The sequence below is a fragment of the Humulus lupulus genome, chromosome 1, assembly GCF_963169125.1.
Source record: "Humulus lupulus chromosome 1, drHumLupu1.1, whole genome shotgun sequence".
Classification (NCBI taxonomy): domain Eukaryota; kingdom Viridiplantae; phylum Streptophyta; class Magnoliopsida; order Rosales; family Cannabaceae; genus Humulus; species Humulus lupulus.
In genome coordinates this window covers 15636324-15707980 of record NC_084793.1, presented here as the reverse complement: position 1 = coordinate 15707980, position 71657 = coordinate 15636324, and the positions used below count along the sequence as shown (strand labels likewise).

At 41.6% G+C, this 71657-nt stretch overlaps 5 protein-coding genes and 1 pseudogene across 5 annotated transcripts; 5 read left to right on the top strand and 1 right to left on the bottom strand.

Moving 5' to 3' along the window:
• Nucleotides 1-21875: 21875 nt before the first annotated feature.
• Nucleotides 21876-24252, top strand: LOC133786664 (probable L-type lectin-domain containing receptor kinase S.5). Its single transcript, XM_062225493.1, has 2 exons — nucleotides 21876-23258; nucleotides 23337-24252. Exons 1-2 carry the CDS (start codon nucleotides 22028-22030, stop codon nucleotides 24128-24130), a joined length of 2025 nt encoding a protein of 674 aa, XP_062081477.1. The 5' UTR covers nucleotides 21876-22027; the 3' UTR covers nucleotides 24131-24252.
• On the top strand, nucleotides 24141-24722 carry LOC133785566 (uncharacterized; annotated as a pseudogene).
• A 21501-nt stretch (nucleotides 24723-46223) lies between these two features.
• Nucleotides 46224-48726, top strand: LOC133786648 (probable L-type lectin-domain containing receptor kinase S.5). Its single transcript, XM_062225492.1, has 2 exons — nucleotides 46224-47567; nucleotides 47658-48726. Exons 1-2 carry the CDS (start codon nucleotides 46319-46321, stop codon nucleotides 48449-48451), a joined length of 2043 nt encoding a protein of 680 aa, XP_062081476.1. The 5' UTR covers nucleotides 46224-46318; the 3' UTR covers nucleotides 48452-48726.
• A 3837-nt stretch (nucleotides 48727-52563) lies between these two features.
• On the top strand, nucleotides 52564-55493 carry LOC133786600 (probable L-type lectin-domain containing receptor kinase S.5). The gene is made up of 2 exons (XM_062225488.1): nucleotides 52564-53988; nucleotides 54408-55493. The coding sequence occupies exons 1-2, from the start codon at nucleotides 52719-52721 to the stop codon at nucleotides 55166-55168; spliced, it is 2031 nt and encodes a 676-aa protein (XP_062081472.1). The 5' UTR covers nucleotides 52564-52718; the 3' UTR covers nucleotides 55169-55493.
• Nucleotides 55494-55695: 202 nt separating this feature from the next.
• Nucleotides 55696-57248, bottom strand: LOC133786632 (transcription termination factor MTERF6, chloroplastic/mitochondrial). Its single transcript, XM_062225490.1, has 2 exons — nucleotides 57091-57248; nucleotides 55696-56941 (listed from the first exon to the last, which is right to left on the bottom strand). Exon 2 carries the CDS (start codon nucleotides 56931-56933, stop codon nucleotides 55953-55955), a length of 981 nt encoding a protein of 326 aa, XP_062081474.1. The 5' UTR covers nucleotides 56934-56941; nucleotides 57091-57248; the 3' UTR covers nucleotides 55696-55952.
• Nucleotides 57249-57895: 647 nt separating this feature from the next.
• LOC133786616 (pentatricopeptide repeat-containing protein At4g38150-like) lies at nucleotides 57896-59355 on the top strand. The gene has a single exon (XM_062225489.1). It carries the CDS (start codon nucleotides 58012-58014, stop codon nucleotides 59008-59010), a length of 999 nt encoding a protein of 332 aa, XP_062081473.1. The 5' UTR covers nucleotides 57896-58011; the 3' UTR covers nucleotides 59011-59355.
• The last annotated feature ends 12302 nt before the right edge of the window (nucleotides 59356-71657 follow it).

Sequence of the window (71657 nt, the reverse complement as noted above, 5' to 3'; positions counted from 1 at the left end):
GCATATAGCTATTCATATTTATAGTGACGTAATCACAGTGGAATATAAATATGATTATATGTTCAAAATAAGTTAGTCCTAAGATTAGTCAGTGCACAGGATTTACACTGACTTGCCAATCTACGATATGATCTACTTACACATTGTAGTGTTATGTTCTTTCCAGAACATTAGCAAAGTAGATAAGATCAGATGTATTTGTTACATCGGACATGACCAATATTGACAGTTGATAAGATAAGTAAACATACCATTATTATCTATTCTAGTTGATACGAACCACACCAACGATTGTGGTGAAACCCGACACCAAATATGGCAGCCACCAAGAACACACGAAATGGGAATGAAGAACCGCGACCCAATGCTTAGCCAAGCACGAACCTTGGTATGAGGAAGACGCCACAAACGGGGATGGGAATCCGTTTGATAAGTCGGATTGAACGCCACAAGGAATACCCTTGATAAGTTCGAATAGTCTCTTCAAGAACTCAAGAAGAAAACCTCTCAATTTTCATTTCATCCAAAATCTCCTTTCCCAAATGTTTACAAAGGCCTAATATAGGCGAAAATTACATCAAGACAAGCCCCTTTGTCTTCCTAAAGAAAACCAAAAATTAAAGACAACCCTTTGTCTTCCTAATGAAAACCGAAAATTAAAGACAAGCCTTTTGTCTTCCTAATGAAAACCGAAAATTAAAGACAAAAGGACTCTTGGACTCACACAAGTCAAGTGTTTGACTTTTCACAAAATAAACAATGACTAAATAAAAAATACAAGATGACAAAATACAATAAGACTCATCAAGCTCCTAAACTGAGTCTTTTGGCCCGCGCTCTCGTCACCAGACCAACTGGAACTAGACTTGGATCTTTAGTCTTGGTGTCCTCATCACTAGTCATATCATATAGTTGACCATAGGTCAATTCAATCTCAATTTTGAGTGGTTAGTATTCAACTGATTGTATTATTTGAGTTCTTTGACTTGTTCGTTACCAGCTTACCCTACGGACTAGCCCATACTTACATCTTGGGAACTCGGTAGTATAATTGAGTGGGAGTGTTAATCATAGATATGAACATCTATAGCTTCTGATGAAGAAGTGAAACGATGGTTTCCTTTTAGTTTGGTTCAAGGTGTTAAATGATAGAGATCTCATTTCAGTAATTAAATTAGTTTACTGAAATATCATTTACAAGGAACTAAGTGTTTTAAGGATAAAATACAATGAGGGGTAAAACAATATATTAGTCAGATCTCATTGTAGACCATCTATAGATGATTGAGTGACAATTGTGGTTGTAACAATGGATAATTAATAGCGTATCTATATTTGTTATAGAGCATTCTATGAATTCAAGAGTGCAATTCCGAGTCTATAGTGGAGTCACGAGGAAGTAATAAATAGGTAAATTTATTTGTTAGATTTATGATAACTTATTGGAGCTTGATTTCATAGGCCCATGGTCCCCATTGTACCTTGGATAAAATCATCTAGATAGTCTTAATTAATTGATTTAATTATCAAAGTTGACCAGGTCAATTTTGGATAGTTTCATAGAGTTATGTAATTTTGAGAAGAAAAGAGAAATTATAGCTGATTTATTAATTAAGATAAATTTGTATCTAAATTAATAAATAAGTTTAAATCAAGGTTCAAATTATAAATAATTAATTTTATAAAGGATTTAAATAATTATTTAATTAATTAAATCAATAGAAAATAATACATGCCTTGATTTTAAGTCCAATGGGCTTATAATCAAATGGGAAATTTCACGGGCCTAAAACCCATTATAATTTTGACCTAGAGCTTCAAATTGGCTATTATTTTATTATTTTTTTAATTAAATTAAATGGCCTAATTGAGTCTATAAAAGGAGTGCTTAGAGAGAAGTTATCAGTTTAGATTTCTGAGACGACAGACAAGTTTAATCACTGGTTTTCTGATAGTTTTAGATTCTCTCTAAACACAAGTCATTTTCTAAGCCTCTTTGTTATTTTCTCTTCTTCTCTCTATATTTATCTCATGTGTTGAGAATTACCCATACTCGTCTAGGTGATTCTAAGGATACATTGGAAGACTGTGAAGAAATTAGAAGAACAGTTCAGTTTCTTGATAATACTCTGCGACAAAAAGTATACAAGAGTTAGAGAAAGTAAAGGAAGGACTCTTTCATTTCGCTGCGTATACTGTAAGTATTCTTATCTTTGTTTCTCTTTAAATTCAATTTTAGAAACATGTTCTAGGTTATCTCATATTAATTTTTTTAATATTAGATCTACATGAAAATAAATAAAGATCTTGTATAAATTTTTCCCAACACTTGGGCCGAGTGGCCTGCCGATGAGGCTGTGTGCCTGGGGGAGATGGTCGAGTGGGCCGAATGCTCCGCCTGGGTGGCCGAGTGGCCTACTTCTCGTGAACTTCATCTGTCTCTGAAACTTTAGGTGTTTCCTAGGGGAAGTTGAATCCTTTTTGGTAGGGCCACCTGATGGTTGACATTTGGCACCCATTTGATGGAGTTATATGCCTATATAAGGGTAGTTTGTTTTTTCACCCTTGTTTTCATTTGAGGAAGGCTTGGAGGGGAGGTGCAAGGTGTGGAGTGGAAGAGCTCTTTAAGAGGTAAGTTTTTTCCTTTTTGTTTTCCTTCGAATGTTCTTATGCATGTTCTCCGTGTTAGGTTAGGTAATTCAAATTGTTATTTTTGTTTGATCCTGTAGATTTTATATTTGTGTTTGATCTGGTTGTAATGGAGGTAATTGCATCTCTGTTGTTTATCCATTTTGGGTTTGTGTATGTCTAACTCATGTGTTTTTGTTCCTCTAGCCAAGTGGTCTATCTGACTGATTAGTAAAGACTCATAGGCTGACTGACTACTGTCTAACTGATTACTTTGTAATTTGATTTGGTATAATAGTCTATTTTCCTTGTTTCATCGTATGTTTTCGATGTTAGGTCCGTTGGTATCTTGTTTTTTCTTAATTGAGCCTTAATGAGTGGTCCGTCAGACTGATTGATGAGTCATTTGGTGGTTCTTAATTGCATATCTAGCTAAATGTTCTTCATGTCTTTTTTATGATCCTTCAAGCTTAGTTGTTGTTTTGCTTTAGGTGATCAGCTCATTATGTCTACAAGTAGGTGTGATAGTCATGCTGATTTAGTCATTCGACTGTCTTGTTCGTTTAGTGGAGGAGATTTTAGTTCTCACTTTCAGAGTTCTGCTGAGATGGTTGATTGCAACCGAGTTATAGTAGTAGAATTGGGGGGTCGTCCTTTAGGTGATGTTATTGGAAGGGGAATAAATTCTAATGAACCTATTGATGGTGGTATGCCAGTTTCTAGTAGTATGCTTAGTTCCAATCCTAGGTCTTTGATAAGTTTAGGTGAATTGCCCTATCTTCGTCGTTATTATGAGATTCCTGATACCATCAGTCTGCATGATCTTGCTAAGGCAGAGCGGCCTGACGGATACTTACCTAGTTGGGTGTGTTTGTATGAACTTCCCTTTAGGGAAGGGTTTCGGTTTCCTATCCCCTGATTAGTGGTTGAGTTGTGTGAATACCATGAGATTTTTCTTAGACAACTAATGCCAAATTCATGGCGGGTTTTGATGTTTCTCGAAGTCCTCTGTGAAAGACACAACATAACGCGTGGGGTGGCTGACTTGTTGAGAGCTTACTATTTAAAGGCACATCTATATGACAATGGTAGGTACCAGTTAACGACCAGGGGGAAGGATTGTTTCTTCTTCGTCCCTTTCATCTCGTTGGGGTTACCTGCTGATAGTAGGATACCTTGTTCATGGTCTCCTGTGTGTGAGTCTTTTATACTTGCTTATTAATCTGTTTCTTTGCATATTCTTGTCTTTTGCAGATACTTCTATTATTTTGCAGGTAGACTTTGAGTTGAGTACCTTTGGGATTCGAGGGAGTCTTTCTGTCGGCTCAAGAGTATTCTTGTTATTCTAGAGGCGGAGCGTGAGTGGAGTGATCTGTTGTCTGAATCGAATCTCCATCAAAGTTCTTTGTGGCGTTCTGTTGAAAAACTCCCTGAAGGTATTCCTCTTCTCCAGAGTCCTGATAATCCTTGTATTGTATTTATCAAGAAAAGTTTAGAAGTCTTGGGATATAATCCCAATTTGTTGACTGAGTTGACGACAAATGAGCGGTTGTTTGCAGACATAGCTATGTCTCAACCCTTTACTCTTTCTCTAACCGGTTCCAATGCCTTGGAACATTTACGTCAAGCAAAGAAATCATCTTTTGGGAGCTCTGATGCTGATAGAAAGGTCATCGCGCCTCCTGCTGATCCTCTTGTTTTGAGGCGGAGTCAGACGAGAAAGAAGAAGAAAGATGTGTGAGCTGAGTCTTCCGACCCGTTCAGTGACACCGTTGCCCTTTCATTCCCTTCTAATGCTGCTGCTTATGGTGAGATTGGGCCTCACTTAGGAGAGATTGATAAGCTACTGTAGCCTGAAGATGATCAAAGGATGGAGCAAGTCGGTATGGATGGGTCAGTCGACACTATTGTTTCCCATTTGTTCCAGGTATGGAGATTTCCCTTAGTTTCTTCTGTGTCGACTAGCTGATGTCTCATGTTGTCTTACGCTTTTGCAATTTTTTAGGGTTTGCAGGGGGGTTATTTGGCTGAAGAAGAAAATCAAGTCCTTAATGACAACTCTGAAGGAAGTAAGAGGTCAAAGAAATGATCTTCAGGGTGAAGTTGGTCGGCTGAAAGATTCCAAGAAGGAGTCTGATCAACTTATAGCTGACTTAAGGATTCAACTAGAATCCAAGGAAGTTGATGCCAAGAAGTTGAGGGCGACTCTCGGTCAAATTGATGTCTTGAAAGCTGAGGTAACTTCGTTGGAGAATCAGATGTTAGTGATTGGGTTGGAGGCTGAGATCCAGTGTCGTGGCGTAATGGCTAGTGAGTTCTGAGATGGTAAGACTGATAGCTAGGATGTTCCTAAGTACATTGCGGATTTTGAGGAATTGGAGAGGATGAGAGATGAAGAGATGAACCGGGCCGAAGAGTTAGCTACTTCTTTTTGCGTCATGATTACTCATGACCTAGTTGCGGATGATTGATTCCTCCTATGTTCAAGTTCTCTGTTAAGGGATGACTGAGTTTATCCATCTTATGTATTTTTAGTTGTTGTATGGACTTTCTCTATATATTTTGTTTCTTTTTTGTTGTATCCTGACTGGTTGTAGCTTATGTTAGCGTTCAATGTTGCATCGGATGCCGGTTGGTTGTATGACTTATGAAGTATTAGTATCTTATTCCCCCCAATCTAAGTATGAAGTTACTTAGTCAATTCATGCTTAGATTTGTTATTTGATCTGTTCGTAGTGTATGTAAAAAAATGGTTGTGATAGGGGGCTGCGCTCCGTGGAGCTGCCTACACACCCTTTGCAGGGATCAAGCCCAAATGTAGTTCTGACACTTCCTGCATGACAATGTCAGTATGTTGCTTGAATGAAGATCTCGTGAAATCATTGATGAAAGAAAATGAAAGGAGACTTGATTGAGTTAAAAGTGATATTGTTTTAAGTGGATAACGTTCCAACTGTTGTTGATTTCGCGTCCCTCTTTAGTTTGTAGCTTGTATGCTCCATGCTCGACTACCTTTGTGATCAGGTAAGGACCTTCCCATGTCGGAGCAAGCTTACCTGATCCTGCTTACTTAGTGTTCTGGAACACTCTTTGTAGTACCCAATCTCTTACTTTGAATGTCCGAGTGCGGATGTTCTTGTTGTAATGTCTGGATATGCTTCATTGATAGGCTGAGATTCTTAAGAGTGCTTTGTCCCTTCTTTCATCGATGGTGTCGAGTTCATGGCACGTGTTTTCCCAATTTACTTCATCTGTCGTCAACTCATATCTAGTTGTCGGAACTTCACACTCGGTAGGGATGATTGCCTCCATCCCGTAGGCTAATGAGAAAGGTGGTTCTCCCGTCGAAGTCCTGGTTGTGGTTCGATAGGATCAAAGGACTCCTAGTAACTCATCAGCCCATGATCCATTAGCTTTTTCTAGGCGCTTCTTGATGTTGTTCATGATAGTCTTGTTGGATGACTCTGCTTGTCCATTTGCTTGGGGATACCTTGGCGTGGAGAAGCTGAGCTTGATATTCCAGAATTTGCAGAAGTCTTGGAAGTCGAAACTGATGAATTGAGAGCCATTGTCCGTTACGATCTCTTTCGGTACTCCATACCTGTAGATTACATTCTTCCAAATGAAGCCCTTTACTTCTTTGTCTCTGACATGGTGGAACGAGTCTGCTTCAATCCACTTGTTGAAGTAGTCAGTTACTGCAAGCATGTACACCTTCTGTCCTAGTGCGGTTGGAATCTTGCCTACTATGTCCATCCCCCATTTCATGAATGGCCAAAGGGATGTGATTGAGATGAGACGCTCTGGAGGTTGGTGGAATATTTGAGCAAACCGTTGGCATTTGTTGCATCGTCTTGCATAGTTAGAGGAGTTGGCTCACATAGTTGTCCAATAGTAGCCCTGTGTTAGGGCATGGTGCGCCAAGCTTCGTCCTCCAGAGTGGTTGCCGCACTCTCCTTCATGTAACTCATCCAGTACGCATTTGGCCTCTGCAGGGTTAATGCTTTTCAAATATGCGTTTATAGAGTTTACCGTGTATAATAGTGAAGCGGGCTGATTGAGCCTTGAACCGACGTGCTTCGTTCTTATCTTCGGGAAGTATGTCCTGCTCCAAGTACTCAACTATTGGAGCCATCCATGTTCGGTTGCTGGAGATGTCACTAACTTGCTCTTCTTCATCTTTCCAAAAGTTGGCCATTGGAGATATACTACACGTATTGTCTTGGGGTCGGTTGTCTGGATGGAGGATACAAGGTTTGCTAATGCATCCACATGACTGTTCTCTCCTCTTAGTACTTGGTTGATAGTGAAATCATTGAAGATCGACTTCAACTCTTTAGTCTTGTTGAGGTAGGTGGTCATCTTGTTATCCCAGGCCTGGTCGCTACCTTGCATTTGGTTGACTACCAACTGAGAATCGCTGAAGACCACGATCCTTTTGACTCCCATGTCTTTGGCTAGTTCGAGTCCAGCTATCATTGCTTCGTATTCGGCTTCATTGTTGGTAGCTTTGAACCCGCATCGGACTGCTTGTTCGATTTCGCCAGCTTGGGGTGAACTCAGGACGAGTCCGAGTCCACTTCCTCTAGTGTTACTTGAGCTGTCTACTTGCAACTTCCAAATTCCAGCTGACTGTCCCTCAGTTAGACAACAAAGTTCTTTTTCTGCCTGTACATGCATGTTAGGTGTAAAATCTGCAATGAAGTCAGCTAATACCTGAGATTTGAGGGAAGTTTATGGCTTGCATGTTACTTCGTACTCACTGAGCTCTACCGCCCACTTGGTAAGTTTGCCTGACAATTCCGGTTTATGGAGGATTGTTTTGAGTGGGAAGGTGGTCAGGATCGTTATTTGATGGTACTGGTAGTATGGGCGTAGCTTCCTTGCTGCGTGGATGAGTGCTAGTGCAAGCTTCTCCAACTGGCTATATCAGGTTTCTACATCAAGCAAGGCTTTGCTTACATAGTAGACTAAAGATTGCTTGCCTTCCTCTTCTTGGACTAGGACTGCGACTGACGTCTCGGATACTGCTAGGTAGATGAATAGTGTCTCATTGTCTTTTGGCTTTGAGAGGAGAGGCGGGCTAGTCAGGTACTGTTTTAGTTGGGATAGTGCCTCTTCACATTCAGCTGTCCATTCAAAGGTTTTTTATTTCCTTAATGTGTTAAAGAAGAGGTGACATCGTTCTGACAACTTTGAGATGAATCGCCAGAGTGTTGCGATGCACCCAGTTAACTTATGTACGTCTTTTATGCATGTTGAGGAAGGAATCCTTTGGATCGACTCTATCTGTGCTGGGTAGCCTCGATTCCTCTTTGAGTTACTAGGTACCCAAGGAACTTTCCTACAGTCACACCAAAAGAACATTTAGTTGGATTCAGTTTCATGTTATATTTCCTAAGAATGTCAAAATATTGTTTTAGTCCTCTACAATGAGGGATTTGACAAGCATGTCGTCAATGTAGACTTCCATCGTCTTCCCTAGAAAGTTGACAAACATCTTGTTGACTAATCTCTAGTAAGTCGCTCCTGCGTTCTTCAATCCGAATGGCATGACCCTGTAGCAGAATATGCCCAAGTTGGTCATGAAGGCTGTCTTTTCCCGGTCGTCTGAATGCATCAAGATCTGGTTGTATCCTGAGTATGCATCCATGAAGCTTAGGAGTTCATGACCGGCTGTGGCGTCTACTAGCATGTCTATCTGTGGTAATGGGAATGAGTCCTTTGGAAACGCCTTGTTGAGGTCTGTGAAGTCGATGCAGACTCGCCATTTGCCATTCTTCTTCTTCACAATGACTACATTGGCCAACCAGTCGGGATAATGCACCTCCCTCACGAACCCATTATCAATGAGCTTTTGAACTTCTTTGTTAATGGCTTTGTTCCTTTCAAGGGAAAATTTTCTTGTTTTTTGCTTCCTTGGTGGGTATTTTGGATCAACCTACAATTTATGGACAATTACTTCGGGGTCAATTCCAGTCATGTCCACATGGGACCAAGCAAAACAATCATAATGGACAGATAGAAAATCAATGAGTTTAGTTCTGATGTCAGGGTCCAATCGTGATCCGATTCGGACTTTGTGATCTAGGAAGTTCGGATGTATCTGAACTTCGTCCAACTCCTCCATGTCTGGTTGGTTCATCTGGGAGTCAGTCAGTCAGTCTTCCTGTAATTGCTATAATTGAGCAGGTTTGGCCTTCATGGTAGTCTGGTAACATGCTCTTGAGTCTTTTTGTTGGCCTTTGATTTCTTTTACTCCCCATTTAGTTGGAAACCTTAGAACTTGGTGGTATGTTGAAGGGACTGCCTCCATTTCATGTATCCATGGTTGACCTAGTATCACGTTGTAAGCAGATGTAGAGTCTACTACCAGGAATCTTGTGCACAGATTGACTCCTTCGACATAGACAGGTAGCTCGATCTCTCCTAGTGTGTTCTTTTGCTCTCTACTAAAACCGATGAGGATTGTGGTCTTCTTTGTGATCTTTGATTCATCTATCCCAATTTCCCTGAGAGCACTTAAAAATAAAATGTTAGCAGAACTGTCATTATCAATAAGTATACGTTTAGTAAGACAATGAGCAATATAAAGTGCAATAACAAGAGCATCGTGATGCGGATTGAGGAGTATGGTTGACTCTGTTGTTGAAAAACTGATGGTTTGAGCTGGTAGGTTGATGGTATTCTTCTCTGTCCCGCTGAATTCTCCTTTGATCTAGTTGGTCTGCCTGGCATGTCTTTTGGCTGCTGAATGGGTTACTTCGCTTACCTCAGAGCCACCTGTTATCCCCAAAATTTGAAAACGATGACGTGGCAATAGAAATGACAAATGGCAAGGAATGGTTGGGTGACTTGGCTTAGGAATGACTCGGTAGACCATTGAAGAATTTTGACTGGCTTGAGAAGTGTCATGACCGACTAGGCATGACCTTGTCCGACTAGTCACATGTTGATCTGCCCAGGCATGACCTTGTCCGACCAGTCACATGTTTGTCTGCCCAGGCATGACCTTGGCCGACCAGGCATGGCCTTGGCCGACCGGTCATGACCATGTCCGACCGGTCATGACCATGTCCAACCAGCCAAGTGCATGTCTACCCAGTCAAGTGCATGTCTGCCCAGTCAAGTGCGTGTCTTCCCATTGAAGGTGTGGTCGACCAGCTTGAATGAGATATGGATCGACTAGATAGAGCAAAGCTGCGCAAGAGATCCCAGAAACAGCTTCAACGAGAATCGGTCTTGGCTTGCGCGAGAATCTCTCATTTATCCCACGAATATAGTGTACTGTTACATTTTGAATATTATTGTAATTTAAATAAAATGAGAATAATAAAATATCCCGATTATGGGGGATATCATCTGTACTATCCTGAGCCTATAAATACAAGGCTTATGGCATCATAAAGAGGACTTTTGGACTTTTTAACTTTTGATCCGAATTTTCTAGAGAGAGAGAGTACTTGTATTTGAGAGAATTCTTGTATTCTTGTAATCTGCACTGAAGAAACTCAGTTGACTCAGGTTCATCTGATCTTGAGTGTAGATCTATAATCACAACTCTAAGTGGATTAGGCAATTACCATCACACTGGGGCTGAACCACTATAAAAATCTTCTGTGTCGTTTATTTTCTCTTGAAGGTTTTATCGTTTTTGACGTCTACACGTCGTTGGCCAAAAATGCGGTCAACACCACCAGTTATTACGTTTACTGTCCGTTCATGAGTAGGTGGCTTCAACGGGGTTACTTCTCTTCAGACGACTGACCTGTCTGCCTCCTGCTGGAATGTTCTTTTGCCTTTGTCTATGAGCAAGTCAGTCAGGTGACCATGTCTTAATAGGTTGGATACTTCGAGTCTTAAGGCAATGCACTCATCCATTCGGTGACTGTGGTATTTGTGGAACTCACACCATTTTGTTTTATCTCGTTGGTCAGATGGAGTCCTCATCCTTTTTGGCCATTTCACTTTGTCTCCGAGTCCTTTCAGTATGTCAACGACTTCAGCTGGTGAGATTGAAAGATTGTATTCTAGTATCTTTGGTCCATCTCGAAGATGTGTCTCGGACGACCGGTTGTACTCCCTTCTTCTGTTCTTTGATCTACTAGGATACGGGCATGGCTCGGATACAGGTATGGCTCGGATCGTCTGTTACTCTGTCATCTATCTACCCTTGAGTCTCTTCGAGAGACTTTCCTTGGAGAAGAGTGATAATAGTTAGCTTCATCCTCCTCCCATTTGATTTGTGCCCAGGCCTTGGCAAGAACGTCTTCCATCGTCTTGCAAGGGTACTTGGTAAGTTCTTTGTATAGGTCTGAATCGTAGCAGAGTCTTTTGCGGAAGGCTAAGATGGCGGTGTCCTGATTACAATGGGTTATAGACACCTTCTCTTTGTTGAAGCGGCCTACGTACTATCATAAGGGCTCACCCCGTCGTTGAACTATGATGTAGAGGTCTTCTGCAGACTTTTCAAGTTTACTACTACTAGCAAAGTGCTCAACAAAAGTGTCAGTCAATTGTGCAAAAGTAGAAATAGAATTATTAGGTAAATTAGTATACCACTGGAGGGCTGGTCCAATCAGACTAGAACCAAACCCCTTACACATGCATGCTTCCCTCATGTCGTGTGGGATGGCAATGGTGAACATTCTCTGCCTGTATTGTGCGATGTGATCATCCGGGTCAGACGTCTCGTCAAACATCTTCATATTTGGGAAGTAGAACTTCTTTGGAATTTCCACTAGTGCAATGTCGTCTACGAATGGAGAGTCTGCATAACAGCTTGCTGCAATATTCTTAATTGGAGCCGGCATCCCAACTTTCCGTTGGATGAGCACCTACATCTCAGCCAACTTTCGAGCCAACTCGAGATCTTGGATTGGAAAGGAGCTTGTGGTTGCTTGGCGAATTGGCTCACTCATGACTGGATGATTCAATCCAATTGTCTGCTGCTCAGGTATATTCTGACCAGCTCCAATGATGGTCTGGCTGGCTCCAACGGTAGGCTGACTAACACATGGAACCTGCTGTTGTTCGGGTCCAGTGGCTGGTTGACTAGCTCCTGGAATTTGTTGCTGTCCTGCTGCCTAGGCTGGCTGGCTGACTCCTGGAATCTGCTGTGATCCGGGCGCAGATGAATGTCCATGTTCAGTCATGGTTACCTGTTCACCTGTATTGACAATAGAATGTTAGACATGGTAGGTGGAGTTTGATAATTCCTTATCGAGGGTGATGGAACTATCTGACTCGGTCCATCACTATTAGAGATAGGGGTGAGGTCACCCAAAGGTTGCATAGGGCTAACTGGGCCTCAGAAGCGGGATGGCTGTTTAACGCCCAAAATGTGACAACCACTAAGCGGTGGTTGTAGTATAATCGGGCGGTCGATCCACAAGGAGGCAACCTAAAATCAAAAGATTAGTAGAAAATAACACAAAAAGTTAGTAACAAGAAATAAATAAAATTGTAAATGGAAAGAGGTTTGAGATTTTGGTATTGTATTTTTTTGATGAAATGATAAAGTGAGATAAATGTAAGATGTAATCAAGAGTTTGAGAAATGGAAAGGTTTCAAGAATCATCCATATGCTTGCTTAGTTACTTAGTTACTTGATTTACAAAAATACACAAGTAAATAGTTCACATCCCAACATTTACTTGGAAAATCTAACATTAAAGTCCATTTTCTTTTCTAACAAAAGTCCATTTGAGTTATAAAGTTCTTTACTTTAAAAGCACAAAGTTAATCTTATGAAAAATCTAAAAATGACAAAATACCCAAGGGCAATAATGCAATAGAAGATTAGACATAAAATTATGTATCAATATTACTTTTACTAATTAGAAGCACATAGAAAGAGCATGACTAATCCTATATACTATTAGCATAAGTAAATAAAGATAACAAAATAAAGATAGAGATGAAAGAACATAAATAACTCAAATATATTACATTAAGAACATAGTAAATCAAAGTAGCAAAATAACATCACTTGCATATGGAATCATCCCTAACCTTTCTAGGAAGATTAGGCCATTATGCTCATGATTCTCACAAAATTCTAAGAAGAAAATATGAGAAGAAAGTGAGTGGAAATTTTGCTATAGTTTCTCTACTCTAAAAATTACATACCAAATGTGAAGAAAGTGTCCCTATTTATAGATGGGGAAAAGGACTAAAAAGAAATTAAACAACAAAATGTGGTTTACAAAATAAATTTGAAATATTAATAATAAAATATGATTTTGAAAAATCAAATCTTATTATTAATATTACCCTAACTATTTTTGTGTATAGTCAAAATGCTCTTTTTCTAAAATACCACAAAAACATGATCTATAAAGCTCAAAATAGCAATTTACAAAGCCCAATACCCACAAAATATGGCTGGTGACACAAGAGGGTTTTGACCCATTTTCAACCAATGGGAAACTGCCACGTAGGCGGCTGGCTGGGGTGTTGATGCATTGGGCTGGCTTTGGGCTGCTAGAACCGTGGGCCTTTGTTTGGCCACTTGGGCTTGCTGAGATGATGGGGATGCTTGGGTCACGTGGGAGCTTGGAGCTTGCTGAAGGAATGCATTTGGTGGCTTGCGTTGGGCCTCAGCAAAAGAAGGCAAGATCATGTTGTACATGATATATGATATGCATATATGTGCATTTGGTGGCTTGCGTTGGGCCTCAGCAAAAGAAGGCAAGATCATGTTGTACATGATATATGATATGCATATATGTGCATGGTGGGTCAATGCAGGTGGAAAGGAGGCTGAAGGAGGAGCTGGGACGCGTGGCAGGCGGTGGCAGTGACACGTGGCAGCTGGGCAAAGAGAAGAGAGAGCTTGTGCTGGGCTTGGGCCAATGGGCCTGAGCTTCATTTCTTCCAAAAATACCACTTTCTTCCTTTTCTTTTTCAGTTTTAATTATTTCTCTATTCTCCATTTTTATTAGTGTCCAAATGCAATTTATTTCCTGAAAATTAAACATAAATGAAATTAAATTAATATTTTCAATTATAAAATATATTACAATAAATTCATGAAAATATTAATTAAAAATTAATTTATTTTACACTTTAAAACTAATAAATTTGCATTTTTGAGCACTGATCAATGGCTGAACCTCAGTGGCTTGAGAGGACATGGCTTCCATTCGTACGAGCAGGTCAGCATTCTCAGCTTCGAGCCTCCTCATTTTCTCGCGTTCTTCATTCATCTGGGCAGTAAGAGCAGCAAGTTGAGCAAACAGATCGGGTGTCTCAGTCATGTTTGACATGGCTCTGAAGTGAACTCCTTGATCCCTTTGTCGATCGTCTGATTGCTAGGGCCCCACTGTGGGCGCCAAATTGTAGAGGTGATTTCCTACAATTGATTAGATGGGCACCGGCAACCTGTCAAGAACAAAGAGAGAGAGAGACGGGAGTTCAATTGGGAGCACCGGTGGGGTGTCATTCAAAGGGACTCCGACGCTCAAGTTAGTCGGGTTGTAATGAAAGCTAATCGAAAATAATAAAACTATGATGTAAATAACGAAATAGTGATGGATGAATGAGTAGTAGAATGGTCAGAGTGACGATGGCGACGACGGAGGGATTGAACGACTGGGTCAAGTCCAGTCAAATTAGACAGACAAACTCATCTCGCTTGACTGGATCGCTGAGAAAGAGAGTAGCCTCCGTTTCAGTTATAGAGTAAAGAGAGTCAAGTGATTATCCGACCCCCCTTCTCAACCCCTGAGGGTCTTTTTTATAGTCATTCTCTTCTTTCCATTCTCCCCTCGTCTATCTCGCCCGTCTGACCCATTCTTAGTGGTTCCCTCTGATTTTCATGGGAAGAAGGGTGTGCATTTTGACTGCTTCAATGTCCCTAACCGACTGAATGCACCCGGACTCGGGTCTGGGTACCAGCTAGCTCGTTTGGATGGCTGAGCCCATTTACATAGGTTTGGAGCCTTACTTGCTTATTGGGCTTGTCGAGCTAGTCTGGCTAACTAGATGGGCTTTAATTGTAGACAAATTTTATCCACTACAATAATTAGCAACAAAAATATCATGTTTTTTTTAAAAAAAAATACACTTGTATACGATAAAAATACGAAAGGTTACATTTTGGGTATAGTTGTTAGTACTAATATGTTAAATGAATTTTAATTTATGAGAAATTTATGGTGAAAATAAAAAATCACTCAAAAAAGTTACTTATATAATAATTTTTAATTTATTAAAAATATTCATTAATTAAAAAGTTCCAAGCTCCTTTTAATAAAATAAAATTTGTAATATTAAAATATTTTTTTAATAAATTAAAATTTGGTATATAAGTAGAATTCCTTTGAAAATGTTTGATATTTTTACAGCTAATTTTTTTGTATAAACTAAAATCCACAATATATCGGTACTATGAGCAACTCCAATCATAAAATGTATTTTGGTATTGAACCAACAACAAAATGGAGGAATTTTAGCACCATATTTTTTTTCCATTCCAACCACAATATTAAAAGTTACACCAAAAAATATATTATTTATTATTGATTATTTTATTAATGAAATAGAATATTCTCTTTAGTATTATATTATTTTACTAAATCAAAATGATTATTATATCTAATTAATTAATTTAATAAAATTATTATTAATTACTTTACAATAATACTCAAGATTTTAGTCAATATTATAATTATCTTGGCGGTGGGAGTACTTTTCTACATTATTAAATTATTGTTTTAGTTTATATTATTTCCTTTAGATCTATGTTATTACTTTGATATTTATATTTGATGTGTTTGATTTTAACTTTATAATGTATGTTTAAGTTTGGCTTGTTTTTATTGTATTTTATTAGATGTTTCTTTAATGAATTTGCATATTAATTTTTATTTTCTTATAAATATATATTATAAATTTTTATTAAAATAAAAAAAAATTATACAAATATTTAATTATGATATATTTAAATTTTTATTAAAAACATATCAATTGCATTTGGTTGACAATTAAATTACAATATAAACTAAGTAAATTTATACTACAAATTGTAATATCCAACATTTTCATTATACATTTTTTATTATAAATCAGAGTTTTAATACATAAAATGTACAAGTTTACAAATTTAAGAAATAGTAATGGAAAAATAGTGTTTAAAATATCATTTTATGTTTTAATGAGATTAAAGAGAGAGAAACTTGAGTAGTCAAGTATTGGACACAAATGTCATATAATTTTAATTGAGGATTTTTATAAAATTAAGAAAATTTTGCTAAAGGGCTTATTTCAAAAGAATTTTAGCATTTTGGGTCCAAGTGTAATTTAAATAAATAAAAAATAAAAAAAAGGCTTCAGCCTTTTAACCGAGTCTTTCTCTCTCTCTCCTCATAAAATCTCTTTCTCTCTCTCTCCTCATAAAATCTCTCTCTCTCTCTCTCTCTCTCTCTCTCTCTCTCTCTCGCATGCGTGCGTCTGCCCGACCACCAAACGTCCACCGGCGGTCACCAATTATAGCCACGCGCTAGACCGTTGGATTCAGAGGCCTCCGAACTATCGACCACGCGGGAATCTAGAGCTCACTCGCCGATTAAACACCTCAACTGGTCGATTTAAGTTCGGCCACCCCGCTACTTCAAAGTTGCGATTCGGCCACCTCGGGCATCCGTTTGCCGATCCGTCACCACCATCGTGTTCCTCGTGTTGTGAGCTTCAAAACCCAATAACTTGTTCCTACATCTACCGTAGTTAGGTGGTGGGCCCACCACGAGCCACCGTAGACCGACGGTCGAAACTTAGTGTTCGAGGTTTTGAAGTACGTTTTGAGTCTCAGAAAATCATCGTTTGACTTGTTGTGGAACCCGATCATTGTGGTATAATTTCTTTGACCTATATATTATGATTTAATTGTGATTGATTAGAGTAATTGTTATTATGTGTATTTATAGTATATAATTATATATTATTGATATATGGAATATTTTTCTGTAATTATACTGGCTGTCTGGGATTATATATATTTCTGATACAAGTTTTGAGTTTGGGTTTGTCCATTTTATAGCCGTTGTGCTGTCCAATTTTCTAGAAAATATTAGATATTAAATAAAGTATAAAAATACATATTAAATTGATTTTATATTAATATGGAAATTATTATGATTAAGTAATTTTAATTATTATTGTTATTATTTTATTAAGTAAATCAAGAATATAGTTTCATATATATATATATGAAAAGTGTGATTTATAATAAACCTATTATTTAACCATTATTATTGTATATTAATATTTTTATTAATATTTGAATATTAAAATAATATCAAATATTAGTTTCTTACAGTTATTGATATTTGTAAGACCAGTGAATTTTGGAGGAAGTATATTTATTATATCACTGGAATTGATATTATGACTAATTAATAATAATATAAATATTTATATTTATATTATTATCATTATATTGATTATTACAATTTTATGTTAAAAATATGATTTCTTTTATAAAATGACTATTTGAATATATATACATTCATATATGTATTGTTATTGAGGTATTTTGTTATTATTATTGAAATAAGTTTATTTATAGATGATAATTATTATTGTTGTTGTTGTTGTTATTATTATTATTATCATGAGAGTACATTATTAAATGAGCAATGTTTTATATGAAGAGTTATTTGTATTACGTTGATAATAATTATTGTTATCATTCATATAGTTTATGGTGTTGTTAATATACACTATCAATAGTGTATATTTTCGATTTTGATAGAATTTAATAAATGATGTGCCTTGAATAGGATTTGTATGGATTTGATTGATTGACTCTTGCTGAGCAATTTTAAAATAAGCTAAGGACCTAAGGTAAGTAAATCTCACCTTTTGTGCTTAAGTGTAAGATGCATGACTACATTGATTGTGTACATCTGATGAGTTAAGTATGGTATGATGATGATGCATATGATAAGTATGTGAAGAATGGTTATATGAACACCATAAGGGTGTTGTGTGATATGTAATTGAAGAATTCCGTGATATGTGAAAGATGTCTTACTTGGTTAAGAATGATATGAATTATGTACAAGTATGTGTTCTTATGCTGATGGATATGTGGATTACTTTATGTTCATGATTTGTTATATGTTATGATATATGAAGTGTTTAAGTTTTTAGGCTGGAAACCTTAGACCTGAGCCATAGCTCTACGTTAAGGTATAACAACGCCACCAACCCAAAGCTTCATATATTATGACTAAAGATGTTTTGAGTTATATGAGATGTGATACAATGCCTTGACTGAATACCATCAAACATGAATCATGAACATGAACATTGGCATTTCAGCATCTACATGTATGCATGGCATGTACAGTTATGTGATACATTATTATGTGATATAAGACCATGCATAAGAATATGAGAAAATTTATGAAATGCCTTGAAAAGTCTTATGTAAAGTTAAACATTTTAATGACACAAGGCTTAAGCAAAGTGATAATAAGATGTTAAAAAGGGTGACACTGTTTTGATGAAGCAATCAAGTAAGTTCAGTAAAGAAGACGGAAGTCTATAAGACTTATAGTGGCTGCCCACTAGTGTGGGCTAGGTCAGAGTTGACCATTCAGATATGTTTGTCATGTTTCCGTCTTTCTCCTCCATATGTGTAATAAGTATGGCAGCTATGGCAACGATGAAATGAGTGTTATGATGAGCCTAGCTGAGATGATGGCTAGCCGGAGGAGAACCCATGGGATTCTATATGATATGTGTAATAAGCCCTGTAGCCATTGGCTGAATCAAACAGTGTGCACAAGTGATATTGGGCCCATAAAAATGTGAAACTAAAAGAAAGAGCATAAAAGTAAAGTTTGAAAGTGCATGAGCAATAAATGAAATGCATAAGTATATAAGTCAACATATTAGTATATGTGCACTACAAACTCACGACATTCATGTGTATGTGTATGCATGAGATTTGCTTACTGAGCGTTAGCTCATTATGTTATTTTCCAACATTTTTCCAGGTGTGGCTTTAGCTGTTGAGCAACTTGTGGAGCACGGACTCAGTAGCAATGCAATAATGGTTTAGAGTTTTCATATGGCTGCCTTAAATTTAAAGTATTCATACGTATAATAATTTCTACTAATAAGTTTATATAAAAGTTTTAAATTTTTCTGTATTTCTTCGTATCATTTTATTTTATTCTTTTGGTCAAGTGTCTTACATACTCGTAAACCCTAGAATTACGAGTATGTGGCAGACGTACCCTACCTTAGGAACGTTACACAAATAATATATATATAAATTTATAAAATATTAATATAAAAATTAGAAGAAAAAAAACAAAGTATGCCATTGCTACAATGTACCAACCATAGCATATCACCAAAATGCATCAACATTTGTCGTGCGATTGGAACATATTTAGTGTAAAACCATCAGCAAAAGGCTATTATTATTCGGTGTGGTTGGATTTGGCCTAAGAGCACTCACAATGGCTCTCGTAAAATCAACAAATCTTCAATTTTTTAAAGAAATGGTCAAAAATTGTGCTTCAATAGTTGCTGTATTATGTATAAATTATTTACCTTTGCTACAGGACCAAGTTATATTTATAATATACTGTTCATACTTTAAATTATTATTTTTTATTAATTTCTCATCCTTTCTCTCTCTATCTTCAAGCTACATTTCTAGTTTTTTTATTTATTTAAATGTCTTTCTTTCTTTAATTATTTTATATTAAGTGAAACTAGCAACAAGTCAAAAGTTGTTTATGCTTTGTTTATTTAAATTGTAATTATTAATTTTTCTTTTCACAATACTTTTAATTATGGACTCATAGTTAGATAAATATTTGAAATGAATAAAAAGTTTAATATTTAAATATTGTTAGAAAAATATATTTTATTTATAATTTAGATTAGTTAAAAACACAATATAATTATATTTGACATTATATATATATATAAATATTGTAAATATTAAAAGATATATAAATATTATTGTAAGTTATAAAAGTATTATTGAGAGTGAGAGAAAATATTTAAAATGAATAAAAATATAATATTTAAATGATATAGATAAATAAATAGAAAAACTAATATATGATATAATATAAAAATTAAAGATAAAATAGAAAAAATAGTATTTTGATAATGTATTTTAAAAAGTAGAATAAAACACCAGGAGTGCTCTAAAAACTGCAAAAATATAAAGTTTGGTATTCTTTTTGTTTTGATATATATAGATGCAACTCTTTAAAAAAAAATTGGTATTTGCACCATAATTTCCTTTATTTATCTTTCTAGAAAATAATTTTGAATTTTGCTATGAAAAAGCATGTCACTAAGTCAAAATTCGCATGTTTTACAGTCTAATTCTATTGATGCTCCCAAAATTGAAATATTGGAGAGAAGGTTTAACGAGACCGTCATCGTGCCAGTCATTTTCTCAAATCTCAATCACATATAGAGCTTCCATAGCTAACCCATTTAACTTTTCTCTTCTTCTTTTTTTTTTAATAAGGGTATTTTTAATTTTAAATCAAACTATGGTAATTAACATGAGCATATAACCTGTGAAAAATATGAATAGTTCTCTCTTAGTTATATATTATCTTTTGTGTTTATACTATTTTGTGACCTTTTTATGTTTTTTTAACAGTTTAGAGCCAAAGTTTCAAACAATAATAAATAAGACTTCGTTTTGTAAAAGAATAAAAAGTAGGATCTGTACTAAATTTTGGTCGAACATATTTTTGAAACAGAGAAACAATAACGGTATAAACCCGTTTATAACATCATGAGTACTTATTGTTTCATTATCAAAACATATATAATAGACAAGTTGACTTTACCAACTTTGTTTCTTGTACATTAATTACGCTTTGTTTACTGTGACCATGACAAATATTGGTCAAGTAAAAAAAAAGGAAAAGTCTATTCTTCCTAGGATATATACTAATATAATGATACGGGAACCCCAAAATTTAGGCGCTGATTCGGAATTTAATAATGGGATTGATTAGATTAACCTGTTGAATTACATGGGATAATGTTTGAAAATGAATAAAAATCTGCTGTCTCTGTTTCTATGGCCCAACCTACCCCATCAATTAAATGTTGACACATCACTAAATTTGACACATTAACTAATAGATGTCTAAGATTAAAAACTATTGTTAACTTTTCCGTTACAAACCATTTGCCCTTTATCTTCTTCTTCTTTCAATTTTAATTATATTTTAATGAAAAAACATAATTTGATCTTGCAATGAATTCATATTGCTTACAAAAATAATATCATCCAAGTACTGGTTTAAACATATATTTTTATATTATTATTTTTTAATAAAGAAACATTGATATGGGAAGAGTACAAAGGAAGTTAGACTAAGTTACGTGAATGAAGTATATTTTATTAGCCATTGTTATTTTCTTTCTTTATGTTGTCTATTTATTTTTTGTTACCATATTTGCGCTTATTTTTTTTCTTAATTTGGTAATTATTTATTTTTTGTATCATTTTTATATATAAAGAAAAAACATGGATAAATAAATTTTTGATCACCATGAAAATAGGTGGCGATGTTAATATTCTACCTGTAAACTCTATTTTTTTCATAAAATACAAAAAATAAACAGAAGAAAATAGAAAAGGCAAATGGTTAATATAGATCAGAAAAATAAATAAAGTTTTTCTCTACAAATTTATTCATTGCTAGAACATGTATAGACTACAATCTCAGTTATTTCTTAAAGAAAATGTAAAAATAAGATAAAATGACATATATGGCTGTAATACGAGATCCGACTCTATTTTGTCATTAAAAAAATATATAAAAATAATAAAAAAAAAAGATGAAAGTGTTTTATCACTGTAATATACCAGACTAGACTACATAAATAAAAATGGAAGAAGAAGACGAAAGGGCAAATGCTTTGTAGTGGAAAATTACAAATTCTTTTAGTGTTAGACCTCCGTTATTGATGTGTCAAACTAAATGATGTGTTAATATTTAATTGGTGGGGGCAGGATTGAGACACAGAGAAGGGGACAGCAGATTTTAATTCGTTTGAAAATATATTTTTGGTGCACTTACCAAACGCATGCTGCCAGGCTCCCAGGAAAAGTAGATTTTTTTTTAAAAGAAAACTCTCACATTATTTGATATATCAATAAATTCTAATCTCTAGAATGAAATTATAGACTTCTCATGCTACAAGCGTATGGTGTATTAGTATTACAGAGAACATTCAACTAACCAAACAGAAATTTCATCCCAAAGTCCTTAATGCAACCATTCAAACAAACAAAAACATAAAACGTGTTCATGTATAAGCACATCTTTGATTATCTTTCTCACCATTTGAGCTAATCCCAACTTTCCCACACACAATTCCTATCCTAATAATGAAAAAGCTCATCATCCTCATGGTTCTCTGTTTTGCTCTGCTGCAAAATTCTACAACCATTTCCTCAGCTAAACTACTATCCAAAACCAAAGGATTCACATATGATACGTTTGATGAAGGTAAAGATAGCTCTTCCTTCATATTTAAGTCCTCTTCATCTATTGATGAACATGCCCTTCAGTTAACTCCGGACAACGTACATGGCTCCAATAACAAGTCTGGTCGTATCATGTATCACCAGCCTTACAAGCTCTGGTCGTCCCAGAGTGACGACGTAATTGCCTCCTTCAACACAAAATTTGTCATTAACATGTTTCGAAACGAGAATTGGGCCGGAGAGGGGCTCACTTTTCTTATAGCTCCGGACAATAATGTCTTTCCAGATCAGAGTCATGAACGGTGGCTTGGTTTAACCAACGTCACCAACGACAGCGCGCCCGAAAACCACATTGTTGCCATCGAGTTCGATACCAGAAGCCAAGGCTCGGACCCCAATGGTAGCCATATCGGCCTCGATATTAACTCAGTGGTTTCGAATAAGACAGTTCTTGTGGATTTTAAGCCAATCGTAAATCACAGCGTTTGGATTGAATACGATGGTGGGTCTAAATTAATGGAGGTTTACATGGCCAATGATGGCGATGATAAGCCAGAGAAACCGCATCTTAGTGCAAAAATAAACTTGAAAGATTATGTCAAACAGGTTTCTTACTTTGGTTTTTCAGGTTCCACAGGCGACCCTGCGAAACAGTATAACTGTGTCATAAGATGGGAACTAGAAATTGATGACTTGGATCGCAAGAAGCATTTGAAACCATTGTTAATTGGCGTTTCGGTTGGTTTACCATTATTGGGTTTGGCTTTAATCTTGTTAGGTATCAAGATCAGAAGGGTTAAGAAAAGAGGACTTCAAGATGAGGAGTCCGTCGTTTTGGGAACCCTTAAAAGGTTGCCTGGGATGCCTAGAGAGTTTAAGTTCAAGGATTTGAAAAAGGCTACTAACAATTTTCATGAGAGTATGATTCTGGGAAAAGGTGGATTTGGCGTTGTTTATAAAGGTGTTCTCAATGAAGACAGTGATCGTAATGATAATAGTAATAGTTCTACTTCCGGTAACGAAGTAGCTGTGAAGAAATTCTCCAGAGATAACATAGATGGTAAGGAAGATTTCTTGGCTGAGCTCACCATTATTCATCGTCTTCGCCATAAACATCTTGTCCGCTTAGAAGGTACGCAAATACTTAACAATCCCACTTCCTAATTTTTTTACTAAGATAAATCGACTTAACCAGCTTCTTTTTTTTAAGGTTGGTGCTACGAGAAAGGGAAGCTTTTATTAGTATACGACTACATGCCAAACGGCAGCGTTGAGAAACACCTCTACAAATCCTCAGACCAAAACACCCTCTCATGGGAACATCGACACAAGATCTTAACAGGTGTGGCCTCGGCATTACATTACCTCCACAACGAATACGACCAAAGGGTCGTTCACCGTGACCTTAAAGCCAGCAACATCTTGCTAGACTCCAACTACAACGCACGCTTGGGGGACTTCGGCCTAGCTCGAGCCTTGGAGAATGAAAGAAACTCATATGCCGGGCTAGAACTATGCGGTGTCCCGGGCACCATGGGCTACGTGGCTCCGGAATGCTTCCACACCGGAAAGGCTTCTCCTGAATCTGACGTGTTCGGCTTTGGCGCAGTGGTGCTAGAGGTCGTGACAGGCAGAAGTCCCGGAGTTCAGATTCAGCATGAAAAAGACCAGCTCACGCTGGTTGATTGGGTTTGGATGCTCCACCGCGAGGGACGTATAGAAGAAGCTGTGGACGAGAGGCTTAGCGATGAGTACGACGTTGAAGAAGCGAATAGGCTTATGCTCTTGGGGCTGGCGTGCTCGCATCCCGTCGCCAGCATGAGGCCGCAAGCTCAAGCAATATGTCAGATTATCTCCGAGACTATGCCGCCACCTCATGTGCCGCCTTTCAAGCCCGTCTTCATATGGCCTTCCTTGAGTACAACCGCCTTCAGCTCCAATGAGAGTAGTTTCTCCAACTTTCTATCAAACAATAGTGAGAATCATGGACAAGTATCACATTAGTGCATAACAGAGCTCAAAGTACGAGTGCCAGCGCTACCTGCACAAGGCCTGCGTTCACTGCTTGTCCATTAGATAACTCATCCATTTTACAAGAAGTGTAAGTTTCAGCTTCACTAGTACTCTCCATTAGGGGAAGCCAAGAAATTATGCGATGCTTGTAGAAATGAAGTGTTGGGTTTTGTTTACCATTGCAAGATATGTGGTTTTGATCTCCACCCTTGTTGCGCTAACCTCCCCCGAGTCCTAGCTAGATGGTGGCCATCACACTCTTACTTGTGTCACAATTATCAAGAGCTTGTCATGGCTGCCCCGGTAAGGGCCTACCGCTCAGAGCGCAGGATCTATAACCTTCATGTGGCCAGTGTTTTCTTGTGGAGAGTTGGCAAGCCATGCATATGAATGTGCACAAGAATAAGCTTAGAGATTTGCAGACTTAGATTCCAAGCTTTAAGGGGACACTAAAAGATCATCATCACGGAGGAGGAAGTGTTGTCAAATTTCTGGTGAGGCTGCTCGTGTTATAGTTTCTGCTATTCTTGGAGAGCCCACTGCTCTTATTGGGGCTGTTGTTGGTGGCTTCATGTCCAAGTAGATAGAGTATATTTAAGTGAAAAGAACATTAAGTATGGTTAGTATGTTATATGTGGTACTTGCTTTGCTCTTTGTTCATCTTAATCTGTACTGTATGAATGTTGGTCTGTTTATTGTTTATGCTAATTAACAAACATATATAATATGTGTTTATTTGGTTAAGTACAATGTGGGAGACCACCAACCAATCTAGAAATCAAATTATTTAATTTATATTTGGAAACAGTCCAATTGAGGTAAAAAAAAATCTTTCTACAAAATAGTTTAATAAATTTGGCACACACGCTATAGAGTTTTGCTATTAAAAGGCTTCACTCATTCAAAAGTCGCATGTTTTACATTCTAATTCTATAAAGGAAATTTCACTATTTATGCATAATAGTGGGTATAATTACTAAATAATACCAGTACTAATAAATTTTTCAAATTGGTGCTAAACTTTCACCAAGTACCAAAAATACCCCTCTCATTTTTTTTCACTCAACTTTTTTCCCACACAAACTTTTTCACTCTCTCAGTCTCTCAATCCCCGAAACCCAAACCCAATCCGAAGGAAACCCAAAAACCCCAAAAACCGAAGGAAACCCTCTGCGATAACCATCACCGTCGATCTCAGGCTCTCTCTTTCTCTTCTCTGAAGTCGGCCTGTCGAACCTGTCGAGCCAATGGCAACAACAAAGCTCGAAACCCACGTCGTCGAACCAGTCGAACCCATTTCTCATTAAGGTATATTCTTGAACCCTCGTGATTATTTGTGTTGTTTTGATCCCTTTGAATCTGGTGGTGTGGAATGGGTATGGTAGTTCTTTGGTCTGGGTTTTTTTGTGGTTTTTTCTGGGTTTGAACTAGTAGCTCGATAGGTTCGATGAAGGTTCGATAGAAGCTCGATGTTATCCATGGTAATATATGAAACTAGCTCGATAGGCTCGATTATGGTTCGATAGTAGGCTCGATAGGGTAGTTTGAATGGTTCGATGATGGATCGATAAGAGCTCGATGGATCTGTGGTATTAGGTTAAAATGGCTCGATAGGTTCGATAAGGTTCGATAGAAGCTCGATGTTATCCATGGGTAATATATGAAACTAGCTTGATAGGCTCGATTATGGTTCGATAGTAGGCTCGATATGGTAGTTTGAATGGTTCAATGGTGGATCGATAAGAGCTCGATGGATCTGTGGTATTAGGTTAAATGGGCTCGATAGGTTTGATAAGGGTTCGATAGTAGGCTCGATGGATCTGTGGTATTAATAAATAGGGCTCGATAGGTTCGATAATAGGCTCGATGGTTATTTATGTAGACAGATTTTGCTTAGCTCGATAAGCTCGACACTGGCTCGGTAGTGTATGTTCCAGCTCGATTATAGCTCGATAGAGCTCGATGACAGCTTATTTCAGTTTTTTGATGAAATTTTTTTGAATTTTTTCCTGATTATGTTTAACATTCTATTTTCTTACCAAAAAAATTTCATGTGTTGTTGCAGATGCCTAAGTTGCTAGTTCCGTTCAGTGATCACTTTCCTGGTCGAGTGACATATCGGGGTAGTAGTACGTTAAATCACATTAAGACTAGGTTTGTGGAGCTCGAGCTGCTTAAAAGGGATAAGGAATCCCCTTTCAAGCAGTTCTTTTTGGCTTCGGAGTAGAATTTCTCTGGAGTCTTGGTGCATCAACTGTTGCTGAGGAAAATCGCCAGCAACAACGAAGATGAGGTGCATTTTTTCTTGGGGTCAAAGTCTTGTAGATTCGGCATGGGAGAGTTTGCCCTGGTGACGGGGTTGAATTTCAGTACCTTCCCGTCACCAGATAAGTTGGAAGGGCGTAATCTCAGCGACCAGTTGATAAAGGAGTATTTCAACGATGATGAGAAAGTAAAGCTCTCACAGGTGGACCATGCTTTCAAGACTTGTACGGTTGTGGAAGATGTGTACAAGCTTGGTCTATGTTTGTTTGTTGAGAGGGTTCTGAATTCCATTGAGGGCAAGTTGCACATTTGGCGAGATATTCTGAAAATTGTTGAGGACGTGGAGTACTTCTTCAGCTATCCATGGGGGAAGTACTCTTATAGGAGGCTATTGCAGTCTTGTAAGAAGGACATGGTGAAGCAAAATGCCAACTATGATGACAAGAAGGATGCCAAGGTGCAACAAGAGTCCAAGTACAGTATGTATGGTTATGCCCCGGCCTTACAGTACTGGGCATATAAGGCTATCCAGCAGCTTGCGACGGAGCTTGTTGTGAGCTCTGGAAACATGGTCCCGAGGATGCTTAGTTGGTCGCATCGAAGGAACAAGGATTTCACCAAGTCCGTCATCTCACCAATGTTATTGAAGTAGAATGTAAGTTATATTTTTTTTTATCTATATGCTTATCTTTTATCATTATTTGAGTTAACCAAATGTTTTATGTTGTTTGCAGTTGATTGTCCTTCTGATGTTGAAGCCTCGACCAGCAGAAAAATACTATTATTTGTCTTTGACAGAGGGAGATCTTCCCCTTTATCCTGGGCTTGGCCAGGATCCCTCGGAGGCTGATGAGGAGGAGGATGCGACTTTTGAGAAAATCGCGAAGATAGTTTCTCAGGCAGCCGAGGCAGCCAAGATATTTGATGATGCTGCCCAGGGGAAGGAGGTTGCAGGTCCCACCCCTCCTGTTGCCCCAGCGTCAGCCTTCGCCCCAACATCAGCCCCAGCCTCAGCGTCAGTGTCAGCCCCAACACCAACCCCAACACCAGCCTCAGCCTCAGCCCCTGAGCTCGCCGACTTGATTGAGCGGTTGGATAGAGTCGAGGGTCGACAGGAGACCCTCCTGAATAACCAATCAGTGATCTTGGACGTATTCAGTCAAATCCTGACATTTATTAAGGAGAAACTGAGGGGCTCCAGTGAAGATTCAGACTCAGAGTCATTGGATATTCCTCTAGACTATGTTGATGATCCAACCACGCCTCCTACCATCATTGTGACACCTGATGCTGGGACTCCGAGAGTCGTTATTGTCAACCCTAAGGATGTTGCTGGGGTTTAGTTTCAGAGGACTAGACGCTAAAGACGCAAGTCAGATTGTTTTGAGGACTACACCGATCCCACGAGGAAAAGACCTCGCACTGATGCAGCTGCAACAGCAGATGAGGCTACATAGGTGTTGGACCCTCTCAAGAAGCCAGATCCCAAACAGTATAGGACAATGTGCAAGTGGCTGCTTGGAGACATGCCCAACAAGACCCTGAGGGATGTAAAGACTGGGAATCATGGTCCAGCGTGGTTTCTAACGTGGAAGACACCCCAATCATGACTCAAATATGGGGTAAGCCATTTATATATGTTCTGTTTTTACTAACTCGATATGAGCTCGATGATAGCTCGATAGGAGCTTGATGGGAGTTTCCAGGATTGATGTGAGCTCGACGGAGCTCGATAATAGTTCGATAGGGATGTTAAAATAGGGTTGTTGTTTACTATTTGAGATTAGCTCGATAGGAGTTCGATAGGTATGTTAAAATAGGGTTGTTGTTTACTGTTTGAGATTAGCTCGATGTGAGCTCGATGGAGCTCAATAGGAGTTCAATAGGTATGTTAAAATAGGGTTGTTGTTTACTGTTTGAGATTGGCTCGATGTGAGCTCGATGGAGCTCGATAGGTATGTTAAAATAAGGTTGTTGTTTACTATTTGAGATTAGATCGATGTGAGCTCGATAGTAGTTCGATATGAGCTCGATAGTAGTTCGATGTGAGCTCAATGGAGCTCGATAGCAGCAATTTATGATGGTCTTTGCTAACTTTTTTTATCGTACTCTCTTTGTAGCATATTGATGCAGCAGAACACATGCTTCGTATGCGTCACAAGTATTTTCCCAATATATATCGACAGAATGCATTTGTGATGAACAGTTATTTCTCACAAGTGATACTTGCCCGATATGATCAGTACAAGAAAACAGCCGACAAAACAAAGTATACTTGGGATTCTGACGTTATGTCCATGCTGACCGGCATCGAGCAGCTGTTTCTGGCATCTTGGGGAGGAGTTGAGGATGTATATTGGTGCCAGAACTATGGACAACAACATTGGTTTGCCATTGAGGCTTCCATTTCTAGTTGGACCTGACTATTTACGATTCGAACAACTCGGTGATTAGTGACGCAAAGCTTGATGAAATTATGAGTCCATGGTGCTTTTTGCTTCCTTCTCTGTTAATGCAAAGTAAACTGTTTACTGATAGCTTGATGTTGAAGATTCCATCAGCAGGAAAGAGGCCGCATCAGTTCACATGGCATCGCAAACAGAAACACGAGCTCACTCAATCAAAGAGAAGGTAACAAACATCATCTTCATACTAAATTTGTTTCTAACTAAAATTATAGTAATGTACACTTAATGAAACTTTTAGCATAGTTGCTTGTCATTACATTGTATCGATTCCCAAGAAAGTAAGCACAAGTCCACTTATCGAAGCCAATACCCTCGAGATATTGAGCTATGGCAGGATCCATTTGCTTTATATTGTTGAAGAACCTGTGAAATTTTGACTTCCGAAATGCATATGCCGCATTCCACATCTCCTTGTGACAGTGATCGGTCTTGAACTTAGCGATTACATTCATACTTATGTGATGGTAGCATGCGCCGTGGTAGGCATCAGGGAAGACCAACTCAAGAGCATGAATAATGCTAGCATGCCTGTCTGATACAAAAGACAGATTATCAACAACTCCAATGGCTTCCTTCAATTTCATCATGAAATACTTCCAAGAAGCATGATTCTCACTGTCAACAATCGTGAATGCAATTGGATAAATGTGGTTATTCGCATCCAATGCGACAGCACACAACATGTGGCCACCGTACCTTGACTTCAAGAAAGCATCGTCCACACATATAACAGGACGACATGATATAAATCCCCTTCTACAAACTCCGAGTGAGAAGAAATCGTAAAGAAAGCGACTGCCATCTTTGACAAAATCAGTTATTGTACCTGGATTCTTTTGCTGCAGCATGTACATGTAAGAAGGTAACTTGGAGTACGATTCTTCAGGTGTCCCCCTGACATAACCGAGTGCCTTTACTCTACATCTCCAAGCCTTCATATAACTCATATCGATCCCAAAATTATTCTTCATATCCTCCTTTATGTTGTTTAGTGGGTAGCTAGTGTCATCAGTAACATATTTGTTCTTGATAAGGTGCCCAATGACAGAAGGTGCTGCTTGACGGTGGTCTATTTGTCACAATTCTAGTGAGCAAGTATGTACACAATCAGGATCTCAAACATCTCCGATCGCGCTACTTTTTTCCCTCTTATTCTCCAACCACAATCAGGATCCTTGTAGGTGATATACAACACATCAATACCAGACTTCTTAACCATAAACTCAAAATTATTCTTCATTGCGAAGAGAACCGCTTTGGTTTTCAATTCCATCTTATTCTCAAATGTCTTCCCAAGATGTAATTCCCCCAACGCTACACCGGATGAGGGTGATTCAGAACGACTAGAAGCCATGATATCTTCTTTTGTAAACATGGGAGCACTCTATTTTATGTGATCTTCTGTTGAACATATTGGAATGTTCCCTGTATAGTTATATTATGTTCCACCAGGACGACTAGAGTTGGTGCCAGGTGTTCGACGTCCTTGACTTGGTGGGTTCGCCCGTGCAATATGACGTATTGGTTGTTCTTGTGCTTGTTCTACTTGCAAATGTCCAGCTACTGGATCATCATTCACTGAATTGTATCCTAAGTCCTCATTGTGTTCAGCTACTGGATCGTCATTCACATAGGGGTTGTACTCATACTGGTTGTCCCTCAGGTCACCAATAAGACATCCTAAAGTATTGGCTGCTCCCTTAGGTCCGGGAGTGGAATATGGGTCTACAATGACAATCTTTTTAACAGGAGTGACACACAAGGCCAACCTTTCTTTAGATGTTACTCCTAAGAATGCACAGACATCAAGATCACTTTCAACATGAACATGTGTAAACGGTTGGTCGCCGCATGTGTAAGGAACCTCCAATTTCAACTCATACATCTGTTTATCAACTTTAAGTTCCTTGTGCAATATGTCAAGAAGTTGCAAGTACGTTACAGTATCCTCCATCGGTATCACCATGCATTGAGGGTCCTTGAAAATCCACTTATTCCCTTGTAATTCCCAAACACCATTGTAGGATACAAAAACGTAGACAATAGAGCCTGTGTTGGAAAAAAAAACATTAAAATTATCAAGAAAACTGTCATTTTTTCACAAATTCATGAAAAAATAACATTATCGAGCTTTATTGAGTTAGCATCGAGCTCTTATCGAGTTAGTATCGAGCTACCATTTCTTAAACCGAACATAAAACCTAACTGTTAACCGAGGTTTTCGGCAACTATATTAATAAATATTGTTTAAGGGTAATAATAATAGAAGTAAAGGATTAACACGAGATTTTTACATGGTTGGGGCGTTAATGAGCCTTAGTCCATGAGTCTGTAGTATTAGAGCTTGGAAAGCCTTTTACAATGGAGTTTCTCTCTATGTTTTGACAGAGTAACTGTATCTTGGTTCAAGAGAGATCCTTTTTCCAATGTTCTATAGCCTGTATTTATAGGCTTATGGGAACACTGGGTCTGGGCCGGGTATGACCCGGGCCCAGCAGAGACATGGATATTCTTGGCCTTTCTAATGAAGGCCCAATATACAAGATAAAACATACATGAATCCCAAACCAGCTAAGGCCCAGTAAGATGACCCAAGAGCTGTATCTCGCCCGACAAAATGGTGCTTTTGGTCAGGACACTTCAAGTTACGAGGCAGACTCAGGGGACAAGATCAGTCAGAGTACTTGGTAGCGCTGACCTGAAACAACGGCGTGCAATCCCTGGGTGGCCTTTTCTGCAGGTGAAAAGTGGGGACAACGCCCACGCGGAGGGGGGCGGCTTCAGGGTCCTGGACGCTTGGTCCCTCCAACCGGGGACAATGTGATCCGGGTCCGTTTACCTTTGTCCCTCTTCATTTACCACAGGCCCGGGCCGTACCAGGGTCCGGGACCAGGATACGTATGTCCTGGGGGGTTCGAATGGCCTGCGAGTCTCCCGGACGACTGTCCCGGATGACCATACCGGACCCCACCTAATGGGCCAGAAGTGCACCCCAGGCCAGTACCCCTCTTGGAAATTCCCGTACCAAGAGGCCTTGGGCTGGGCCCGCATGCTGGACAACCCCTGACCATGGGCCTGGATGAATGTCCCGGCTCCACGCAGGAAATGGGGATAACATTTTTCCCCAAGCCTTCGTCTAGGTTTGCCAGGAGGAGGTTTGCATCGCCCCCAGGACGCTCACATTGTTGCCTCCCCAGTCCCTGCTTGGGATCGCGGATCCGTGACAGCGGGCTGTGGTACTGGTCGTATGCTTGGCCCGGACCGTTAACCAATGTCCGGGGACGTTTACCTTTGTCCTGCTTCATGGCAAGGATACACGTGTCACCAGTCGATTGCTGCACAGGTCTTGAAAGGTCGCCTAGCCCTCCCAAGGGTTGCTAGGCCTAGGCTAGTGTGTCGGCACACGTCACGAAGCGTCCCATCCGCACGGGGGTCTATCGTTAATACCCTTGGGATGAGGTAGACCGTAGGATGGGGCGACCTTTGGCATCCGCCCCTCCTGGGCCGTTGGATCCGAGATGGCGAGGATTCAGTCTAAGGGGGCTCATAAATACCTCTGCGCGACTCCTGACTGTCCGATGGGGAGACATCTGTCTATTGGATCAGAGGTCAGGATTTGTGGCCATTATAAATACCCCACGAAAGCCAATTTGACATTTTTACGCTTTCGAACCAGTTTACGAACCGATAAGCTCTGCTCAAGCCTTGCATGCACGACATCGCCGACGGCATACACCACCTTCTGCTGACTCTGCGCTGCCGCCTGTTCCCCAGAACCCCAACGTCTGCCCTTCTGTCTGAAGACGCGTCTTGGGCCTGCCCTGTCGACGAACTGCTGAACCGGCTACACCACTTCAAGAACGAAGTTCTGCCGTCCTTATTTTCGGACAACCACCACCTTCTACGGCCAACAACTCACAGTAAGTCCCCTAGACCCTCTTGACGACTATATGAACTTATGTTGTTCTTTTAATTCGTACGTTTAGGCATTATATTTAGGAGTTGTTAGGAAGGCCGCCTGGTTCGGGTTGCTCTGTATCCGGATGCTTCCCAGACAGAGGGCGGGTCTTAGTAGTTTCTTCTTTCCCGATCAGGGTCCCGTGGCTCTTCGGTGTCTCGGACCTGATCCGAAGGGGCTCCAAGCAGTCCTTAGGAGACCCCCCGTACCTTAACCGACTTTCTTGGATTTAGGTACTGACTGCTTGGCTTTCTTTCTTTGTTCCCAGATCGTCAACTATGGCAATAGGTGTTACACTCCATTCCGAAGAAGAGGTCAATAAGGCCCCTGTCGTCATCCCTGGGTCCCGGACGCCCAAGAGCAACAGGTGGGAAATGGACGCGGCGCCCAACCTATTCCGGAATTACCGGATGATGCTGCTCCTGGAGCAGCGTCTGGGCATCGAATCAACCCCTAGACTCTTTCACAACCGAATGGCCAAGATTGAGGAGCGGGCGCATACGTCCATGGAAGGCTTCGGGGCCTGGAGCGCCGGCCACATCAGCGCGGGAGCTACGCTCCTGCTTCACGACTACTTTGTGCGGTTCCTGACATACGTGGGGATCGCACCGTTCCAGCTTCTGCCTCAAGCGTACCGGCTACTCGCCGGATGGCGGGTGTTTTGCATCACGAAGGAGGTCACGGAGCCCATCCCTGCGGAGATCCTGTACTTCTACAAACTGGAGCCGCACGTCAACGTCAAGGACAAGACTCAGGACAGATTTTACAGACTGAAGCCGCGGAGCGGCTATCCCGCTCCTACTAGCTCCTGGAGGCACCCCCGGACGTCAGGCATTACTGGTTCCTGACGTCGGGTTCCTTGTGGAGAAGAACCCCACACTGCTGCTGGACTTCCAGCGAGTGGGTAAGTATTTTCCCAATCTTCTCCTTTTTTATTCTTTATCTTTTTTCGTCGTCTCTTATCATATCTTCTGGGTGGCAGGGCCTTTCGCTCAAACTCCCTTTACCGAGTTCATTATGGAAAGGAGGAGGTTTTACTCCAGGTTGAGCGCGGAGGATCTGGATGTGGGTGGCTACGTCACGGATGACAATCTCCGACTGGTCGGGATGCTCGCGGCCACCCAAACCATCGTTATCCCGAACCTTCGGGGCATCGCCTGCGAGAAGAACATCGACATCCGAGAGCAGTTGGCCCTGGACCACATTGCCAGTGTGGAGAGAGCGGCGCGAGCCGACGATGCCCAGCGCAAGAAGGACCAGGCCCCGACAGAGGCGGCCACTTCAGGGGAGCTGGAGGAGCTCTTCGAAGACACCCTACCAAACATTGGGACTCCCGAGGCTAGCGTATCGAGGCGAGGTAACTCCCCCGGGCCCCGTATTCGGGGCTGACGGGGAGATGAGACCTTCAGCCCCCGTCCCTGTAGGCTCGGAGATCCTTATGTTCCTATCCGGGTTCCTCCAGTAAGGGAATTACCTGAACCCAGACCACATGGGGGATCGAGTCCATCCGTTTGCTTTAGAGGAATTGAGTCACGCCCGGGGCATAGATGAGGGTTCGTCCCGGGTCATTTTTAGCTTTGACATGTGTGTTTTTGTTTCTGTTTGGTTTACAATCCTAACTACCTTTTTCCGTACATTTACAGGGGACTCCGATATGTCAACCCCTGCCAGTGAAATGACGCGGCTTCTCAAGGACAGGGCGGCCAGAAAGGCGACCAGGAAGAACAACGAGGTGATGGGCCTGGAGACCAGCATCACCAAGGAATTGTTCGGGATGGAACTCTGTCCCGGTGGGGGAGCCCTGGCCGCAGTCCCCATCCAAGCCGTGGAGTCGGCTGCAATCTCCACCCCCGCCCAGCACCCCGTAATTGACTTGGAGGCGGGCGCAGCAGTCAGCCAAAGCTCGGGGAAGAGGGGCCCGGATGCTGGCACCGGTGAGGGAAACACCGGGAAGAGGCCCCGGACGAGGCGAACTGGCTCGGCTGAAGAGTCTCATGGTGAGAGTCGGCTGGCCGCGAAGGAGGTCCCTGCATTGCCCATTCTCCCTATATGTCCGAATCTTCTCGAGGAGGGGGAGTCCGCCTTGCGGGATGAGCAGTCCCGGCTGATCAACAGGACCTGGGAAAACGGTCAGGGCTGGAGGGACGAAACTTACAGAGCCTCGACGATCCGCCGTCAGGTTGAATTTGCGAAGCATCCTGCTGAGTTCAGCACTCCTCAGCCGATCGTGGATTGGCCAGCTGCCAAAGCGGGCTTCCGCCCTAAACTCGGACAAGACACGCCCCCCCTGGCGACTGACCTGCTAGACCAGGTGAGGAGCACCATGTCCAACCTCCAGCTCAAGAGGTACGCCACGATAGCCAACCCGGACGTACTGTTCATCTCCCAGGCTCTCCGCCACCAGGCCATCGCGGTAACTTTTACTTGTCTTCTTATATTCCTTCCCTTACTTGTTGATGAGGATTTTATTTTCTAACTTTTCTTTGCTCTAGGTCGACTTGTTTTCCCATCGGTGTGCCAACCTAGTGGCCGAGCTGGCCATGAAGATGGAGACGGCCAAACTGGAGCTAGAGGTGGCCGTGAATCAAAGGGAGGCCGCCAAGGAGGCCCTTGGCTCGGAGTTGGCCCGTGCTCAGACGAAGCGCGAGGAGTTCGACCGCGCCAAGGCCGGACTGGAAAAGGAGTTGTCCTGGAAATCAAAGGAGGCCGACGAGTGGGCAACACTCTTGGAGGCGGCCGCGGCTCAGTCCGTCCTAGATAAGGAGGAGATCCAGGCCTTGAAGGTCTGGGTTTGCAAACTGGGCGACTCTCTCCTTCAGGAGAAGGCGACGCACAAAATATCCCACCGCTTAAAGGAGGAGGCCGAGGGCTTGCTGGATGTCACTTTTGATGAGGCCATTTACATGGCCTGGTACAAGGACAAGAGTATGAACCTCCTTGTCTTCCCTGATCCGGAGTCGAAGTGGGCCGAGTTCGAGGCTAAGGAGAAGGAGGACGCGGACCTCCGAGCGGACGAGTTGTAGGCCCAAATCCCGGATTTGTAATTTTATTAGTATTTTTGGCTTGTAATTAAGTTCAAAACACTGCTACCTTCTCTGGTTTTTATGTAGGCTTCCTTTCCTTATTTCGAGTAGAAATTTCATTTTGTTGCTGCGATGAATTGATTGTGACGGTTTAGTTCCAGTTCCAACGGCCTGGACTAGACCCAACGTCTTAACTCACCGAGTTTTTAATCCTGGCACCAAGTCCCGGGCCATCGGGGCTTAGTTTAACTTGGAGCTTTGTTCTCCTTTAATCAGCTTTAGGCCATGGCTTTGCCCTGGGGCAGACCGGATGCTTCTTTCTTCCGGATATCAATTTTCCGGAACGGACGAGCCTTGGGCTCAGTCTTATTCATATTATACCCCTGGCCATCGCTCGTCCGAGATGGGACCGGCCTTGGGCTCGGTCCTCTTTACATTTATACCCCCGGACATCGTTCGTCCGGGGTGGGACCGACCTTGGGCTCGGTCCTATTTATAATATACCCCCGAACATCGTTCGTCCGGGGTGGGACCGGCCTTGGGCTCGATCCTATTCATAATATACCCCCGGACATCGTTTGTCCGGGGTGGGACCGACCTTGGGCTCGGTCCTATTCATAATATACCCCCAGACATCGTTCGTCCAGGGTGGAACCGGCCTTGGGCTCGGTCTTCTTTATATTTATACCCCCAGACATCGTTCGTTTGGGGTGGGACCGGCCTTGGGCTCGGTCCTATTTATAATATACCCCCGGACATCGTTCGTCCGGGGTGGGACCGGCCTTGGGCTCGATCCTCTTTATATTTATACCCCCGGACATCGTTCGTCCGGGGTGGGACCGGCCTTGGGCTCGGTCCTCTTTATATTTATACCCCCGGACATCGTTCGTCTGGGGTGGGACCGGCCTTGGGCTCGGTCCTCTTTAGTTTATACCCCCAGACATCGTTCGTCCGGGGTGGGACCGACCTTGGGCTCGGTCCTATTTAGATTATACCCCCGAACATCGTTCGTCCGGGGTGGGACCGGCCTTGGGCTTGGTCCTATTTATAATATACCCCCGGACATCGTTCGTCCGGGGTGGAACCGGCCTTGGGCTCAGTCCTCTTTATATTTATACCCCCGGACATCGTTCGTCCGGGGTGAGACCGGCCTTGGGCTCGGTTCTCTTTATATTTATACCCCCGGACATCGTTCGTCCGGGGTGGGACCGGCCTTGGGCTCGGTCCTCTTTCTATTTATACCCCCGGACATCGTTCGTCCGGGGTGGGACCGGCCTTGGGCTCGGTCCTCTTTATATTTATACCCCCGGACATCGTTCGTCCGGGGTGGGACCGGCCTTGGCGTTTGCGCCACCCGAACCTTGTTGGTCCAAGCCAGGACTAGGCTGAGTGTGCGCCCCGCCAGGTATTTGTCTATACCCGGGATACCCCCCACAAGTGAGCGGAGACATGTCTGGGGTCACTTGAGAAAGATTAGCATAGTTTTACAACATCTCTTTATGACATTTTGCACACGCCATTTTCATTGTTTGAAAAAGGGTCGCCCTGAGGCGTACATTGTTTACAACTAAAATATCAAACTGGGAACCGCTCTCCTGACTACTGATAGTATTTACAGAGATGTTCCGCATTCCAGGCTCGCGGGACTTCCGAGCCATCGAGTCGCTTTAAGCGGTATGTCCCGGGGCGCACCTCGTGCTGGATCTCGTACGGCCCCTCCCAATTTGGTCCTAGAACCCCCACTCCCGGGTCTTGAGTTACAGGGAAGACTCTTCGCAAGACCAAGTCGCCGATTCCAAAATTATGGGTTTTGACTTTAGAGTTGAAGTGTCGCGCGATCTTGCCTTGGTACATCTTCAGCTGCACCTGCGACTCTTCCCGGATCTCTTCGATGAGATCTAGTGATTCTTGGAGCAAGGCGTGGTTCTGGGCGGGGTCATACGTTTCTCGTCGGTGGGACGGGACGGTCGTTTCGATTGGGATGACGGCTTCGCATCCGTAGACCATAGAGTAGAGGGTGTGTCCGGTTGACGTCCTCTCGGTCGTCTGGTAAGCCCATAGTACGCGGGGCAGTTCCTCGGGCCATTTGCTCTTACAGGCCTGGAGTTTTTTCTTCAGTGTCCCCTTCAGGATTTTGTTCACGGCTTCTGCCTGCCCGTTTGCCTGGGGCCTGGAAACCGCGGAGAAGCTCTTCACTATACCGTGCCTTTCACAGAAATCCGTGAATTGGGCATTGTCGAGCTGCTTCCCGTTGTCGGACACGATTTTGTAGGGGAGGCTATACCGACGCACTATGTTATTGATGAAGAAATCTAAGGCCTTTTTGGAAGTGATTGTGTTCATGGGCTCCGCCTCAACCCACTTCGTGTAATAGTCCACGGCCACGATGGCATACTTTACCTCTCCTTTCCCGGTCGGGAGGGATCCGACGAGATCGATCCCCCACACTGCGAAGGGCCAAGGGCTAGTCATCAAGGTTATCTTTGTCGGGGGTGCCCGTGGGACCTTCGCGTATCTCTGGCACTGTTCGCACTTGCGGACGTAGTCAATACAGTCTTTCTTCATGGTTGGCCAAAAGTATCCTTGGCGCAGGATCTTCTTGGATAGGCTGGGCCCGGCAGTGTGATCTCCGCAAAAACCTTCATGTACTTCATGCATGATGGCGCTCAGCTCAGTCGCGAACACACACCTGAGGTAAGGCATGGATAAACCCCGGCGATAGAGTTTTCCGTCCATCATGACATATCGGTGGACTTGGTACTGGAGTTTCTTGGCTACGGCCCGGTCGGTTGGAACTTCCCCGGTAGACAGGTAGTGGATGAGCAGTCCCATCCAAGAAGTGGAGTGATCGACGGTGTGGATCGCGGGGACCCTGATGCTTGGGACGGGGAGATGGTTGACGGGGACCAATCCGGCTAGCTCTACCTCGACGTCGGTGGCCAGTTTTGCTAGCGTATCCGCAAAGACATTTTTCTCCCAGGGGATCTGGCAGACGGAATCCTTTGTGAATGCCTGTAGCATTTCCCTCGTTTGAGTCACGTAGGCCGCCATTCTCTCTCCTTTAGTCTGATATTCCCCCGAGATTTGTCTGACAACTACCTGGGAATCGCTGTAGATTTCCAAGTTCACTGCCCATACCACCCGGGCCAAACGTAGCCCGGCTAGGACAGCTTCATGCTCCGCTTCGTTATTCGACGCCTTGAATTGGAAACGGAGGGCATTTTGTAACTGGTGCCTGCGGTGATACCAAGATGATCCCGGCCCTGGCCCCGTTCTCATTCGAGGCTCTATCCACGAAGACTTTCCATACGGGCGCCGCGGGGGCTTCGGGAATACTGTCTTCCGTAGGCACCCCGGAACATTCAACGATGAAATCGGCCAGGGCCTGTCCCTTGATGGACACCCTAGGGATGTAGGATATATCGAACTGGCTTAGCTCCATGGCCCATTTCAAGAGTCTTCCCAATGACTCGGGCTTCTGTAACACCTGCCGCAGGGGATGGTTGGTTAGGACCTTTATGGCGTGGGCCTGAAAGTAAGGTCGAAGCTTTCGGGATGCCATCAGCAGGCAAAAAGTCAGCTTTTCGATCAATGGGTACCAAGACTCAGCGTCCAGCAATCGCTTGCTTACATAGTATACCGGGAGCTGTGCCCTTTCTTCCTCTCGTACCAACGCGGCGCTGATCGCGTGCTCAGTCACGATCAGGTATAGATACAGAGGCTCCCCTTCTACTGGTTTTGCCAGGATTGGGGCTCAGGCCAAGTGTTCTTTCAGCTTACGAAAGGCCTCTTCGCATTCGGGTGTCCATTCGAAACGCTGGCTTCCCCGAAGAACGTTGAAGAACGGGATGCACTTGTCCGTGGCTTTGGAAACGAAGCGGCTCAAGGCGGCTACGCGCCCCGTCAGGCTTTGTACGTCCTTATGCTTCCTGGGAGAGGCCATATCAATCAGTGCCTTGATCTTATCTAGATTGGCTTCTATTCCCCGAAAACTCACTATGAAGCCTAGGAACTTCCCGGAGGCCACGCCAAAAGTGCACTTTTTGGGATTCAGCTTCATCCCGTACTTTCGGATGACTGCGAAAGCCTCCGCCTGGTCATCCGAATGGTTCTGGGACGTCTTGGACTTGACCAGCATATCTTCGATGCATACCTCCATATTTCGTCCTAACTGGGCCCGGAACATTCGATTGACGAGCCTTTGGTAAGTTGCTCCGGCATTCTTCAGTCCGAAAGGCATGACTATGTAGCAGTAGATTCCCTTGTCGGTTTGGAAGCTGGTGTGCTCCTGATCTGCCACGTGCATAGAGATCTGATTGAAGCCGAAGTAAGCGTCCATGAAGCTCAAGATCTCGTATCCGGACGTAGCGTCCACCATTTGGTCGATCCAGGGCAGCGAGAAAGAGTCCTTCAGACAGGCTTTGTTGAGGTCCGTGAAGTCGATGCATGTTCTCCACGTCCCGTTCGGTTTTGGCACCAAGATGGGATTGGCTAGCCACACAGGGTACACAGCCTCACGTATGAAGTTGATGGAAGACAGCTTCTCAACCTCCAGCTTAAGGGCCTCGGCCCTCTCTGTCCCCAAAGGCCTGCGTTTCTGGCGGACCGGGGTCGCGTCTGGGTTAATACTTAACGCGTGGCAGATGATATTGCGGTCGATCCCAGTCATGTCTGAGTGAGACCAGGCAAGGATGTCCTAGTTTCCTTTAACTTGGGCGATGATGGCGGCCCGAACGTCTACCGGCAGACCCTTTCCGATTTGGATGATCTGGGTCGGATCGGTGTCGCTGATGCACACCTCTTCTATCTCGTCCATTGGTTCCAAAATGCAGTCGTCCCCTATCTGCGGGTCCAGGTCATCTTCTTCCCGTACCATCCTCTCAGCAAGTGGGGGGGGAATCGGTTCGACGAAGTCCTCAACGGGTTCTTCCCGGATCATGTATATGGGCCGGGTCGACACATGGTAGCACTTCCGGGCGCTCTTTTGGTCCCCCCGGACAGTTCCTACCCCTCTGCTGTCGCATGGGAACTTCATGCAAAGATGGCAGATGGAGGTGATGGCTCCGAATTTGACCAATATGGGCCGGCCAAAAATGACGTTGTAAGCGGTGGGGCAGTCTACCACTACAAAGGTGCAAAACTTGAAAAAGTGCTGCAATTCATTCCCCAGCGTAACCGGCAGCTGGATCTTTCCCATGGGGAGAAGTGCATCTCCGTTGAAGCCATAAATCTGGGTCAGGCACGATGCCAGATCCGCTTCAGTCAAGCTAATGGCCGTGAAAGCGGGCTTGAACAACAGGTTGACAGAGCTTCCGTCGTCCACAAACACGCGGGACACCAACTTGTTGGCGATTTAAGCATCTATGACCAGCGGGTCGTGGTGCGGAAAGTGGACATTGCAGGCGTCGTCCTCCGTGAAGGTGATGGGAAGGCTTATCAACTTAGGGTGCTGAGCCGGAGCCTGGACAAGGGCGCACACCTCCTGATTGTGGTCCAACTCGCTTAGGTAGCGCTTTTGGTCATTCCTGGATGGCCCTCCTAGGTGAGGTCCGCCCGAGATGGTGGCCACATGTCTGTCAACTCGAGGGGGTGCTGCCCCGGAGGGGTAAGGCATTATGGGGCTGGGGACCTGCGCGACGGGGGGCCCCTGAGGGGCCTACGTCGGGGGTCCCTGTGCATATCCTCCCTGGGGAGGGTATGCCCGGGGCGTTCCCGGGACCGTGGGTTGTCCGGGGCTTGCTGACAGGCCCGGGACTCCCACGGGCATCCTTACCCACTGGTGGAGGTGCCCCAGCTTGATGAGATTTTCAATCTCATCTTTGAGCTTCCGGCATTCATCGATGGTGTGGCCCACATCCTTGTGATAGGCGCACCTTTTGCTGGTGTCTCTCGGATTCCTTCCTCCTTTGAACATGGGGCTAGGCTTCCGGTAGTGAACCGCCCTTTCTGTGGCCAGGTAGACGTTCTCCCTGGTGTCCACTAGATTGGTGTATTCTGAACATTGGGGCTCGTAGCCCCTCTTTCCTTTCTTGATCGGCTCGGGCCGGTTCTGGCCTTTGCCCGATCGTTTCCCCCGGGAGGGGTTCACGCTCGCCTCAGTCACTCCTGTTTGTGACCGCTGGGCCCCGACAGGGGCCATGCTGTGTCCTGCCGGCGCCACGCCATAACCGGAGAAGTGGGTGGATTGGGTCGGGGCATACCCTGAAGTGGCAGGGTCGTACACCGTGGGGGTGTAGCTGACCCCGGGCGCGACGGGCGGTCCTGGGGCGATGGGGGACGCAGTATAGGACTGTGCCGGGAACTGTCCCCCATATCCCGGGAACGTCTGGGGGACGGGCTGCGGAGCAAGAGGCCACCTGAAGGCCTGGATCTGGGCTTCCTCCCAGTTAATGAATCCTTGGGCCCTCCTGATGAACTCTTCCAAGGTAGGGGCCTTGCTACGCTGCATGTCATCTCAAAGGGGGGACCCGGCCCGGATTCCGGACTGCAGTGCCACCAGGCGCTGTCCGTCGTCCACTTTTGTCTTGGAGGCTTCTTCAGTAAAGTGCTGGATGTAGGCCCTCAGCGTCTCCGCAGGGAGTTGCTTGATATTTGCGAGAGCGCTGATCTACATATCCATCCTCATGGCGACCACGAACTGCTTGCGAAATGCTAACTGCAGCCCGGACCAGGATTGGATGGATCCCGGTTTAAGTCTCTTCCACCACTCTTCGGCGGGACCGCCCAACGTGATCGAGAAGCAGAGACACTTGCCATCGTCATTGACATGGGCCACTGTCATGAGCCGATTGTATCGGGACAGATGGTCCCTGGGGTCGGTGTTTCCAGTATAGGCGGTGAGGCTTGGCATCTTGAACCCCTTTGGGAGTATGGCGTCCAGGATGTGCCTTGCGCAGTGCTCTTTATCCTCTTCATCAGAATCAGTGTCCGCGCCTTCTTGCTTGCAGACCAGACGATCCGTGACCTTTTTCAACGCGGCCATCTGCTCCATGAGCTTCCTGTCCGTGCCGTCTTCTAGGGGGATCCTTTCATTCCTCCTGTCGTTGATGTCGTTCCTGAGGTCGCCTCCTCGGGGGAGGATTTTTTCCTTGCGGGCCCACTCCTTCTGAGCATTCAGTCCGTCGCGTAAGTCTATTCGGTACGTATCGCCCCCTGAGCTGAGGGCATGATGTTCCTCGCTGCGACGCCGCTCCCGACGGTTCTTGTTAACCGAGGCACTCGGGTGCAAAGACCTTTCCCGCCCATCTCGCCCTGGGGCGTGCTGGGGCTGTGCGTTCCGCGGCCGCGTCCCCTGCGGATCGGTCGAGTGGCCTCGTCCTGGGACGGGGCGCACCTTCTCTTTCCTAGGGAGCGGCCGGGAACTGGTCCCAGCTTTCGCGACGGGGGTGGTCTTTTCTCGGGTCTTCATATCGGCCTTCTTTCTCTCCTTGTCTGGGATTCCTGGAGCTGGCTCAGGAAACGTCTCCGGGGGAGGGGTCGGGCTGCCTCCTTCGGGGACCCCGGCTCGCTCTTGTGGAGCAGGCTGCTGCGCTCCTGGAAGTGGGCCAGTTGCGGGATTGGCTGCTGGACCCTGCGTGGCCATGAATGCCTGCAGGGCTTGGAGAGACTCTTGCATCCGTCGATGCGCCTCCGCTTGCTCGGCGATCCTGGCTTCCTGGTCCAGGACTTGCTGCCTTAGTCTGGTCACCTCCAAGTCTTGCTGGTTGGGCTCTCCTTCGGGGGTCTCGGGATCCGCAGCTTCGTCGTGGTACTCCCCCTCATTGTCCTCTTCATAATATTCCTCCTCGTTTTCTTCTTCGTATTCTGTCCCACCCTCGCAGTCTTGTGACTCGTCATGGTGAGATGTTTGAGGAGGCGCGTTCTCGGGCAGATCCTGAGGGAGATGATGTGAAGGCAGCGGGTCTCTGTTGCCCTGCTCTGGATTGCTAGGGTCGAAGGTTGTGTGTCGTGTGTTCAGCATTGTAGTACAGGCTTGACGTTAGCACTAGTTTCCTTCATCTCTCAATGAAAGCACCAAACTGTTAACCAAGGTTTTCGGCAACTATATTAATAAATATTGTTTAAGGGTAATAATAATAGAAGTAGAGGATTAACACGGGATTTTTACGTGGTTGGGGCATTAATGAGCCTTAGTCCACGAGTCTGTAGTATTAGAGCTTGGAAAGCCTTTTACAATGGAGTTTCTCTCTATGTTTTGATAGAGTAACTGTATCTTGGTTCAAGAGAGATCCTTTTTCCAGCATTCTATAGCCTGTATTTATAGGCTTATGGGAACACTGGGTCTGGGCCGGGTATGACCCGGGCCCAGCAGAGATATGGATATTCTTGGCCTTTCTAATGAAGGCCCAATATACAAGATAAAACATACATGAATTCCAAACCAGCTAAGGCCTAGTAAGATGACCCAAGAGCTGTATCTCGCCCGAAAAAATGGTGCTTTTGGTCTGGACACTTCGAGTTACGAGGCAGACTCAGGGGATAAGATCAGTCAGAGTACTTGGCAGCGCTGACCTGAAACAACGGCGTGCAATCCCGAGGTGGCCTTTTCTGTAGGTGAAAAGTGGGGACAACGCCCACGCGGAGGGGAGCGGCTTCAGGGTCCTGGACGCTCGGTCCCTCCATCCGGGGACGATGTGATCCGGGTCCGTTTACCTTTGTCCCTCTTCATTTACCACAGGCCCGAGCCGTACCAGGGTCCGGGACCATTCGAATGGCCTGTGCGTCTCCCGGACGGCCGGACCCGGATGACCATACCGGACCCCACCTAATGGGCCAGAAGTGCACCCCGGGCCAGTACCCCTCTTGGACATTCCCGTATCAAGAGGCCTTGGGCCGGGTCCGCATGCTGGACAACCCCTGACCATGGGCCTGGACGAATGTCCCGGATCCACATAGGAAATGGGCATAACACTAACCAAAACCTCCATCGAACCCTATCGAGCTCCTATCAAGCACATATTGAGAAAACCTAAACCTATCGAGTTATAATCGAGCTCAAATATTGTAGGGTCCAATCGAAACCTTATTGAGTTTCCATCGAGCACAATCGAGCAACAAAACCTCAACCTATCGAGCTATAATCAAGCTCAAATCGAGTTGCATCGAGCTCATAAAAGACATTCTTATACATACCATCGAGCTCATATCGAACCGTTATTGAGCTCCTATCGAGTAAAAAAGTTGCAGAAAACCCAGAAAAACGCAGGTTGCGGATACTCTCTAAAAATCCCAAAAAATACACCAATATAAGCTCAGATCTGTTCAAAATAGCCAAAAAAATGTAAACAAATAATACCCAACACATAAAATATACAATCTTATTACCTATGGTTTTTCTCCTCCAAAAACTCTCAAAATAGATGTTGCCTTTGATATTGACAACTTCACTGAGACAATGGAGATGACTAACAGTGATTTTGACAAGAAAATTATACAAATCTGTAGGTTTTAGGGATGATGTCGTGAGAATGAGAAAGAGAGAGAGAGGGAAGAGAAGGTTTTAGGATATTTTGATATGATGGGAGGAGTATTTTGAGTATGAGATGAATGTTTAGTATCAAATTAAAAATATTAATAATATTATAATTTTTTAGTAATATTTAGTATTATTAAGTATTATTTGAGAAATTTCTCTTCTATAAATGCGGTCCATGTCCGTACAGTTCACAAAGAACATTCCACAATACATATCTATCTGTCTGTCTATCTATCTATCTATCTATGACTCAGTGAGCCCGCCGCCTTAGTCTATTATTCCAGTCTTTTCCTCTAATCTCAATCACAGATATAGTGACCTCAGGCCCGTACAGCTAACTTTTTTTTTTCTTTTTGTAAAGGGATTTAATTTTAAATCAAACTGTGTTAATTAACAGCAATATGTAACATGAGAAAAATATGGATAGATCTCTCCTACTTGTATATCAACCCTTTTTAATAGTTTAGCAGTAGATAATGCTTTATAACATCATGAGTAGTACGTATTGTTTCATTATGAAAGCATATATAAACAAGTTGAATTTACCAACTTTGTTTCTTGTACATTACTCTTTGTTTAAGTCGAATAGGTCAAGAAAATAAAAAGTCGACTCTTCCTAGAATAGGCTAAACGCACGCTCCCAGAACTTTCTTTCTTTCTTTTTTAATAAGTTAACGGATAAAAATAATCACATATGATCTAATATTTTAATGTTTTCTAATCTCTAGCTAGCATGAAATTGTGGACTATGCTACAAGCAGATATGATAGTTTGACTTCAAGTAGTGGAGCATATTCAACTAACCAAACCGAAATTTCATCCCAAATTCCCTAATCAAACCAATCAAAAAAACATGTAAACATGTTCAAATATAAATATACATGACAAAACACAAGGAAGAAACTAACCTCTGAGTCTTCGGTTATCTTTCTCACCATATGAGCTAATCCCACTTTTCATTTCCAGCCATACACAATTCCTAATAATCCAATGAATAAAAAGCTCCTCATCTTCATGGTTCTATGTTTTGCTCTGCTGCAAAATCCTACAACCATTTCCTCTGCTAAACTAAAACCCAAAACCAAAGGATTCATATATGATACGTTTGATGAAGGTAAGGATTCCTCCTCCTTCATATTCAATTCCTCTTCTATTGATCTAAAAGCCCTTCAGTTAACTCCAGACAACGAGAACCAACCAAATGGCTACAATAACAAGTCCGGTCGTATCATGTATCACAAGCGTTACAAACTCTGGTCGACCGAAAGCCAAAACGACGATGTAATTGCCTCCTTCAACACTAACTTTGTCATTAACATGTATCGAAACGACAATTGGGAAGCCGGTGAGGGGCTCACTTTTCTGATAGCTCCAGACCTTGTCTTGCCGGATCAGAGTTATGGACGGTGGCTTGGCTTAACCAACGCCACCACCGACGGCAAGCCCGGAAACCACTTCGTTGCCATCGAGTTCGATACTAAAAGCCAAGGCTCGGACCCTATTGGTAGCCATATCGGCCTCGATGTCAACTCGGTGGTTTCGAATAAGACTGTTCTTGTGGATCAGTTTAAGCCAAAAGCAAATTACAGCGTTTGGATTGAATACGATGGCGTGTTGAAATTAATGGAGGTTTACATGGCCATTGATGGCGATGCTAAGCCTGAGAAACCGATTCTTAGTGACAAAATAAACTTGAAAGATTATGTCAATCAGTATTCTTACTTCGGTTTTTCAGGTTCCACAGGGGACCCTGCGAAACAGTTCAACTGTGTCATACGATGGAAACTAGAAATTGATGATTTGAATCCCAAAAAACATTGGAAACCGTTGATAATTGGCGTTTCCGTTAGCTTACCGTTATTGGGTTTGGCTTCAGTCTTGTTATGTATCAAGATCAGAAGGGCTAAGAAGAGAGGACTTCAGGATGAGGAGTCCAACGTCTTGGGAACCCTTAAAAGGTTGCCTGGGATGCCTAGAGAGTTTAAGTTCAAAGATTTGAAAAGGGCCACTAAAAACTTTCATGAGAGTATGATCCTGGGAAAAGGTGGATTTGGCGTTGTTTATAGAGGTGTTCTCAATGAAGAAAATGACCATAATGGTAATAGTAATAGTTCTGCTTCTAGTAACGAAGTAGCTGTGAAGAAATTCTCCAGAGATAACATAGATGGTAAAGAAGATTTCTTGGCTGAACTCACCATTATTCATCGTCTTCGCCATAAACATCTTGTCCGCTTAGAAGGTACGTATACAAATACTCAACAATCCCATTTTCAATATACTTTTTTTTACTAAGATAAAATTGACTCAACAAGCTTCTTCTTTTTTCAAGGTTGGTGCTACGAGAAAGGGAAGCTTTTACTAGTATACGACTACATGCCGAACGGCAGCGTGGAGAAACACCTCAACAAATCCTCAAACCAAAACACCCTCTCGTGGGAACATCGACACAAGATCCTAACAGGTGTGGCCTCGGCGTTACATTACCTTCACAACGAATATGACCAAAAGGTCGTTCACCGTGACCTTAAAGCCAGCAACATCTTGCTAGACTCCAACTACAACGCACGCTTGGGGGACTTCGGCCTAGCTCGAGCCTTGGAGAATGAAAGAAACTCATACGCCGAGCTAGAACTATGCGGTGTCCCGGGCACCATGGGCTACGTAGCTCCGGAATGCTTCCACACCGGAAAGGCTTCTCCGGAATCTGACGTGTTTGGCTTTGGTGCGGTGGCGCTAGAGGTCGTGACAGGCAGAAGTCCCGGAGTTCAGATTCAGCATGAAAAAGACCAGCTCACGCTGGTTGATTGGGTTTGGATGCTCCACCGCGAGGGACGTATAGAAGAAGCTGTGGACGAGAGGCTTAGCGATGAGTACGACGTTGAAGAAGCGAATAGGCTGCTGCTCTTGGGGCTGGCGTGCTCGCATCCCGTCGCCAGCATGAGGCCGCAAACTCAAGTCATATGTCAGATTATCTCCGAGACTATGCCGCCACCTCATGTGCCGCCTTTCAAGCCGGTCTTCACTTGGCCTTCCTTGAGTACAACCGCCTTCAGCTCCAATGAGAGTAGTTTCTCAAACTTTCTCTCAAACAGTAGTAAGAAACATGGACTAGTATCACATTAGTACATAACTGGGTTCAGCTCAGTTTTGAGTTATTGATATACGGCATGTTTTTGAGTCCATTTGCTTAATTGTACATATATATACATGTGTTGGATAGAAGATGATGGTGATAAGTGGTCGCTTTTTTTTTTCCTGCGATTCTTAATGAAGACAATGTATAGCTTGTTCTATATTAAGTGGCTGTACTAATCGCCGGTTTTGTATATTCAAGTTGAAACAGGCACAGAACACAAACAAGTATATAAATATACCATGTATTATACTGTTGTTGATTAGCCCAGTTTTGTCAGTTATACCAGAAAACTGATCAAATGGGTCAAGTTTGGATTGATGTAATTTACTGACATGACTTGTTTTTCTATAATATAATCATTGGAACAACCGTACCACCATTAAAGATAAGTTTGAATTTGAAGATAATAGAACATTTAAATAAGTTATATATTGAACAAGTGTTTGATAATTTTTTAAAGAACACAAATCTGCAACAACTGTACAGGAAAACGACATAAATAAACACGCCATATTTAGAATAATCCAGCTAAGCTAAATTAATTAAAGACGGTGGATTTTTCGGTACATATATATTTATGGAAGCTTTGGATACTAAGTCCAACACAGTAACCCTCAAATTACATCCATCTGTTGTTCCTGTCTTCTTCTTCTCGATTATAACATATCTGAATTAAAGAAAACATTGTTTATTTCTCACATGAATTTGTGGGACTTTAATATATATTTATGTAACAATAATTAATTAACTATAACAGTAGGCCACTGACATTATTGGTGGTGCAAGTGTCAAAAGAATAAAGAAACACACCCATTTGTGTGTCTACTTTTATGCTGTAAAAAGCAAGTAAGACCAACTCATTTCTTTTTGTAAAGCAGATTTTGATAATAAAATGACTGATAATAATTGCCTGAGTCGCGTTGCTTCATCATTTGTGTTCATTTTGATGACTTTAGTATAATTTTGTGAGCTTAGTATGAATTTGAAATTTGATATTCTGAGCTAAAACTTCATTTTTATATTGGATATCATCTTTTCATGTTCATTTTAATATGGGTTTATTTTTTCTAGTTTATTAACAACCAAATCATGACTTTTGACTAGCTCAAACTAACAAGCTTAAATTATTACTACCCACGTTAAATTGAGGGACATGTTTTTTTTCCTTCTCCTTCGTTTGATTGGGTCTCTTTTTCTTCATCGTAACTTTTGGTTTTTTAAAGTGTTGCATTTTTTTTTTAATATTATATTGTTTGTTGAACGTGTTCAAAGATTAAACTAAAAGTGTCCACACAGTATTCCTGGCATACAGAATCCATTTTAGTTGCATAGAAATTTCTTAAAAGAATAGATGATATGATCTTGTACTCCTTGCCTAATTCCTGTGGAATATTTAGAATGAAAAACTTTGACTTTCTCTGTGCATTGTATTGACTTGTAAAAATGTTTTATTTAGCAATATTCCAACCGCTCTATTCCTTGCGAAACATATGAGCTACTAAACAACAAAATAAATGCACTCATTACACATATGTTCAAAAATATATAGACTCAATAATAATAAAGAAGAAGTGGTCAAAATGGCGTAATGATAATGTCATTTGAATAACCAAACCAAGAGAAACTGATCTAACTATAATAAAATCTAGAGAATTGACTATGGCACCACAAGTATGCATATTCTAACGATGGGTTGCAACCTAGTCTTGTTGTGTTGGATACGGTGGTGCCAAATAACAACACTCTAAAAATTAAGGACCAAGATTTACCCTTCTCATGTAAATTTAAGAAGAAATGATAAACTTTATTTTGAACTATTGCATTTGTTTACTTTCATTTCACCATTTTTCATTTATTTCCAAAAGTGCCAGATAGTTATGTTTGAAAAAAAAAAATTATCCTAGAAATTGAGGAAACTATTTTTCTAAAATTTAATAAGAGACTAGTTTATTAATATTTTTTAACTTTATAAAAAAAATGTACTACTAATATCCAAAGGGAAATTTCGCTTTGTATTCTTGATAAATGCTATAATTACAAAAAAATGCTAGGGATATTAAAATTTTCAAAATAATGCTACTTTTTTGTACTTTACCCAAAATGCTCTTATCATTTTCTCCTCACTTTTCACTACTTTTCACTCCTCATTTCTCTTTCTCTCTTCTCTCCTCTCTCTTCTCTCTTCCCTCTCTCTCTCTCTCTTATTTCACTCTCTCTCACCTCACACTACCACCAACACCACCACCACACTAAATATTATATTTCGAATAGATTTGGACATGATTTTTTGGCAATTTTTTTTCAGATTTGAAACTCTGAAATCTGCATAAAATCGGCATTGCTCGATGGTGGTTCAATGGTGCTCGATGCCAGCTCGATGGGACCTTCAAAATCATGATTTTTCATGAAAAATGACTTAGCTCGATGGTGGTTCAAGGGTAGCTCGATGGTGTTCGATGCAATTCTTGCAAGAGACAAAATTTTTCACTCGGGTGTCCGTTTGGGGTGTTTTTTTTTTATTTCGGGTATTTTTTCAAGATCTACACGTTTGACATGTTAATATGCACATTTGTGAAGTGTAACACTTGTAAAAAATACAAAAGTGCAAACATACCTCATGTTTAAGACATCTTTTGGTATATTTTTAAGTTTTAAACTTCCCAAATGTGCATATGAGCATGTTAAACGTGTAGATCTTGAAAAAATACCCAAAATTAAAAAAATCACCCTAAACGGACATCCGAGTGAAAAATTATGTCTCTTGCAAGAATCACATCGAGCACCATCGAGCCATAATCGAACCACTATCAAGCAAAGTCGTTTTTTCATGAACAATCTCAATTTTGAAGGCCCCATCGAGCTAGCATCGAGCACTATCGAGCAACCATTCACTGGGGCCTTCAAGATCAAGATTTTCATGAAAAAATGACTTAGCTCGATGGTGGTTCGATAGTAGCTCGATAGTGGCTCGATGGTGGTTCGATAGTAGCTCGATAGTGGCTTGATGGTGCTCGATGCAATTCTTGCAAGAGACATAATTTTTCACTCGGGTGTCCGTTTGGGGTGATTTTTTTTTTTTTAAATTTGGGTATTTTTTTCAAGATCTATACGTTTAACATGCTCATATGCACATTTGGGAAGTTTAAAACTTAAAAATATACCAATAGATGTCTTAAACATGAGATATGTTTGCACTTTTGTATTTTTTACAAGTGTTACACTTCACAAATGTGCATATTAACATGTCAAACGTGTAGATCTTGAAAAAATACCCAAAATAAAAAAAATCACCCCAAACAGACACCCGAGTGAAAAATTATGTCTCTTGCAAGAATTGCATCGAGCACCATTGAGCCACTATTGAGCTACCATCGAACCACCATTGAGCTAAGTCATTTTTTCATGAAAAATCATGATTTTGAAGGTCCCATCGAGCTGGCATCGAGCACCATTGAACTACCATCGAGCAAGGTTGATTTTCTGCAGATTTTAGAGTTTTAGATCTGAAAAAAATCGCCAAAAAAACCCAAAAATCATGTCCAAATCTATTCGAATTATAATATTTAGTGTGGTGGTGGTGTTGGTGGTGGTGTGAGGTGAGAGAGAGTGAAATAAGAGAGAGAGAGAGAGAGGGAAGTGAGAAGAGAAAAATGATGAGTGAAAAGTGAGGAGGAAATGGTAAGGGCATTTTGGGTAAAGTATAAAAAAAGTAGCATTATTTTAAAAAATTTAATATGCCTAGCATTTTTTTTTTTAATTATAACTTTTATCAAGCATATAAATTGAACATTGGAATATATTTAGTTTTCTTTTATGTGAATTACAATTTAGTGACGAGTCATTATTATATTTTTTATTATATATTGTACCCATTGTCTAAATAATTTACAATCCATTAAAAAAAACGAAATATAACAAAATAATTATTTTCACAGATATAGAATAGTTCGAGATGTATTTTTGCAAAAATAAAAGTAGACAGGTGCAGTAATTCAGGGATTTTTTTTTTTTTTTTGCAATATGTGTGCGTAATGTCAAAATTCGTTATAGCCAGCTTACTAAATTATAAATTATAAGTATGCTTTTCTTTCACTCATCGAAAGCTAATTATATGTATATTTATATAAAAAAGCAAAGCTCTGATTGATTGTTTCTCTGGCTTCTCCATTTTTTTGATTGGTTTCCACCTTCCTTCCTTTCTTTCCTACACACCATTAATAGATGAGCCATACTTAGAAATTTTCTGAGAAAAAAATGGGGTTCTCAAGGAGACACTCCATTACCTTTCTGGTCCTCTATATTGCTCTGTTCCAATACTCCACCACAGCCTCTGCTAAATCATCACCGAAGACCAAAAACTTCAGCTACATCGAGTTTAAAGAAGAGAGGGAAAGACCCTTCTTCACGTTCTCAAACTTTTCCTCCATTGATGGTGGAGCCCTTCAGCTCACACCAGACAATGAGAACCAGTACTTGGGCTACTACAACAAGTCAGGTCGAATCATGTACTACAAACCTCAGAAGCTATGGTTATCTGATACTGATAAGGATATTGCTTCTTTCAACACCACCTTTGTTATGAACATTTACAGAAACAAAATTTGGAATCCAGGAGAAGGGTTGGCGTTTCTTATAGCTCCGGACTATAAAGTCCCCGAACAAAGCCATGGCCAGTGGTTGGGCCTAACCAACGCCACCACCGATGGTCGAAGCCAGAATTACATGGTTGCCATCGAATTCGATACAGAAAAGCAAGACGAGTTCGACCCGGATGACAATCACATTGGCCTAAACATCAACTCAGTGAGATCAAACAAGACTGTGTCTTTAAACAAGTTCGGGTTCTTGTTATCGCCGGCGAACGGTACGGACTACCGAGTGTGGATCCAGTACAATGGTAAGTCCAAAGTGATGGAGGTTTATGTGGCGAATCGAAGCAGCTCAAGGCCGAAGGACCCTTTTCTTAGAGAGACCATAAACTTGAAAGACTACGTTAGAAGGGAGTCGTACTTTGGTTTTTCAGCTTCTACTGGAAACCCTGGGATTCAGTTCAACTGTGTTTTGGAATGGGAGCTGCAAATGGAAGATTTATCAGTGAAGAAAGATAGAAAATGGGTGTTCATTGGAATTGGTGTTGGAGTTGTGGGAGTGATTGTTTTAGCATTGTTTGGAATCAAAGTGGGAACTGGGTATCTGAGAAAGAAGAGAAAAGAGCAAAATGAGGAGTCCAATGTGCTTGGAGCTTTGAAAAGATTGCCTGGAATGCCGAGAGAGTTTAGATATAAGGATCTGAAAAGGGCCACTGATGATTTTCATGAGAGTATGGTTCTTGGTCAAGGTGGATTTGGAGTTGTTTACAGAGGTGTTCTTCGTGAAAAGATTGAAAGTATTAGTGGTTCAGCTACCACTACTGAAGTAGCTGTTAAGAAATTCTTAAGAGATAACATCAAAGGCAAAGATGATTTCTGGGCTGAGCTCACCATTATTCATCGGCTTCGCCATAAACATCTTGTTCGTTTAGTTGGTAACTTTTCTCAACTCTTTTTCAATTTTATTTTTCTTTTTAACTTTTACGTTAAGACTTACTATGTGCTTTTTTCTATTTGATTTGAATACATGGGAGAACTAAGTAATGATGAAGTTTGGCAATGTTGATTGATATCACTCGTCAACTGTAAAATGACATCAACCGAACTTTTAGATAAATACATTGAACTTGTGATAACTTCATTGAATATAATTATATTTTCGTCACTTTATTGATCCAACTAGTTATTTCTTTTCTTATTCACTCCACTTGCTTTTGAATAATCAATTAAAAAAAAAAAAATTCACGGCACCTTTCATACTCTTCTAGAACACCAAGAAGAGCAAGACTTAAAAAGTCTTTAAATATGTCGTTATATCCAAATTCCTCTTTTTGAAAAGTTGTTACTTGTTTAGGTTGGTGCTACGAAAAAGGGAAGCTTCTTCTGGTGTATGACTACATGCCAAATGGAAGTTTAGAAAAACACCTATACGAATCCTCCAATACCCTGAACTGGAGACATCGATACAAAATAATAGCCGGTGTAGCCTCAGCATTGCATTACCTCCACAATGATTATGACCAAAAGGTGGTTCACCGTGACCTCAAAGCTAGTAATATCTTGCTAGACTCCGGCTTCAATGCACGTTTGGGGGACTTCGGGCTAGCCAGAGCCATAGAAGATGAGAGGAACTCGTATTGCGAGCTTAGACTAGCCGGTGTTCCAGGCACCATGGGCTATGTGGCTCCAGAATGCTTCCACACTGGAAAGGCCACTCCGGAATCAGATGTGTTTGGCTTTGGCGCAGTTGTGCTTGAGGTTGTGTGCGGTAAAAGCCCAGGAGTTAAGATTCAGCATGGAGAGCATCAGTTAACATTGGTTGATTGGGTTTGGATGCTGCATCGTGAAGGACGTATTCAAGAAGCCATCGACAAGAGGCTTAACAACGAGTATGAGGTTGAGGAAGCCAAGAGACTTCTGCTTCTTGGATTGGCTTGCTCGAATGTGGTCACTGGCGAGAGGCCACAAACTCAGGCCATATGCCAGATTATTGCTGAGACTCTACCGCCACCTCATGTGCCATCTTTCAAGCCTGTCTTTACATGGCCGGCTTTAGGAGTTCTTAACTATAACTCCCTTGATAGTGCCTTTTCCAGCACCACATATTCTAGTTGAAGTGAGGGGAAAACACATAATCTAATGTTAATTGGTAGGGGTTCAGCTCAGCACTTCTCATCCCCAGATGGTAGTCTGTCTTTGAGCTCCTGAGATTGGTCTGTTTACTTTGGGGAATCAGTGATCTATATCACATGGTTTTGAGTCCTTAAGAATTTTCAATGGGAGATTTTAACCTTAACCGAACTTGAGCTCCTTGCAACTTTGTATTTTATGGCACTGTACTACATGTACTATTACATGATTTTTAAAAGATTCAGCCTTGATGTTATAGTCCAAAATGACACATTTTCTCACATGTAATTAAAAAGAGAAGTTTCTTTTCCCCCCCTTTCTTTTGAGTGAACAATATATATCTTGCTGCTATCTTCTCATCTCCTATTGGAGTGTCTGTTTTCTCACAAAATTAAGGCTACAATCTGCACTATAAAATCATGAACTCAAGCAATCTATGACAATATCTGCATCTGCTATGATTATATATTACATATTAAAAGGAAAGACAAATGGAAATAGAACAATAAATAAGACAATCTCAAGGCAATTATATTACCAGAGCAGAAAGTTTAAACTCGAAAATATTGAGAGCTTCACATAAAATTAAATCAAGATGGCTTATGCCCAAACAGCGGCTTGAGTCAGCTTTGTCTCTTTGGTACATCCAGAATCATAAACAATATGGAATAACTACAAACTGAAGAGCATAAATTCAATCTACAAGTTCAACTCCAAGCTACACTACAACAAAAATGAAATTTGAAAAGATGTTATCTAGTACCTTCCTTCAAACCAAACCAAACTTCATTTGAAACTTCTTTTGGTTACAGTCCAGCATGTCATTCAAGCTGCAATCCACTTTCCTCTGTTTCAAAGCTTTGTGCCGTGACTCCAATCTTTTCTTCAAACCATACCTAAAGAAATCGGGAAAATCAGTGACTTCATCAATCTGTCTTCCCATCTCCTCTACCAAATACTTGATTCTAGGTTGTAAAGAATTCTGGATACTCTTGATCAGAATAGGTGGATAGCCAGTTACCAAAGTTGCTATTTGTCCATCTCCAAACCCACAACTCTGAAGATAAGTGAAATTTGGCCTCAAAATCTTGTCCACATCTCTACACAAAACTTCAGGATAACTCATAGCCACTGACTGAAGACCCGACTCAGTGAGACCTATTGCTCTCAAAAACTCTGCAGTAGGACGCAATCTTTTATCAACACTGTAACCCATAATAAAAGGGTTCTTAACAAGTACTTTCCCAATAACCCCATCTCTAGCAAGGCCAAGACCAGCAAGGAATTCAACAATTTCAGTCAGCTTTGTCTCAATACTGTAGCTAATAAGCCTTGGATTTTGCAAAATCATCTTTCCAAGTTGCTTTTCAGGAATACCCAGAGCCTGAAAGAAGGCTAAAAGTGGACATAGTTTCTCTTCCACACTATGGGAGAGTAAATTAGGGAACTTGGTAATGGCTGAAGCAACTTCTCTGGGCTTGGTACCAAGGGTGTTGAGACATTCAACAGTGGGAACAAGCTTCTCATGAAGACCAAGAGTAAGGATTTTAGGACACTTGGAAATAACAGAAGGTAGCTTTCTCTCTTGAATACCTACACTTTTCAAGTAAGCCCAATTCTCAGAAGCTCTCTCACTTTCTGCACCTTCAAGACGCTTACATTTTCTGAACATTTCATTAATACTCTTATCATCAAAACCTTTATCCCTGAAGAACCACATAATACCATTTTGGGTGTTACTCATATCCATCACTCCTCCTGACAAGAATGCCAAATATATTAAACCCAATTAAAACAAAATCGTTTCACACAATCTAGAATGCAAATTTTGACACCATTACCCTTAACACAAGACTCCAAAATTAGTGAAATGAATTCGAAATAAGACGATGAAGAAAGTCATGTACCTTGATTTGATCAGCACAGTAAGAAGGGTACTCAAGAACAGAGCTTTAGGAGCCGTTTTTCATGGTTTGCAGCCACCGAGACTTGAGAGTTGATCAGAGTACATAACGGTATTGGCAGAGAAGTAAAGAGAGAAAGCTTATCTGATATCTGTTGGGGAGTTTTCTTATTTCTAAACGAAATGTATAAAATTTTAAATTATTTTTAAGTACTTTATGCTGAGGTAATGTCTTATTGGTCCCTCTACTATTTCATTGTTTACAATTTAATTTCTAGAATTATAATTTTAGGAATTAAATTCTCAAATTTTCAAGTTTTAGCCATAAAAATATTCTTATTAATTGAACTTTAAAATTTTATAAAATAAAATAAAATAAAGAAAGCTTACATCTTTGAAGGAAATTAGATGATTGTAAATTTAATTACTAAAACTAATATTTGACAAGTAAGTCTAAAGATAAATAATAAAATTTTCAACTATCATTTTATTTTTTAATATATTTACCAAAAGACTCATTTAAGTAAAATTTAAAAATTATTTTTACTTATGAGTAGATCAATTAATACTAACTCGATACTTAAAAATTATTTAAAATAGATCATAAATCTAAGTAGTGACACGATATAAATTCTTATAAAAAAACATAAAAAAAAAAACTTTTGTTAGTATAAAAGACTTAATCTTGTTTTTGATAAAAAAAAATTAAGTGCTAAAGTTAAAATGTTAGGGGCTGAATTATAATAACTAGTATAGTTTAGGGACGCCTAATATAATACCTATATTATCCGCCCCCTTCTCTCTCCAATATTCGTGTTGTTGTATACACAGTGGTGGTGAGTAGCTGAAGCTGTGCCTTAAACCCTAAATCTCCACTGTCCCAAAATCCGATCTAAACCCTATACGCCATTGATTCTCATGCATTATGCAGCTCTTACGAGGTAATGCTTCGAAGCTTATCTTCTCCAAAATCTGGAACTCTCTTTCTCATTCCGCTCAATCCCCAATTTCGACGACAACCAAAGCAGCATCATCATCATCACATTTCAACTTATCGAAAGAGCTTCGATGGTTTAGCTCCAGCATTAATGGCGACGACGAAGGTGAAGTGACGAACCAAACCCAAGGCGAAAGGGCTCCACAGAACTCGTGGGAGCCCAAACCCAACAGACCCATGCGAGGGCGAGCTCCGTTCAATGCCCAGAGTCCTAAACCACGTGGCAGAAACTCGGAGAAAAGGGAAAACCCTTTAGAAGACAACAGTTTTCTTGAAAGATTTAAGCTTGGAGCTAATGATACTGAGAACGACAAAAGGGAACAGCCTCGGCAAGACGTGTCCAGACCACCGCCTCCGGTGCCTGAGGATGCAGATGAGATATTTAAGAAGATGAAGGAGACGGGTCTGATTCCCAATGCGGTAGCCATGCTGGACGGGCTTTGCAAAGATGGTCTTGTTCAGGAAGCAATGAAACTTTTTGGTGTGATGCGGGAGAAAGGTACTATTCCTGAAGTTGTTATATATACTGCTGTGGTTGATGGGTTCTGTAAGGCTCAGAAGCTTGATGATGCTATTAGAATTTTTAGGAAGATGCAGAGCAATGGGATTGATCCGAATGCCTTTAGTTACTCTGTATTGATACAGGGTTTGTACAAGTGTAAAAGATTAGAGGAGGGTGTAGAGTTCTGTATAGAGATGTTGGAAGCTGGGCACTCGCCGAATGTTACTACTTTTGTGGGTTTGGTTGATGGTTTGTGTGAGGAAAAGGGTGTTGAAGAAGCTCACAGCGCTGTTACAAATTTAAGACAGAAGGGGTTTACGGTGAATGATAAAGCTGTAAGAGAATTTTTGGACAAAAAAGCTCCATTTTCGTCTTTGGTTTGGGAAGCTATCTTCGGCAAGAAAACTTCACAGAGATTATTCTGAGGTTTCTCTTTTTACCTGCTCTGGTTTAGTCTCTTTGGTTTTTTGCTTTGTGTAGATGATGGTTTTTTCATGGACACTGTCATGCTATTCTGAATTGTTGATGGCATTTTGTTTTATTAATGTTGCTCCTTGTTACTTAAAGAGTGCTCTTGTAACGCAAACCCTGTTCAGTGGTTTATGCGTTGCCTTAGATGAGAACGTGGTGGACCACAATGAGTGCCTTGGCTCCCTATAAGAATAGAAATATAGGATAATAGGATTAGCTTTAAGTACAGAATAAACATCAACAAAACATGGAATGTAACCTATTTTGAGAAATGAGGAATGATCCGTAGAATTTCTTTCGGTCCATGCATTTCATAAAGTTTGCTTGAAGTCATATAAAATCTCTTCTCTTTTTTTGGGTGTGTGAGTCTACTTGGAGTGTATATTTGATTTATTTGCAGACCAAGTCCTCTTCGGCCTTTGAAAAGAACTATTATGCTTCTACCTTAAGCCTGCTAATGGTTGGCAAGACTTACCTAAGTTGATAATGTCGTTAACTATAAAAATGAAATTTATTGATCTGTACAGAAGCATTTTTGTCTTTAATGTTTTTGTGGTGATCTTAGTTTCACTACATTTTTCATAGGGCTTTAGGTTAAGAACTTCTGGTTACACATTTGACTAATTACTTATCCAAAAACTTATTCGAGCATATTGAAAACTGAGTCCAAGACTCGAGTTTCCTTCAAATTGGTGAAACAGTTGTCTTTTCTTATCACAGAGTTGAAACTTTTGTAGTGACTAAACCGATGCCCAAGAGTTATCTGGTAAACAGGTGCATTTCTGAATCTTGATACGAATGTGTTAGATATTCGTACAAAAGTTTTGCCAACAACTCGGAACACTATAAACAATTAAAGAATATAAAAAACATACTTGATTCAGCCAGAAAACGTGAATGGTTAGTGCAATACTAACTAACTAAGTCTTCTTCCTTAAAACTTTTATTTCTGAAGCAGATTATCATATTACACAATAGCGATGAGACTATTCGTATATATATAGAGTTAGGAAGGGGACTTAACTTATATTAACCTAGTTGGACTGGGACTCCTCATCAAAGACTTCAGTTAACTAAAAAAGCTTATACGAACTTCAACTGGACTACTATAGATACTAAGTCCATAAACAAAATATCACTAAAATTAAATGAGCTAAATCAGCAAAGAACTATTTACCAACTCATATTTTATAATACATTAAAATATTAATGTAAGCCATGATAAAAGTCTAACATTCTTCCATTTGGGCTACATTAATTTTTATAATATATATATATTAAAATAATTTATTTAAAAATGACTCATGGGTTGAGTAACAAGAAAAATATTGTGGCCACTTTTAAAAACAATAGTTCTTTGATAGTATCTAAAACAACCAGTCCAATTTAATCCTTGATATTGAAATATGATTATCACTTTGCTTTCCAATCAACCAAAAATATTCATAATCACAAATACCAAAGTATTAAATCAACATGGTCAATAAGTCTAGTAGTGTGGTAAGAGATTATGTCCAATATGTGATTAGTTATATAACATAATATCTTTATCGGTCCTCATTTCACTGGTACTGTGATGTCTAATAAATAAGCAAATAACCAAAGCACTGCTTAATAAATAAGTCAGTATCATATCATTAACGGTGCATAAAACAGTATGATATCCACGCCATTAAGCAAATAAACTTAAATGACGATAACAACAATATTATGAACTACATGCTTTCAACTCAACATTCTCGATAATATAACAAAACATAAATGAAAGCATAACTATTCATTGATCAAAAAATGAAACCAAAAACAAACTTTGTAGTCCATAAGTTCAATAAAAAAATCACAAAGAATCATAATTCTTGGTGGATAAAAGAAAACAGAAAAGAAAACTCCCACTAACCAAAAATATCAAAGGATTCTAAAATGCTCATATCAACAACGTGTTTATTAAACAATGACGCACTTAATCCTTTGGTTAGAAGATCTGCCAACATCAATTCTATCTTGCAATTCTCTACAATAACATCTGCTTTCTTGACTTGGTCTCTGACAATAAGATACTTGATCTCCATATGCTTCGAAGCACCACTGATCTTATTATTTTTGGCAAAGAAAATAGCAACACTATTATCACAATAGATCAACATATGTAAGGAAATAGAATCAACTACTCGTATCTCTGTAATCAGATTCTTTAGCCACACAACTTGCAAAGATGCCCCATTACTAGCTACAAACTCAGCATACATAGTAGATGAAGTAATCAAAGTCTGTTTTACACTTTTCCAAGAAATAGTTGCGCCAGCGAAAGTAAAAATACATCCAAAAGTTGACTTTAAATTATCCACAAAACCACCAAAATCATAATATGAATAACCAACAACTCGGAGATTCTCAACTTGCTTATAAACAAGCATAAAATTCTTGGTTCTCTGTAAATATCTCAAAACTTTCTTTGCAGCAACCCAATGATCACGCCCAGGATCAGACAAATATCGTCCAAGAACATTTACCACAAAAGCAATATCAGGTCTAGTGCAAACCTGAGCATACATCAAACTCCCTACCACACTTGCATAAGGGACGTTTGACATTTCTTCTCTTTCTAAGTTGTTCTTAGGACATTTTTGCTTACTAAATTTGTCCCCTTTCAGAATAGGGACAAAACTAGGTTTACACAGATCCATGTTAAACATTTTCAACACATGATGGATATAAGCTTCTTGAGATAAACCAAGCACTTTTCGATTCCTGTCATGATGAATCTCATTCCCCAAAACAAAATATGCTTCTTCAAGATCCTTCACATCAAAATTTGTAGACAGGAAAAGTTTGGTCTCCTTTAGTAGTCTCAAATTACTACTCGCTAGTAAAATATCGTCCACGTAAAGAACAAGAAAAATATAACAACTCCCACTGAATTTCATATAAATGCATTGATCAAACGTGTTCTCTATGAAACCAAACGATGTCACAACTTTATCAAATTTCCAAGTACCATTGACAAGATGCTTGTTTGAGACCGTAAATAGACTTTTTCAATTTGTAGACCAAGTTCTCCCTTCCATTTTCCTTGAAACTTCAGGCTGAGAATATAGACCTGCTCATCCAACTCCCCATTCATAAAAGCAGTCTTTACATCCATTTGATGCAACTCAAAATCAAAATGTGCAACTAAGGCCATAATAATCCTGAACAAATCTTTTGTAGAAACAGGTGAGAAGGTTTCAGTGTAATCAATACCTTCGCTTTGAGTAAAACTCTTTGTCACTAGACGTGCTTTGTATCTTTCAATTTTACCCTTATTATCCTTTTTGGTTTTGAAAATCCATTTACATCTTGTTGGTTTAAAACCAACAGGTAACTCAACCAATTCCCACACATCATTATTATTCATGGATTCAATTTCATCTTTCATGGTTTCCATCCATTTAGAAGATTGTGTACCATTAAGAACTTCACTATAAGTCATAGAATCAACAACATAACCAATATCATATTCTCCTTCTCCAAGATAAACCAAAAAATCATTAGAAATTGCTGACCTTTTGAGATTTTCTTAGAGGAATTATTTTTGGAATTGCTACTTGTTGTTGAACGTCATCTTGAATGACGTCTTCAGCAGCTGGAACTTCTTCAAAGACAGGAGCCTCATCCATAATGGGAGGAAAATGCTCGTCAACGATATGAGCATCAACTTCAGGAGTAGGGATAGGATCATTATGAGTATCATATGTCTGTATTATGTCATCTCTTGAAAGAGATAAAGGAATGAAATTCCACCAGATGATTCCCCTGTTTCAAGAGATGGAGTAGAAACTTTCTGAGCAATATCAAATTCCAGAAATTTGGCAATCTGATATTCAACAATTCTAGTACTGTGAGTAGGACAGTAAAATCTATAACATTTTGAATGATCTGGATAACCAATGAAAAAACAGCAAACTGTTCTGGGGTCTAACTTTTTCAAGTTAGGATCATAAATCTTTACTTCAGCTGGACAACCCCATACACGAAAATGGTTTAAACTAGGCGTTCTACCTGTCCATAACTCAAAAGGAGTTTTGGGTACAAATTTAATTGGAACTCGATTCAGGATATAAGTAGCGGTCAAAATAGCTTCACCCCATAAGAACTCTGGCATATTAGATCTACTCATCATACTTCTGGTCATATCCATAAGAGTACAATTTCGTCTTTCATCAACTCCATTTTGTTCAGGAGTACCAGGCATGATGTATTATGCAATTATACCACTATCTTGTAAGTACTTAGGAAAAGGCCTTGTATTTTGTACAGTCTCAGTGTACTTGCCATAATATTCTCCTTCACGATCCAAACGCGCAATCTTGATAACTTTTCCTAATTTTTTCTCAACCTCAGTCCGAAATACTTTGAATTTATCAAGAGCATCATATTTTTCTTTAATCAAATAAGTAAAGCCATATCGAGAAAAGTCATTAATAAAAGTTGTTGACCCAGATTTTGGCCAACTGACACGGAGTCAAAATACGCTTGACATGGATGAATACGTTGAAAAGAATGTGATGACGAAAATAATAAGGACACAAGATTTTATAGTGGTTCGGCCCCAGGATCTGGTAATAGCCTACGTCCACTTGAATTTTTATTGAAATAAGATTCAAAGGAGTGATCAAAGAACTGGGGTTCAATGAGTTTCACTAACCTCTGAAGAAGAAAATACAATTATTCTCGTGTAATCTCTCTCTAATCTCAAATGATCTTTTTTGCTCAAAAGAAAGGCCTTTCCTTCCCTGAGCCCTCTTCCTATATTTATAAGCTCATGGAAGATTTACATTGATTTGTTACAGATATTCTTTCCTAAATAATCAGATACTCAGGAAATCATGGGAGATAATTTCGGTTTCCATCATAACTGCCTAAGATTTCCTTCGCGTATAACGTGCGTACGACCAGGTTGGTCGTATGAAGAAACCGATCGCATGATACTGGATGTCTTCCTGGTCAATAGTCGAACACAGATTCTGCCAGGTGTCAGCCACGTGTAATTAATGCCAGCCATGTCATTCACTTCTGATTTTAGGGATAACATTTGCCCCCCAAGTTTGTTTAGTGCAACCAGCAGTAAAGAAACTTAAGGGAACAACTGTTCACATTCCCATGATGCCTGTCAGAATCCCCGTGCATTTTCGAAAACCATGACATAATTATGTCTAATCAAGCATTTTCAGTTTCCAAAAAGGCAATTTGACGGCTTATACACTTCCCCACGTTTCGAAAGTGGGAAGTGATGATTACTGCCTTTTGGCTATCCCTTCGATCCCTATAAGTAGGCTTTTCTTCCCCTTTAAGAAATTTTTATTCACCATCTTTACCAATATTTTCAAGAACTTGCACCAGAGTTCAGAGCTTCGAAAACCAGTCTGACGTCTAGCCGAAGGTCTTCCGGTTCGAGTTTTCATCTTCTTTCGAATCTCCATCTTCGCCCAGGTAAGAGCTCCATTCTTTAAGTTCTCTATTACGCCATGCATGCCGTTTTTATGCTCTGCGACTTCTGTGTTCTTAAGTAGGGTTTTAAGGGTTTTTTGGTATAAACCGCCTATTGCTTGGTAAAAGTCCGTTTTTATGCTTTGTATAGGTTAAGACTATAGTTTGATAGTTAGGATCTCTGGTTTGGGACGTTAGGTTGACGAAAGATTCAACCTTTAAGCAAGGTGAAAAAACCGAAATTTTTCATGCCCCTTAGGAGTCGAAAAAGTTCTATTTTCAGAAAACAGTTTACTTTCCTTTTTGTTTTTATCCGTCTTTCAAACTACCCACGTTGAAGTTAGCGTAGGATTAGGATGTTGCTGGTTATTTAGGCACGAGCAACGTTATCCCAATCTTCCACACTACTTCGCAGATTGTGTCTTATCTCCTCCATTGTCTGTTTGCAGTTCATATGCAAGACCCTTGGGGGGGAGAAAGACATATTGAAGACGAACTCTTGGCCCAACTACTTGAAGGCGAAGAGAATCCATACACACTGATTCCAGAAATCCCCTTTTCACGTCCTAACCCAAATCCTCCACCAATTCCCAATTAGAAAATGGCCAGAACAAAAACCAAAGCTAGAAAAAGACGCAACCTTAACTCTCCAAGTCAGCCTTCTGCTGATGCCCCCTCGACCAGTGGTCGAGGTGAATTCCCCCCTGAAACCGAAGTTCAGAGGCGTGCCCGTCCTCATCATGCCGACCAGCCGGCTGTCGAGTGGCACGTCGTTTCCCCAAGTTCGGTGACACTTCGCATGATCACCAACTATTTAAACAAATACAATCTGACAGGGGTGACCCTGGTCAGACCTTCCACCGACCAGCGAGCCAATCTGCCAGGGGGGGCTTATAGCGCCTGGTCGAGGTACCATATCGAGGCGGGTGCCACCCTACCTCTTCATTCATTCTTTCAAGGGGTGGCAAACTACTTTGGGGTGGCCCCTTTTCAAATCACCCCAAATGGGTATAGGATGCTGGCCGCGCTCTATATCCTCTACAAGCTCAAGGAATGGCCAGCTCCTTCTCCTCATGAGGTTAATTTTCTATTCGACCTCAAGTCCAACCCCAACCAGGATGGTACGGGGTTCTTTCATTTCTGCCACCAGGAGACCGGACGCACCTTTCTGTCCAACACCACTCATATCTCCAACGTGGGGAAGTACCATCAAGAGTACTTCCTTACACCCGACATTGCCGCGAATAATCTAGCCTTCACTCGAGGAGGTAAAGAAAATAATAATCCTTGAACCAGTAGTTTCTGTACTTTAATTCTTTCTTGTCGTAATACTTCGTTGTTCCATTGTGTTCCAGGTCCATGGTTACGCCCGACCCCCACTCCAGGAATGGAGTCGAGGGCAGCACTCTTAGCCAGTATGTCAAATGCTGCTAAGAGTGTAAAAAACTTAATTAATGAGGCTAACCTTAGGTTGGCCGGCCTTTGGGGCTCCCAACCTGCGACTAACGAACCCGCGGCGGGTGGTGTCCATGTTGATGTGGAACCTGAGTAGGGACTCGAGCTGCAGTCTCAGGCACCCCCTCCTCGGAGGAGGCCAACTGGGGTTACAATCAGGGAACCTGCCGTTCCCCACCGAGCAGCGGAATCATCGGTCCCCAAGGGCAAGGGGAAACAAAAGGCTGCTGAGCCTACCGAACCATCTGATGACTCGTCGGATGTAAACGGTACATCATTCTCGTTTTTGAATAATTTGCCAATTCCTTCTCATCTATTTGATGGGGATGGCAACTTTAGGAACGCCCCTTCTTTAAATTCAGATTTCTTCCAGGAACTAGGTAGTTCAGTAGATAATGTTACGACCAGTAGGTGTAGCTCGGGTACCTTACTTTTGTAATCCTTCTACTCTAATCTCTGTTTTCCTGCGACCCTTTTATCTCATCGTTTGAATTATGTCTCTTTGTGCAGGTATGCACTCCGGGGACTTCTTTGACCGTTATCAAGCTGTTACTGACTCTTCTGTCTCGAAGAAGGACAGTAAAAGGGCTCGAGGGGAAAGTAGCAAGACCCCTTCGAAGAAAGCCCGGACAGAAGATGCTCCCATCGACGCCCCTTCCAAGGAGGACTTACCACATCCACCTTCCCCCGAGCAGACGACCCCCACGCTCGTCAATCCTCAGCCTTCCTCAAAGGCCGTAGACAAAGAGACTTTGGACCACTTGTCCGAAGGCTCCCTGTCCAGCCACATAGTTGGCATGGCCAGGGAGAGAATATATCGGCTTTCGAAGCATAGACGCAGCCAGATCGCCATCAATGACACTGCCACTATGGACGTCGACCAAATCATCAACAGAGGGTTGAATGAGATAGCCAGCGTAAGTCATCTTTTGCTACTTCATGGTTTATATTATACTTCTTTCCCTAACTTTCTCATTTTTTCTTCAGGGGCTGCTGTCTTTGACTGCTAGCTGGCGCCGCCCTGGGGCGCTGGTCTCCCGAGAAAATAACTACGACTCTAAGCTGGCCCAGGCCAAGCAAGCGCTTGAGGCTGATAACACTAAGCTGCTCGAGGATAACAATAAGCTGCTTGTGGAGAACAAGGAGTTGTCCAAGCTGAACGAGCAACTATGCGAGGACCAAGCCACTCTCACCCAGGAGCTTCAGGAGTCCCAAGAGGCTTTGAAGAAGGCCAACGAGGAGCGTAAGACATGGAGGGAGAGTGCTGTACTCGTCACCCAAGAATGTAAGCAGGCCAAACTTAACCTGACTGGCAGCAGGGAGGAGACAAAGAGGCTCGAGGGACGGGTGCAGGAACTTGAGGAGCGCGTTCAGGAGCTTGAAAGCGCATTCAGGAGCTCGAGGAGGACGAGGCTAGAAATCTGAAGAAGTACAAGGAAGCCACCTTCCTCAGTTTCTACGATTTCTGGAAACACAACCAGGGGGCCAAAATTAACTACCTCTCCGAGAAGTTGCAAAGGACGCTGATGGCGCAGTGCACTGCTCGGTTGGAGGCAGAGGAGAGAGCTAAGGCCAAGACCCCTGCTGCTGATGCTAAGGTTGATCCTCCGGCTGATAAGAGTGCTCCTCATCCAGAAGACCCTCCTGCTCCCCAGTAATTCTCTTTTTATCTCACAGTTTTTATGACCCACGGGTCTATTTGTAAAGACAATTTACTTTTTTTATTGCTGCGAGGGCAGCTTTTTACTTATACTTGAACGATTACATCTGAGCAGTACTGCTCGCGGTGTAAAAGGTTTTTCCTTTTAATTACATATTTACATCCGAGCACTAATGCACGCGGTGTAAATGATTGCCTTACTGATATTATAATGTTTCTTTTATTATAATACCTGTTCGCATGACAGAACTTAGCATAGTACTTTGGTTTGATTTTACAAAACATAAATTTTGAAAAATGCTCTAAGTACTGTAGCATGCTTTCACTCATTTTGTTCATGTGTTTACATACCTTATGGTACGCTTTGCTATCGATGTATCTTTTATGCCCCCCAAGTGATCGAGGAGCTTTAGGTCCTTGGTCACTTGCCCTGACCACGACCTGTTCGAACACTTGTAATACAGCAAAACAACACACGTAATGAACAAATACTTGTAAAAATAAATTTACAAAGGTTGGCAAGAATGACTAGCTGCGCACAGTCCCTTATAATCTCGTATTAAAATGGACTAAACATGTCTGTACGAGGGATCTTAAAAAAGATCTTACACTTATAAGTGATTAGCCATACAACGTGGCTAACCCTTTTTCGAAACTTGTAAAAAGTAAGAATTAATACAAGCCAGTCCTTTAAGAAGGATTGTTCATTGGTAGTACTTGCGCAGGTGTTCTCCATTCCAGTAGCGTGGGATGAGATCTCCATTTAAGCGTGCAAGTTTGTAGGTGCCTGGGAGAAGGACTTCTTCGATCTGGTACGGTCCTTCCCAGTTTGGTCCGAGTACTCCAGCAGTGGGGTCGCGGGTATTCAAGAAAACTCGTCGTAGCACTAGATCTCCGACATTGAATTTTCTTTCTTTTACTTTTGAATTAAAGTACTGGGCGACTTTTTGCTAGTACGCAGCTACTCGGAGTTGGGCTTTTTCTCATTTTTCTTCTATTGAGTCTAGGGACTCCATCATCAATTGGCTATTCTGATCCTGGTCGTATGTAATTCGTCGATGCGAGGGCGGATCTAACTCGACTGATAACATGGCTTCATATCCGTATGTTAAGGAAAACGGAGTATGACCTGTCGCTGTTCGGTGAGAAGTTCTATACGACCATAGGACTTCAGGTAGCTGTTCTGGCCACGCTCCTTTAGTGTCTTCAAGTATTTTCTTCATGGTGTCTTTAAGCATTTTATTCACTACTTCGACCTTCCCGTTCGCTTGTGGATGAGCAACTGAAGAAAAGCTTTTGATAATCCTGTGTCTTTCGCAGAAGTCGGTGAACAGATCACTGTCAAATTGGGTGCCGTTGTCTGAGACGATTTTTCGAGGCAAACCATATCGGCAAACAATGTTCTTGATGACAAAGTCAAGAACTTTCAGCTTCGGCCCATTTGGTGAAGTAGTCAACTGCTACGACTGCATACTTCACTCCACCTTTCCCCGTTGGCAGGGATCCAATCAAGTTTATTCCCCATACTGCAAAAGGGCAAGGACTCTGCATCTGTTTTAATTCATTTGGAGCAGCTCGTGGGATTTTGGAAAATCTTTGACACTTATCGCACTTCCGCACGTACTCCAAAGAGTCTTCGTTCATAGTTGGCCAGAAATAACCCTGCCTTAGAATCTTTTTCGCCAAACTTTGCCCCCCAGCATGATCTCCGCAAAAGCCTTCATGTACTTCCTTCATCAGTTCCTTAGCTTTCTCGGGCGTAATACATCTTAGCAGTGGCATGGAATATCCCCTTCGGTATAAAACACCATTGACCAGTATATATCTCGCGGCCTGCCTTTGAAGAGTTATGGCTTTGTTCCTATCTGTCGGCAGTGTACCGCTGGTCAGATACTCTAAGTATGGCGCCATCCATGTATCTTCCATCCGGATTTCCATGCTAGTCACATCTGTTCGTATGCTCGGCTCGCTCAATCTTTCTACTGGCACAATGTTCAAAGTGTCAGCATCTTTTGCGCTTGCGAGTTTGGCTAAGGCATCTGCATTCGAATTCTGGTCTCGAGGTATCTGCTGGAGGGTATACTTCTGGAACTGTGCCAATAGATCTCTAGTTTTATTCAGGTAGGCTCCCATTTTGAGACCTCGTGCTTGATATTCCCCTAGAACTTGATTCACCACCAGCTGTGAATCGTTGTAAATATTGAGCACTTTTATATCCATGTCTTTTGCCAATCGTAATCCAACGAGGAGGGCCTCGTATTCTGCTTCATTGTTCGAGGCTACGAAGTCAAACCTAATGGCGCAGTTAAATCGATGCCCTTCTGGCGTTATCAATATCACTCCTGCTCCCACGTGAGATTCGTTTGACGACCCATCCGTAAACAACTTCCATGAGGGAGTTTGATCATGAGGCTCAGGCGCATTAGATTTTTCGCATTGCTTGTCGTCTGGGAGTTCGGTAAACTCTGCAATGAGATCGGCCAAGACTTGTCCCTTTACTGCTGCTCATGGTGAATACGTAATATCGAACTGCCCTAGTTCGACTGCCCATTTTAATAGACGCCCAGCCGCTTCTGGTTTCTGGAGGACTTGTCGAAGGGGCTGGTCGGTTAAAACTGTGATAGGATGGGCTTGGAAGTAAGGACGTAGCTTCCTTGAGGCCAGGATTAAACAGTATGCTAACCTCTCGATGGGAGGATACCTCAGTTCTGCTCCGATTAGCCTCTTGCTTAAGAACTGCTCTGATTAGCCATATGGGCTTTCAAGGCCTGAAAAGCTTGCTCGCAGTCTCCTGTCCATTCAAATTTCTTGTTTCTCCTAAGTAGATTGAAGAAAGGGACACACTTATCCGTTGATTTGGAAATAAATCTACTTAGGGCCGCAACTCTCCCAGTCAAACTTTGTACATCCTTGATCTTTTCTGGCGATTTCATATCGATCAGGGCTTTTATCTTGTCGGGGTTGGCCTCAATTCCTCTTGAATTAACAATAAAACCCAAAAACTTCCCTGATCCAACTCCGAAGGAACATTTGAGAGGATTTAGTTTCATCTGGTACTTGTTCAATACATCGAAACACTCTTGCAAATCCTTCACATGTCCTTCCGCCTTTTTCGATTTTACCAGCATGTCGTCCACGTATACCTCCATGTTTACGCCGACCAACTCTTTAAACATGTGGTTAACTAGTCGCTGGTAAGTCGCACCTGCGTTTTTCAGTCCGAAGGGCATTACTTTATAACAGTATAATCCCGTATCGGTCCGAAAGCTGGTGTGAACCTCATCAGGGGGATGCATGCTGATCTGATTGTAGCCCGAATATGCATCCATGAAAGAGAGGATCTCGTGTCCTGCAGTAGCATCGACCAACTGGTCGATCCTTGGGAGTGGGAAACAATCCTTCAGGCAGGCTTTATTGAGGTCTGTAAAATCCACACAGGTTCGCCACTTGCCGTTAGGCTTGGGAACCAGTACTGGATTGGAGACCCACGATAGATAAAACGCCACCCTGATGAACCCATTCTCCTTTAATCTCTCAACTTCTTCTTTTAAGGCTCTCGACCGATCCTTATCGAGAAGCCTTCTTTTCTGTTGCACGGGCGGAAAACTCTTGTCTATATTCAAGACATGGCTTATGACTGCAGAATCTATCCCAGCCATGTCTTTGTGCGACCAGTCAAAGACTTCCTGGTTCTTCCGCAAAAATTCCACCAGTGCATGTTTCGTAATGGGTTCTAAGTTTTTCCCGACCTTCACGACTCTGGTCGGGTCCTTCTCGTCAAGTTGGACCTCTTCCAGGTCCTCGACGGGTCCAACATTTTCCTCAAAATCCCCAAAGCGAGGATCTAAATCTCTATCCTCACTTTGGGCAACACCCTATTTGGTGACTCCTTCACCGGATTGGGCTTGTGTATCAATTGCCATCTGCAACCTCTTAGAGGGAGTGCTTTTTGACGTTCCCTTCTTCGCCTTTTTGACCGAGGCGTTGTAGCACTCCCTGGCCTCCCTCTGGTTTCCCAAC

What these genes read in the sequence shown, in the direction of transcription:
- LOC133786632 (XM_062225490.1), bottom strand. Translation starts at nt 56,933, where the DNA reads ATGGATATGAGTAACACCCAAAATGGTATTATGTGGTTCTTCAGGGAT.
- LOC133786648 (XM_062225492.1), top strand. Translation starts at nt 46,319, where the DNA reads ATGAATAAAAAGCTCCTCATCTTCATGGTTCTATGTTTTGCTCTGCTG. An exon ending in ACATCTTGTCCGCTTAGAAG is followed by an intron (nt 47,568 to 47,657) that starts GTACGTATACAA and finishes TCTTTTTTCAAG; the next exon opens with GTTGGTGCTACGAGAAAGGG.
- LOC133786600 (XM_062225488.1), top strand. Translation starts at nt 52,719, where the DNA reads ATGGGGTTCTCAAGGAGACACTCCATTACCTTTCTGGTCCTCTATATT. An exon ending in ACATCTTGTTCGTTTAGTTG is followed by an intron (nt 53,989 to 54,407) that starts GTAACTTTTCTC and finishes TTACTTGTTTAG; the next exon opens with GTTGGTGCTACGAAAAAGGG.
- LOC133786616 (XM_062225489.1), top strand. Translation starts at nt 58,012, where the DNA reads ATGCAGCTCTTACGAGGTAATGCTTCGAAGCTTATCTTCTCCAAAATC.
- LOC133786664 (XM_062225493.1), top strand. Translation starts at nt 22,028, where the DNA reads ATGAAAAAGCTCATCATCCTCATGGTTCTCTGTTTTGCTCTGCTGCAA. An exon ending in ACATCTTGTCCGCTTAGAAG is followed by an intron (nt 23,259 to 23,336) that starts GTACGCAAATAC and finishes CTTTTTTTTAAG; the next exon opens with GTTGGTGCTACGAGAAAGGG.